Below are 50,532 nucleotides of genomic sequence, written 5' to 3' on the forward strand. Positions count from 1 at the left end.
AATAATTAAATAAAATTAATCGTGCTGAATGTGAGTCTGTGTTTCCAGGCTTGACAGCGTGAGTGCGGCTCTCTGCACCTTTAACTCGTGCACATTATTGTATAAATCCGGATATCCAGTCACTTAAACAAACCTCTGTTCTACACCCTCTCGCTGATACCGTCACTAAAAATTTGTAAATGTGAAATGCTCCGTCATGCTCGCCGTGTTAAACATCTTATGAACAGACTCGCAACCTGGCCGCCTGTCTGCTTCTCTGTCTGCACGCCACCTCGGGAGACGGGGATTAGAGGCCTTGGAGGACTGACTGTATGGATGGCGTATGAATAACTTGGAGAGAGGTGACAGACGGGACAGATCGCGTCTCATCACCAGTAAAGCCTCGGGGCTCCCATAGGGGACCAGTGCATCACACACAGAGCTACATAAAGGGCCGCCGCAGACGAAGGCCTGGTCAAGGCCTAAGCTATAGAAGCCCTGACATCTGGCTTTCTTCTCTGCCTCGCCGCCAACCTGCTACCCCAGTCTGGCAGCTATATGCACTTCATTATTGCGCCTTAATGCGCTCTTGAATCAAAGTCAAAATTTAGTCCCGATATGTGTTTTTATTGCCAATATAATTTTATTTATTATGAAGTATCTGCCATGAGATCTACAGTGGGTTAAATCAACATGCAGTATATGACACTCGCAGCTTCATTATACTGCCCATTTAAGTACAAAACGTGCAATGTGTGTTGCATTTTGGCCAACAAAGTGTAAAGATAAAATTATGATGAAACAATAAAGGCAGGCTCAGTCATTTTGAGGGGAAGATGCACAGCAGGTGGTAGGAAAAGCTCTGACAGAACCCCTGATTTGTGCAGAATTGTGTTGCTTAAAGGATATGGCCACCAGATGCCCATTTGGATGAAAATCTAGGTTTCAGTCTAATCTGTCAATTTCAGAAGCCAAAAACGTGTCAGCATCACGAGAAATGCAAGAAACTTTGCCGCCAGCGCTCATCCAAATAGTTTTTCCTTTACATGTATTGAAAATTGTCAAGCATGTGTTAACACTTTTTGAATACAATTATATTTTATTAATCGTATTCACAAATATCAAGCCATATTCTGTTTAGAAAATAGTTGAGTGGCTTTGTGTTGGGTGCACAGGACCTCAGCAGTCCTGGGAACGTAGCCATAGATGGCAGTGTTCTGCCTTATTTTTAACAGCCCACTCTGCTCCACGCCGACGCACACGGGAGCTTGTTTCTATGGAAAATGTTCCTCACGTCTGCGTTTAATACATCCATTTAAACTGTTTTCTCTTTTCTGAACTGCTCGGGGGTTAATTTAGTGATTTGGTCAAAAACCTTTCGTGTAAGATAATAATGATCATGTGTTGCAGTAATGTTACATCGATTACTGTGAATGTGTTGCATTTCTAATGTGGAAATGACTGATTTGCTTAAAGTGTGATCTAAAGTCGGCTGGTATGTTTTTACATTCTAAATGTATTTTCCCTGATTTGACCCCTGAGAGATTTGTTTATTTTGTAGCTTCAAATCCACAGCAGTGATGAACTCATTTACTGTGCTTAGATGAAAAAATAAGAATACAAATAAAGAACAAGATGCTGAAGCTCTGTTTATTAAAGAAGGTTTTTGAATTTTAATTCCTGAAAATGGTTTATTTACTTTTTCATTCAATTTTATCACGCGTTATTAATTTTCTTTGGTCATTTCCCTCTAACATGCGTCTTTATTTCCTGTAGCTGTTTAGATGAAACATGTCTGCCTTGTTTGAAACGTCAAATAGAGAAATAATTAAGAGGTGAACTTTAAAACCAGGGGTCAGTGACGTGTCCCGCCTTTTATTTAGTGAGTCAGAGGAGATTTGTTGAGCAGTTCTACTTGAATAAAATAGTGTTTAGACAACAGTAAATTTTCTTGGTCTTTTGCTCTGACTGGGCCAAGGTCGGTTTTATATTCGACTGAAATCATAAAATGACACTCGAGATAAACAGAATGTTTACCCTCCCCATGTGAGCTGAGGCTGATATGTAAATGCAGCCTTATTCTTTCATCAAATTTGCATTTACCCTCTTAACCAAACACTACAGGGCTCCAATTCAAACAGCGCTAATGATGGCTGGCCCTTTATGACCGATTGCCGTATCGGCAGAAAAGGGAAGAGCAATTTAGCCCGGAATGAAAGGAGTAAAGCATAGTAGCTATCTGTGAGTGGCTGACAATAATTGGATCAACTTTGCAGAGAAATGGATGTGTTTTGATGCTCTAGTGGCTGACTGGCAATCGGCTGGCTTTTCGCCTATTTATCATTCCCCTTTTATCTGCGGCTGCCAGACCTTTCCACAGCCTCCATTCCAGGGCCGGCTAATCAAACAAGTTTTTAATAAGACTAAACGGCATCTCCACGGCCGGAGAGCAGGCCGGGGCTCACAGCGCGGGGAGGAGAATCCTGGGAAGAATATCAATTAACACGCTGACTTGCTGTTTTCATGCAGCGAGGAGTTTGACACTGTATCGTCCTGGAGAAGGTTCGGCCGACTTTGTTGCCACAGCCTCTTCACGTTTGACTGCTCGCTGTTTGTCGGCAATAAACACTCGACTTACACGTGACGTTTAGGTTGGACCGCAAACTCCGGCCTGATCTGTGTTGTTTGGGTTTTGTAGAAATGCTTTCAAACAGCGAGCTGGACCTGCAGGATCCAGCAGGCAGCTCTTCACCTGTACGGGCCCAAGTCGCTCCAGCTCCTCCGGCACCTTGAGCCTGCGCCGGACTCGTGCAGCTGCCGGGCAACACCGACAGGCAGCGTTACGGCGCGAAAGGTTCAAGGTGCTGTCAAAGCGAGCCCGGCCTGTACTCCCCTCCTTATCCTGGGATAAAATTGATGCCTTGCGGCCCACGGCGAGGCCACCAGCTGCTGCTTGTCCGTGCGGCTATAGAGAAGTTAACAAGCTCAAAACAAAACAAGTGACAAAACGCAACAAAGGACGGCAGGGAGGGAACGGGGCCTAACGGGGCAGTCTTTGAGGAGGATCTCCCTGCTGGTCCCCTACCACCAAAGGAGGGCAGGGCAAGAAAAGGGGACGGTGATTTGAGTCCTTGCTAGGTAACTGAGGGTCGTATGTTTGGAATGCGTCTCCCCGCGCCTGTGATATCCCACCCTGCAAGTCCTGCGGCCATAGGTCACACAATTTGTCTTTGTTCCCAACGCTTCAATTATGTATTTCCTTTTCTGGTGGTAGTAGAAGAAGAAAAAAAGCGGGTGCCCTTGGAAGAGAACAACAAGCGGGGCGTTTTTGAGTGTGCCTGTCAAATTGCTATCTAATTGTTGCAGGGCTGCAGGGGGAGCTGATATCTGCTTTTCTCTCGCCGCCGGCTGCCGGCCCCGACGCTCACAAAGCCCGGGGATGCCACACACATTCTGTTTGTTCTACATGAGCAAACAGATTGTAAACTGGCTGATAATTTTTGTACTGACAATGTCATTTACGGCTGTCAGCCTTTTGTCTGCTCTGTTTGCTTTATTCAAATATGAACCGAGCGGACCTCCCCTCCGCCGCTCACTTCTGCATTAAAATCACATCAATTCACTTCCATTTTGTCTTATCTGAAATTCATTGGAGGCAATCACTTGGTTGAATGCCCCGCCGTTGCCATGGAGACCAAAGGTCCCGCGTGGACTTCTGAAGGATTAGGAACTTGTAAGATTTAAGTCTTGAAGTACACAGTTGCTTTGTTGTGCCTCCCTTTGATTTGATGGGGAGGAATTTGCCTTTTCTCACTTTGGGCTGAGGTGAAATAAATCTGTATATGCATTAGCGTCGGCGGGCAGGATTGATAAATATTCATCTGCTCCCCTTTGCACTGATTTATCTCCGCATTTGCCGATCGCTTTAAAAGCCACTCCTATAGTTATTTGCCTGACCCTGATCTGCATTCATATGGCGGTTTAGATCCCAGCAGCAGCTCCACTTTGAAATTGACGTTTTATTCCTGCGCCGCTCGGCCCCCCGTTTGTCAAGCGGCCATCTTTGTGCCGAAACTATGACAGTCCGAGTGGCATGCGGTGCCTGGGTGCCCCGGTGGCACCTCTCCGCCTGTTCGGGGGGACAATAACTCCAACTCAGCGAAACGGGGAAGGGCGCTCGCCTCCCGGGGCGTCCCGCTCCGCTCCTGAGGCATCTCCCCCCTTTGTTCGCCAAGGTCAGGGCACAAAGTGCTGAGTTATTCACATCAAACTGTCTGGCTGGAAGCGGCTGCAGATGTTACTGTTTTTGTGTTTGGTTTTGTCTCCTCGCTCCGTCTTTTCTCTCCCTCCTGCGTCTTGTCAGCGTTGGCTGCCAGGGCGCTTGGCGTGTGAGTTTTTAAAAAGCTGAAAAAACGTGTCCTGTGAAAGAGGAGAGGAGGCCTTGGCTCCTGCCCGCCTGAATTGGAGGTTTTTTATTTTCTTTGCCTTTACAGCCAAAAGTACAAAGTAAACAGTCTGAAGTAAATGGATTCATTTTTAGTTGTGCCAGCCAGTTTGAGCACAACAGAGCGCCGCGTCTTTTTGTCCTCTTTACCATCAGCGCTAACATCTATTAGGCTACCCCTCATTGTCGACCATGACAGGCGGTTTTCAGAACTTAATGCATTCCAAATATTTTCCCCACTTTCTCACAAAGGCCGAGGACAAAGGAAATCTTTTGAATAGTTTGTACATTTTAACTAACAAAAGCTTCGTCTAGATCAAAAACCAAATAACGTTCCTAAAATATGCTGTGTATGTGCGGAGTAATTTGCATCTCATTTCCGTGCTGAATTGCGCTGTAGACACAGGCCGGCTTAATTGTTGGCGAGACGGCGAGGAGAATGGCGAGGATCCCTGGGATACGTACGCGTCTGTGAGAGTTAAAGGCAGAGAAACGTGCGGCGCACTAATATACATCCTCAGATAAAACATGACCTCTTATTATACCCTCTGATTAAACATTTATAGTCTTTATCATTCCTTTCATCTTGTCTAGTTCAGACACTTTTGCAGCACGTCTCAGTTTTGGAGCCATTTCCTCCCTCTCTGATGTGCCAAATGATGATCTCTGAGCTGTCAGCCTGTCACCTGGAGGAGCATCTAAACAATCAATGCACATTTGCAACTTGCTATTTACCTGCTGTTGACATCAATGGCAGCCCTTTAAATTAAGGTCATTTTGTCAGATAGTGCATGACATTACCACCTGGCATTTTGGAAGGAAAACTGGACGCTGAATATAAAGTAATCTGATTTACTCTCTCGCACATTTTGGGGCATTTGCTTTGTAAACACGCTTCCATAGCAACAAAGACTTTCGCGTTGCGGCAAAATAAGGAACAAAAGTGACTCTGACTTTGCTTTTAATCGCACATTTCCTGTGTCCAAAGCCGGGTAGCAGGTTGAGCTTCACACCGCGTGTTTTGTCATTAAAGAGACCTTTTTTTTTTCTTGCACAGATCTCACAAAGATTCGCCTGTGGAAAAGGTTTTGACAGAGTCTTGCCGCTGCCTGTCGAGACGCTATTTCATCTGCAGAGGGAGGATTATTCTCAAATACCAGCCCCTGTTTGAACAAAAGGAGCTGATGATGGCAAATTAGGCTCTGGCTTCTTCTGTTGAGGGGGCGGGGGGGGGGGGGGGGACGAAGAGGAGGCTCCTAGGTCTAACTTGGTGGTCTCTGATTATTCATAATGATATATTCGCCTCGCGGTTCACACAATGGAAGAAGGGAGCGAGGAAGAGTGATGGTAAGCATTTAACTCGACGGATCGCTGCGACGTAAACAAATCCTTCCACCGAGTCAAAAGCTCCAAAGTCGAGAGGGTAAAGTGCTCTACGTCCCACTCTGGTCAAGGACACGTTTCAGCCGCCCGTTGACAGTCCTCATTTGTGCCAAGAGCGAATGGGAAATCAATGTGACTGACCTGTCAGAGCGCGTGTACCTATAGGCTGACTGAGGTCACAGTCAGGAAACATCTGTGCTCAGCAGAGTACACAGAAAACTTTCCAAAGGTCCCCGGGGAGCTTTTTAATGTATGGAGATATGTGACATCAATATTGCACCTCAGCTGCACTTTTTCCTCATTGCAGCAAATCAAAAGTTGTAAGCAGCAAGAGAGCGCCCAAGTAGATCAAAGAGCAGCGATCTGATAATGCGGCCGGCGGTCTAGTCAGCTTTATCTCCTCGCCCTGGCTGTGGCCGCCGCGCAGTCGGAGCCGCTATTGATCTCATTGTGGGTGAAAAGACACTTCATGTACCCTGAAAGAGCGTGGGACAAAGCGGTGACATTGATAGGGCCACACTGAGGTGGGTCTTTTGTGTGTGTGTGTGTGTGGGAGTTGGGGACGTTGAGGATGGGGGCTGGGGGTCTTACGCTGACCCACACACACACACACACACACAGGAGGACAACACGTACAACTTAAAACAAGTTAGAGAAGAAGAAGAGGCGGGCCTGGCCGGTCAGACGCTGCTTCAGGGTCAAACTGAAATGTGGGACAATCGTCTTCATTCTTTCAGTTTGACTCATTTAAAATGTTCAGATTTGTAACGCATACTAATCCAGTTAATCTGCTTTGTTGTCTCGACATGCCAGCCCCACAACGCTTAAACCCTCAAATGGTATCATTGGAAATATGCTGTCGATATTGTACATTGTCACAAACATAAATGCGCCGTCTAACTGATGTCCTGCCAAGTTCGACTCCCACAGTGTCTCTGATGTTTGTACATTTTGTCGGGACTAAAGGGTTAAACCTTTCTTTGTGTACCGACTGAAAGGGAAAGTCAGCGCGCAGAGCAATGGCTGTCGACAGGGCTGCCTGACGCCGTCACACACAAGTAGCCTGCATGTAGCCACACGAGGATCCCGCCTGCACATCTGGCTTTTATTTTCGTAGCTAAGGAGTATCTAAACATGGCTGAATCTGAACACGGCGTTGTTGTTTTAGGCCCAGGTGGGAAGGATGTCGGCTATTCCTCGCGAGGAATTCTGATTTCTGGCTTCTCCTTCATTCCGTGCGTAGCATATCGTGGTCGTTAGCGGGCACTTGCTCTTATTGTTTTTCTAAAAGGAGTCCATTTTGATAGGATTAGCCATTGCCGGGAGTCTTGTTGTAGCAGACTTAGTTTACTGAATGTATTGTGCTTGTTTTGAAAGAGCCGCGGCCACCCAGGTTTCTGCTGTTGCAAGGGGGATGACGCTGCAGTCAAGGCGTGACCGACTCGCCTCCCACAGGAGAGCGGCAACTTCCGAAAAGGCAAAGTGGGTAATTGATTTGACGCTTTGTTAATAGCTCGCGGCTAATTGGGCATAGCATGAGTGGCAAAATCAACAGCAAAAATACACCCTCACCAGTCAGAGCCGTCGAGAGGTCGATGCCAAGGTGCAGCAGAGTGACATGCTGCCAGGTGCTGCACTACCACGGCTGACCTGCGACCTTTTCATCTTCTTCTACATCAAAAGCGGCCTCTCGCTGTCGGGGTGAAACCTGCACAGGACACAGGCCAGGGCTGCCGGTCATTTCATGCTCACACTCCCAATACACTCACAACAAATTAGAATCCTTCATAATTCATTGATTGATTGCAATTTCCTGATGTTATTGCATTGGATCATGGGTGTAGTTGTGTTTCCAGTGTGGATTGTAGTTTGGATCATGTTGCAGCATTACACTCAGTCTATTGTTCCGCTTTAGCATTTCAATGGCGTCCTCGGCTGTTTACAATGCTGTGGCATTTCACTCCAGCAGCACATGGGGTGTCCCTAATTAGATCATAATGCTGATCTGTTGTCCTGATTAGCATTGAATAGACTTTGATCAGCGTGTATTATCAGATTACCGTGATAACCCACCTTTGGATTAAGACGAGGTCCACGCTTATTGTGCTCCCTCGCTGGGAAGAAAGAAGGGGGTGTGGGCCGGCCGGGGATTAAGCCCGATGCCTCCTTTGTATGCGGGAAATACCACTTTATCAGGGAGGGCTGTGTCGAGCCGCGGTGTCCGGCAATGAGAAGGGAAGGGAAGGGGGGGTGCAGATTGCTCTTTCAGGGGGTGAGCAGCCTTCTGTACCCGGGCCCTTTCTTCCAGGCCCCCAGCCCCCTTTTGTGGAGGCCCAGTGACCGGCGAGGCGCACAAGGGCTGACACACCCCCTCGCCCGGCCTGTTTGCCCACGGAAATAATCGCTAATTTTGGAATAATCACGCCCCCCCGCCCCCTCCCCTGACCAAGACTAATTGAATGGTGGCATGCCACGCAGGCGCTGCACCAGCTTTACACTGTCAATGGTGTTTGGCCAGCCAGCTCGGGACTGATTGATCCCCGGGGGCCTGGTCGAGCACAGAGAGGAGGAGGCAGGAAAGGAGGAGGAAGGAAGGAAGATATAGAAACATAATTAGTCATGAATATGCCTCCATACTCCCTGCTGTGATGATCCCCAGATTGGAGCGAGGAATGCCGGATTAACCCATCAATGCTGTTTGGACATGTTGTCCGCATTGTGGAAGGACAGCGATAGTCCCTGGAAATATGCAACCCCGGCGTGACCCTTTCCAGAAAACCCCAAATTTCATAGCGTGAGATTAGATTTGCCATTCAAAAGCAATGAGAGTGCTGGCATGTGTTCATCATGACGTGACGCTCTGGTGTTATTGATAGCTCTAGCAAAGAGAGCGCCGTCCCTCACCAATAAATGGGTCACTTGTGTTGACATTTTACTCAGCAGGGAGTCTTTCTCTTCAGCCAAACCGTTGCATGAGTTTAGATCCCCCCCCCCCCAAAAAAACAAATCTGATTTGAAGAGGATTTGCCATCTTTATTCCTTCGCCCTGCAGACGGACGAGGTGTCATTTTAATTTTGCCTGTCTAGCTAATTCGCAGAGACTCAATAGAGCTGGAAAAGCTTAGAATGAAGTCATGGAAAAATTTCAATCCATCTTTTCTGGCTGACAACCCTTCCCTTCTTTTTAGACGCAGCTTAATGCAACAAAGGAGGCTGATGGTTCGCGCTCCTTCGCTTTGTTCCGTATTTCGCAGTGGGAGAAAAATGCCTCTAGGATTGGATTATTGCTGAGGGGAGCAAAAGTTCAGGAAGGAATCAGTCAAAGAATGTGACATAAAAATCCAGAAGCTTTTATCTGCTATCTCTCAGGTTTCGCAACTCCTCATTTCAGGGTTGGAGTTGGGAAAACGCGTCGGCGGCCAGCAGGTGGACGGTGTTTGGCCTTGGATGGAGGAGGAAAGGATGATAACAAACATTAGGTCTGCCAGGGTGAAGTAAGGATGTTATGAACTTAATATTAGATGAGTCAGGAGAGAAAATAACACGAAACAAACCTGAGATTGGAGGGGGGAAATATCCTAGATTGAACTCCAGACGTTTTAAGCAAAAAATGTGATAATTTATATGTTTTTATGCACACAAATGTTCCCACAGGCAGGAACACACACACACACACACACACAGGGAGGCTGAATGGTTGATATCAAGGTTCCCATCTGCTGTCAGATCAATATTTTGTGCGAGCCGTGTCGGCCTGTCTGTTTACCCTCGGCATCTGTGCCTAGCATACCAACCCGCCGCAATGTTTGAGCATGTGACTGTGTAATAATGGCAGATAGGGGAACTAATAGCCGCCGCAATATCTGTAGCTTGACCCAGTGTGCCTCTCCCTAATTGATCTATAGATTAACATCAGACACATCAGTCAGGGGTTAACCTTTTCTGTTAGCTGCACTGTCTTTGCTCTGGATTATCAAGCAATTGGAATGACGGACAGAGGGAAGGAAGCAATCCACCGCCAGAGATGAGAGACGAGACGGCAAGATCTCATAACCGCCGCAGAAAAAATTAAAAAGCTGGCTCGCGTATAGGGAGGCGGCTTAACTTTCACACGTTTACGTTCTCCTTGGAATCCTGAATCTCCTTCTTGTCTTTCTCCTCTGTCTCTCTCTCTCACTCTCACTCACTCTCTCTCTCTCACAAAGCGCCTTTTTCCTCCCCAGCCTGAACCCGCTGAGGTCAGGCGAGCCCAGTCCGGCCCCGCGCCTCCCTCGCCCTATATGTACACTTGGTCCGGCTATGTAAACTTTGACATGTGGGTGTCAATCTCTCCTGTATTTACCGTGGGCTTTATCAGGTCGTGATTAGTTTTCCGAGCAAATTTGGAGGTAAAAAGAAAAACAAGGCGGGCGGCGCGTTGAGCCAACAGCGCGTGTGCCACTGTTGGGCACTGCATATTTACATGGGGCCAGCTTGTTTTGCTAAGGCTTTCTCTGTAGGTACATGTCAACCAAGGGCTTGGGAAGAAGCGCAGGGGTTTATCAACAAGCGAGAAGCGCGGCGTACGCACGCGCCTGCTCCGTGTTTGTTAGCCCCATCTCGCCGCACCGTGCCGCTCCTCCACTTGTACTGTAAATACTTAAAGCGTGGCGTGGGTGTCAACGGCGTGGAGGGGCGGGGTTTACGGGGAAATCAACACAATATCATCAGCGAGCTTCACGGGGACTTCTCTTGCGCAAACAGAAGAGCGAGGAAGTTCATGATGCTCCCAAACGCGGCGTAAAAAAGAAGACGCCTGTGTGATTATTTTCATTTATTGCATTAGGAAAGCAGCGGCACGGGGACATTCTGCCACCCAACTCGATAGGATTATATTTGTGGACACTGGTCAATGACATACGAGGGCCCGAAGTGTTTGCCTTAAACAAATGGTCCCCACTAAACGTGTACTCAAGCCAGAGTAAATTTGATTGCGGTGAATGGAGAGAGAGGAGATGGGGTGTGTGTGTGTGTGTGTGTGTGTGTGGGTGGGTGGGGTGGGGGGGGTCATTCCTGTAAACACTGCAGAAAGAGAAACATTTGCAATGACACGGATAAAGCAAAGATGATAATGGCATGCAAATGTTGGCCGACGCAGCGAAGCGGGTTTGCTTTCGCGGACCTTGAAGAGTCCTGGCACCTCCTCCTCCTCCTCCCACTCTCAACTTTACTTGGTGAAGTCGTCCGGTTGATCCCTGTAATGAAGAAATTGATGTTTTTTTATTAATATCTCTCAGGCAGCCCACGCCGTCTGACCGCGGCAAGTGTGTGATTACATTCTGCCGTCTGACTCGGACAAACCTCACCACGAGAGCTCCTCTCCCCCCGGTCGGCTTAATCCAGAGTCAAACTCTCCTCCATCTCAATGCGCTTGACCCAGATCTCATCTGAAAGTTATTAATGCTGGAGTTTGGACGTCCAGGCTCCCATGTTGCCATCCGGCCTTGGACCAATCCCGTCCTGCTCTGCGCGGTGTCATGGTAACCGTGTGTGTGTGTGTGTGTGTGTTGAGGGGGGGGGAGGACGCTCGGTGTCTGTTTAATAAACGTGGTCGGACCCGGAGCGGAGGGTCCCATATTGACCACTCAGGAAGAGATTAAACGCCGGTGACATTTTCCGAGGTGGAATTTGCAATTTCCACAAATATGAGGGCGTCCTGGAGCCGGCATGACAGCACATAAAATCAATACAAATAACCTGAATCCCTAATACCTTGATCCCTGTTAGTGGAGGGATGCATTACAACTAAGACACTGGGAAGTGGGAGACACAGCTGCCCCCCCTCTCCACACACACACACACACACACACACACACACACCCAGCAGCAGCAGCAGCAGCAGGCTCACGGCTGATTCCTATCGACTGTCTCCAGGCCAAACACAGACGCAATAACAATTAGGTGGGACACCGGCCCAATTCTCTCCCTCTCACACACTCACACACACGTATATACAGACACGCTTCCACAAACACCACATACACACACACACGCACACACACACACCTTGGGTTTAGATCAAACAAAAGAATAAATATGACGGCCGAGGCGGGTTTTGTTTCCTGATCCGTCGGTGTAATTTAACCATATATTCTGAATATCCAACAATAATTTAGTTCCTATGTGGATTTTTGCTCCAGCGTCTTGGCTCGCAGCAGCTTTAGGTTTGGTCGGCATGAACGTTTTTCTTGCCTGTTGAACGTCCTTAACAGGGTTTCCTGTCAATATCTTGCATTATTACCAAGCGTTGGCCGTTTCTGCAGCTGAGCTTCCAGTCACATAGCCGGCGAGGCAAACGTGCTGTGGTTGGCGTTGGCAGCCATCCATGCATTTGGAGTCGAAATTGAACATAGGTGCTCATGTGATATGACATAACCTAATATTTCAATCAAACGTGCTTCAAAACATTCATTATGTCACTCTGACCCACATATTGTCTACAAATTACGATTTCATACTGCATATCTGTGACCATATGGTTTAGTCAAATGCCCTGAAGAACGAAAGAATAAAATATTACAAACACACACACATACTGTATATATGAATCAACAGATCTAAGCTTTTGTTGGTGTTTGTATTTTGCCTTGGCCACCATTAGCAGCTACATTACACACCACACAACGCCATTCTAGAGAGCCAACATAAACATTCCCATTGATTTTCGGCCCCGTGGAAAGATATCTTCGGGAACACATTGGCCACACCCGTTGTGAGTCATCACACCGAGCGGGATTAGCGGGCTTACCCTCAGACTTAGCCGAGGGGAGACACTGAAAAGAAAACAGCTCTCCTTCTTTATATCCTCTCTTCTGTCTGTTGCAAGAGCCAAAAATCGGGAGGAGGGACGGTGGAAGAGGGGGAGGGGTAGGGTGGGGTGGGGGGGTTTTAAAAGGTGTGCTGCAACTGTACAGAAGCCACCGGGCACACACACACACGCACACACACACACACAGGGTATACAGCCCGACACACACACACACACACACACACACACACACACACACACACACACACACACACACACACACGCAGGGGGAAGTGGGGAGTTTTTTTTCTTGTCTAAGCCGCGGCAGTAAGGGCAGGTGAGGCGAGGCAGGTGGCTCCTGCGTGGAGAGTCGGTTGGCTCCTCTTCAAAGCACAACGGCGTAAATGTCACACCACTTTTTGGTTGGAGCGGCTCGTAAACAAAAGGATACAACTGCGAGGCACACATGAGTGGAACCAGAGGGTGGGGGGGGCTGAGGGGGGCGTCTGTCTTATAGAGCTCCGTTTGTTCCCTCTATCATTTATACTTTTACAAGTTGCAACTGAACACCGTGTGCTGCACTGTGTTTTAGTGACACGTTGTTGATGTTATAGATTCAAGCCCCCCCAGCCGCCGCCCCGCCTGCCCTTCATTTCCTGCTGATTGTGACGAGGCTCCATTACCTTTTTTTATTTTTTTCTATGGAGGTGATAACAGTGCACCTGCCGCCTGCTCCTTCCTGTGTCTGACCACGGCCGGGTCGCCACGCCCAGCCGCCCTGACTACAGGTGCTGCTGCTACTGCTGCGTTTATGAGGCCCCTTAGGCAAACACACAAATAAACACACACTGTTGGGAAAAATGAAGGCTTGTACACTTCTTCACCGTTAACTATTTATTAAGAATTCATTCTGTATCCTGTGCAGGGTCACAGATTGCTGCAGAGAACCTTCAGACACTTGATCCGTTTACCTGCACTCAGATTAATGTAAGTCTATACGGGAATGTCTTACAGGCTATTCTCATTATACAGTAGCATGATCGTCTGCCTCCCCTGTAAAGGCCTCAGACTGAATTGTAGATTATTACTTTATTACCTTTTATATTCTTAATATTAGAAGGTTGATGTGAAAAATGTATGCTAGTTTTGTTAAAAAACATAAAAAGAATCTGCAAGTCTTATTCCAACTATTGTAAATATGAAACAGTAAAATAATTTAGTCATTTAGCTTTCATCATACACAGGTAGAAAGCATATTAACAGCTACACACACACACACACACACACAGACACACACATTTTCTCCACACTTTTGCTTTTTAACAACACAAACACACAGCTTCACGTGCTGCTGCGCTTTAGCAGAGTGCTCTTCATCCCCGGCTCGTGCGGTGGTCTGCATATTTATGTGAGATGTTTCTTTTTCCGACTCGCCGAGACGAAGGATCACTGATGGATGTGAGGATCCCAGGCACGGTGCCTAAAGCCGGCCTGTCACGAGGCATTACTGCGCCGTGTTGTGAAGGGGGGGACAGTTTGAAACCCCGAGCACTGATATCTTAATCTGCGCCTTTCAGGGCCGCGACTCCACATGAAGTGGTCACTCTAGAGCCAGGGGGGGCCGGGGGGGCCAGGGGGGGCAGGGGATCCAGGTGACCCGTGACGTTCCCCCGGCAGGTAAATCTGAAGGAAGAGACGGGCATGCCTGGACACACACTTTTGGTTTTTTACCCCCCATCGCCCTGTGTGTGTGTGTGTGTGTGTGTGTGTGTGTGTGTGTGTGTGTGTGTGTGTGTGTGTTTGCAGGAGAAGATGTTTTAAAAGCGGTGCCCCATCATCATTACACTAAGAGGCTGAACCGCTTCGGCGTAATGTGTGTGCCGAGTTACTCCGTCTGTTTGAAGGGCCCTCACCAGAAGTGTGTGTGCTGTTGACACTCCCCCGTTTAATATTGTTTGAATTTTTCATCAAGATCCAAGGCCCCCCCCCCCACACACACACACACACACACACCCCCGCTACAAGAGCCCTTTGTTTTCCGACTTGTTTGTACATTCTTTGTGCTCGTGAGTGTGTGTGTTCATGTGTGTGTGTGTTTACAGATGCATTACACACATTTATTTAGCTTGAAACGTGGGGGAAATCACGCCGGCTTTGAAAGGCGTCCACACTTGTCGGTCCATCCTGTAGGTCTAGCGAAGGTCTAGACTGGACTTCCAGTTGCAGATATCCCAGCATGCCCCTGTCTCCTCTCTGCCAGCATCTTTTGTGCAGACGACTCTGACGCTGCCTTGAATACAGGTCACCACAGGTTACTGACAAAGCTCGGTGAAAGGCAGGGGGGTTTCTGTGTGTGTATGTGTGTGTGTGCGCCTGAAAGAAGCGCACGCGATTAAAAATAGCTGCCCCTCCTGTCAATGCAGCGCCATTAAAAACAGCTGGGCCGGGCTCCTGCCTGCATTCAGCCACGTGAAAGTTGATTCTCTCTTTGTGCCGCTATCTTGTAGCAACTCCCCCTCCGCCGCCGCCCCCTTTGTTGGTGGCTTTGTGCGAGCGCCATCGCGCACGCAAAGTCAGCCTCATAAAGAGAGTTCATTTTGGATTCACTGGCCTCCAATGAACACTGGGAACTTTCCTTTTTGTGTCCTCGTCAATAAATCGGCGCTCGCTCACTGGGCCCTGTCACTCCGTCTCAAAAGATTCTTTATGGAGCGTTTCCTGCTTCTTTACCCCCCCGGACACGTTTGGTCAGTTCACCCATGTAGGTAATCAGTCTAATCACACTCAGGATGATTCTGAGGCTGCCAGGAGAACAGAAATGTGTTTAGAGGCTCTGATCTTCTATTTTTTTGGTGAATAACATATCTCCCTGTCAATTTAGACTAATCGGCTTCATCCTGGCCGGGCTGTCAGATGATCTCATGGGTCTGGGAGAGGTGTTTTTATTTAGCTGTCACTTCTGACACATTAGAGCTTTGGTTGGCTTTAGCGTGAGTCCTCTGAGTCTACAGGTAAAAGTAAACACGCCGGATCCCACCCATGGAGCAGCTGTCAGTGGATCCCATGAATCAGCTCTACCTGGGCCAACCAGGCGCTGCAGGGGTTAATGGGAGAGGAGTCGGCTCTGGTGTGTGCCGCGCAGCCCTCCTCTCTGTTAGATGTGGCGCTCTTAGGAAGCCCTCGTTTACCAGGCTTGTCATTTTCCACCACCCCTTATTGTTCTCTCACTCCGTCTCGCTCTCTCTCTCGCTCCCTCTCTCTCTCTCCCCCCTGGGCCCTCTCACTTCATCCAAGGCCCTTTTTTCGATGCCAAGTGAACACACACTCTGCAAGCAGGAACATGCACTCTTAAATCGACACACTCATAAAAGTCAGAGAGGGGAGAGAGAGACAGAGAGAGCGTGATGCAACAGCACACACACACACACACACAATCAAGAAGCTCTCCAAAGGGCCTTCTTATCTTATCAGCATTGTCATCACTCTATCACCACCGCCTCGTCTTCCACTCCTTTGTCTGATTCACTCGGTGACTCCCAAAGTAATGATGGGTGCAATTTGTATTTACTTTTTTTATTTAGTCTAAATCATATATTCTTTACCTTCTTTACTACCTTCTTTGTTCTTTTGGGGTTTTGTGCTTTAAAAAGAAGAACTGTGACTAACTGAGGCTAATATAGGTTAATGAAAATGACAAATAACAACAAAACACACATTGAGGTCCAAAATGAAATTCTAAATATGAATAATCATGTAAAGTAAACAATGCTTGTTTATGGGCTGAAGACAAAAAAGTCAGATAAATTAAGACATTTTCCTGTAATATTTTCAAGTAATTTAATAATTATACAGGGAGGAAATTAGTACTGAAATAGGACAATAACATGGTTGCTTTTCTTTAATATAATATAATATGTGTGTGTCACAGATACACGATGTACATTCACAATTTTATTTATGAAAATGTTCAAAGGCCCTCCGCTCATTTGACCCGACAGCTCCTAATGTGTTGAGCACACGGTTGGATGCTGTAGTCATTGTCAGTTTCAAGGGGAGTGAAAATGCATCACTACCGTGCAAACATACAGTAGATCACAGACAGAGGCGGGATGACATCATGCCGCTGCTGGTAGGAGGCACGGAGTAGACAAATGAAGCAACAACTGTGATGAAACAATCGCAAATGATGCCCAGACAAACTAATCTTTACTGCTTTGGATCAGATTTTTGGACGATAACTCACAGAAACAATTTCAGAAAATGCAATGAATTGAACTTGAAGGTTCCTTTATTGATTCTTTACATATTTATATATAATCTTTAATGCATTAATAGTTGTGTGTCATTAAGTACATTCTCATTAATGTCCTGTATGTGGATGATCAAGTTCTATTCTGTCTTAAAGTATGAAAATCATAAAGCACTAAAACACAAATGACTGTAACTGTAAACGGCATAAACAACAAAACTATAATAGATTATAAAACTCTTGGATTGCTTGAAGCAGACACTGAGCGATGGTCTATTTGTTACAGAAAGCTATAAACACACACACACACGCAGACACACACACACTAATGCAGTGATATAAAGCTCCGTGTTCATGTTGGTTTGAGCTCATAATAATGGCCGTAGTAATTACATCCACTTTGTGAAACATAATAATCATACTTTTAATGCCTCAGATGGGCTGATGTAAGGCATCAATAATGCATCGTGAAGGCCTGAGGGGCAAATCTCATTATGCGTTGTGAAAGCAGGTTTTCATAGAGTCGCTCTGCTCGATCCTTCCTCTGTTTCTGCCTCTGCGCTCTTTTGTTCCGTCGCTCTGTCTGCTTTCGCTCTGGCCTCTGCCGCTGCTGCGCCGCTGATGGAAGGGATTGTCTGGTTTTATTAATATGACAGGTGAGCCGGCCCAGCTGCTACCTGAGTGTGTGTGTATGTGCGTGTGTGTGTGTGTGTGTGTGTTTGCGTGTGGGCCAAAACCCAGCAGCTGTCTAACACACGCAACGCACACACCATATCATACATAACACGCATGCAGGCATCACTATCGGCTCACAGACTTCTGATATATCGACTTAATTTGCTGTTTGACGTTTACAGAGTGATTTGAACTGAACTGAAGTAGTGATTCGTCTTTATGAATGTGTTTAACCAGCTGAAACACACAAACCTGCACTGACGCTCCGCCTGTTGAAGTCACATCGCCGCGTTATTACACCCGTACACTATATTACCTCTCTGTTTACTTCCAGGGCTGCAAATCATCAGTGTAATGTTCGCTCTCCCGACGCAGTGGCCATAACAATCGGCGCTCTTGTATATACACTTTATGATTTGACTTATATGTTGGGGTTCAATACATCCGTATTGACTCAGGTAATTGAACACGAGGGACAACAGGCCGTATTCATAAAAGAGGCTTGGGCGACTTGGTGAATGTGAGGATTATTGGCACAGCGAGAAGCTTCTGGACGCCGGGCTGAACCTTCAGTGGGGGCGTGTGTGTGTCCGTCATTCACCGGTGTTCAGGCGTGACGATGGTCGGCGCAGAGGTCTCCCACCTGAGCCGATTGTGCTCCGAGTCGCTCCATTACCCGAGGAGACCGGCCTTTGTCTTAGGCCCGCGTGGAAAATGAATGCACGCTAATGGGCCCGGCGGGCGGGCGGGCGGGTGGGCGTCGTATGTTTAGGGTCTGAATTTTGTCTGGTGGTTTGGTCTCTTTCTCACTGCCCTGTATCCACCTACAGCAAGGCGACACCTGCTCTTTGCTTTCTTTAATCTGATGGTATAGGAAGAGGAACATACTGACTTCACCTGTGAATGGTGTTAAGGGAAGCTAAGGATCACTTTTAGCCAAAGCAGCCAAAAATACACAATGTACAAAAAGATACTTGATTACCTTTAATCCCGTGGTTGCCCCAAATATGCTCTAGGGGGCGTTGTTTGTCATTTGCCATACAGAGCCCTAGTGACTATGTTTACATTTGCTCAAAACTCCAACATTGCAATGTAAACACGACGTTTGAGAGAAATTGATTTATTGTTGTACTTTGATCTAAGTTCTTCAAACGTGTTCCCATCAAGCTTTTTTCCTTTGTCGTCGCTCCGCCTTGGCTCAAACTTACATTCTGGGTTTTTTTTGGTTCATGTCCCAATCGCCACAAAGTCCCCCAAACGCTCTTAGTTTCACACTCAATCCAGTGTTAACGACCTCAAAGCAAAGAAGCTCACAGACACCTCCCAAAAGAAACCAGTAACCAAGGAGACGATTCACATTTCTAATCTCTACCCATCTAACCTACAGAAGTTTATAAAGGATGAACCACACGCTCTCTCTCACAGCAGGCAGGTATTTTTTATTGGTGTCTCTGGGGAGCCGTCAGACTGGCTGGCTGATGGGGCCAGATAGTCCCGGCCCACTTAGTTAACGCACAGCGCAGACGGAGTCGTCCCTGCGCTGACCCGTGACCGCCGTATAGCTGCCTGCTGGTTAGACTGTCAGCTCCATCGCGCCGCCATTAAGTTTTTATCACTCTTCATAAAACAACAAGGAGGCGTTTGAAGTGCCGTTCTTCTTGACTTTGCAGGAGGCGACTGGTTTGTCGAGATTTGTGCGAGCGGGATTTTGATTGAATACCTGATTCATTCGGTATGTTTACGTGCACGTGTACACAATAAAGCCACTCAAATCAGTGTAAATCAAAGTCAGAGTCAAAGACGATTGTGCCTCCACTTGCTTCATACTGAGATTACACAATACGCCGTGTTTCCTGGAATGCTATTAATTCTGTCCAACCTCTTAATAACATTTTTGTCTGAATCACTGTGCAAATAATTAAAGTGTTGAGTGCATGTAAGTGTGGTGAAAGATCTACTTTTGTGGAGAAAGACACGTTTAATATTGGGCGACACTTGAAAGAACAGAGCCAGAGCAGGTTGCTATGACAGAGCTTCTCTGTTCTCTGTCAGCCAATCGGTAAAGGCAGCAGGTAGGTTTAGCACAAAGGGCCCCTCCCCCTCAAGGAGGCCATTACTCATGAGCCACAATTTCCATAGAACAGAATATTACTTCTTTCTAGGTGTGGGCCTGTCAAAAGACATGAGGTTAATGCAGTGCATGGCTGCTTAAAGCGCACTTTGCTCTTTTCAATTTTTCACCATTGTGCCTGCCAAGATCAAAAGGGCCTTTCAACATGTCGCTGTGTTCAATGAGCTTTCATGTCTTACCTCATTACTGGAAAACTTTGCTTTGATTGAGCCGAGGTCTGAGCCGAGTTTGGCCGGACAATGGGCTGGACGACTTTCACCGTGGCACAATGAGGAGGCAACAAAGATGTTGTCTCAAATCCCTCTCGAGATGGTCGGGCCCCCGCGCTCTGTTGCGGCCAGCAGGGCCCAAGAATTACAGTAAGACCCCTAAAAGTGAGGATTTGTAACTCCTCTGATCAAACTCAGCTCACGGCCGTCGAAGGCTAAATCCCCGCAGGGAGCCGCGAGCAGAGCAGGAGAGGAGATGATCGTCTCTCAATCCATCTCTGCTGCCTTGAGTCCCTGACTGACAGACCCAGTGAAAGAGGGAACTGCACCGTTGAAATCTCCACATGTTCAGCCAAATGAAAGGAGTCCACATTACTACATTATAACTAAAACCTTTCTGGATGAAAGTGTAAATCAAAGCTGTTCCTCGATGTACATGCATTTTTCAATTTCCATTGTTCTTTTTTTAATTTTCTTTATTTCTAACATTTTGAGTCAGGGCACCAATATATTTTCCAATCATTTTTTGGGAAATGGAGCAAACAAAACCTGGAGAGAATCCTTAAGTATACACACTCCTCTGTGAGTGTGTGAGCCGGGCTGCAAAAAGTCAGAAAACCCAGACAGGAGTGATGTTTCACTGATCAGCAGCGGGTCTCACAGGAAAATGCTTTTGACCTTCTTCTTCTTGTTCTTCTTCTGTCTGTCTGTCTTTCCGTCCGTCTTGCTCTCCACGTCTCTGTTGATCAATCTGTCTCGCTCTGTCGCTTTTTTTACAACTTCATTTCCTCTCCAGTTGATTTCAATTGTTTGTTTTAAAACATTTTGATCATTTTTCCCTGCAATAATAGCCACTTTATAGGTTCCGGTAATTGCAGACTGTGAAAACCACAGTGAGTCAAGACGGCGATAAGCCAAAGGTGTCCCTGTGACCTGGGCGTGAGGAGAAAATGAAAATGAAATAAACTGCGCCTTGGTGTGAATTTTCCATCCCGGTGATTTTTCCCCTTTTTTCCCCGACAGAGCAGCCAATGAGAGGCGAAGGCTTTTGTTCCCGTTATCACGCGCTGTTCATTTGTCTCCCGGCCGGAAAGCCGTGTTAAGATAACGCCACCCTATCATCTGATTGTCTTATCGAAGCCAAGCGACACAGCACCCTCAGTCGGTCTGAGCAATCAGTCCAGACGGGATAGAAAGGTTAAGTGCCCTGAACTCCTCACGCTAAAGTTTTGCTTGAAGAAAAGACAGTAAAATGAACCTTCTGTAAACGCACACACAGTGTTTATTACATATTACATGTATTCAACATTAATTGGCTGTGGCATGATTGTATCACGCTGCCTTCAAGGGCTCCTTGTAAACTCACACTTCCCCCTTCAGAATGTTTAATCGCCACGTGTGATGCATTCAAGTGCTCTTGGTTGGGGATAAACAAAACAAAAAGGACCAAACAAACAACAAAATGGAAGCAAAATGTGCCTCAGGGACATAATTTACGAGTTGATATTGTCTTTATTTATTGGATGTGTGAGCATGTATGTGCCTTAAAGCTGCGTCTTCATACATAACAAACAGGATTATTAGGTCCCCACAATGTCCCAACACGCCCTCTTAATACACACACATCTCATAAACACCATACCTCACACAGCTGCTTGTGTCAACGGAACTGCAGTCCTATTTAATTTCTTACGGCCTCCTCTCGGCGTTTTAAGTGCGAGAGTGTGCAACCCCTACACAGCTCGTGACACTGGGGTCAGTGGAATTGCCCTACTTGAAGTAAGAGACGTTTAGTTTGGTTTGGAAAGTGAAAACTCGAACACCATTAATTTGTTTGCTCTCCCACTAGTCATGACCACAGCAAATGCCATCACCTCAAAGAAGTGCTCGGCCGTCCTCACTTTTATTTGTTTGTTTCTTTGGGAGGGTGGGAGACGTCGTGGAGCACGGGGGGCACGGCGGACGTTGGACCTTTTTTAAGGGGGCGGGGGGGGACACACACACACATGGGGGACTCTTTGCTGCTGTGAGAGAGCTAGGGAGCTAGCAAACAAGTTAGCCAGTGACAGAGAGGAGGGTGGTGGTGGTGAAGGGGGGGGGCGGGGATTCATTTAGCCAGGCATAGCTGCTCTTGTTTGTGGTTGTCCCTGACAGCGTCGGCAACGCTGCTCCAAAGCACCTGTGTTTGCTCACTAGCTTTCCCCCAATCTGCTCGAAAAATGCTGCGAGCATGTCACATGGTGGCCAGATAGCCCGGGCACCAAGGGAATACAAAAGCCGGGGCTTTTAGAACAGTTAATCATTAATGGAGGCCTCCCTTTTGTTCCCATTCAGCTCCGCGCTGACACGGGCTTTGATATTACATATGGCAGACAGGTCAGACGCTGATATGGCCAAGTACGTCCACGGCAGAGTGCTCTCATGCTCTCACGTCCCCTGACCCGGCGGGTGGAAGTCACCGGTGAGCAAAGCGTCCTTCACATGACGCCGTGTGCATCTGCAGAGGAACACAAAAACATCAAAAAGTTACTCATAAATACTCAGACATTATTCTCACTTTCCTGGCTTTGGCACTGAGTTACTAACCAACATGGAAAGTAACTAAGTACATTTATTTGTGTAGTAAGTGAAGAACAAATACGTAAAAATGTTCTTGATGGTTACAATGTAGAGCTGCTTCTTATCCGTCACACTGATCTGATGGTTACACTCACTCCTATTTGGCACAATTTTACATTTTACATTACTTTATCCCCTGATTTATCACGTCTGAGTTTTGGATTACCAATATAAACAATATCACACGTTGTATCATATGATCCATCTCCAAATTTGCCTGTACTATTTTTATCACAGCGTTTTCAAAAAATTAAAAGTGTATTATTTTTCCAAAGGCATTGATTAGGAATGGACAAACATGTCTGAATACTGTGTGATTCTTCAGTATTTAGTTCTGTTCCTTTAGATACTTGAGCATATTTGAATTCCAAACCTTTTTTAACAAGCAGGAAGTATTTGTGACTTTTCTGTGATGGACTGAAGGAGCTCAGGAGTATAAACACATGCTAGTATAGCTGTGATGAGCAAAATTACACAAAAATGTTCTACAAAACAACAAGTATGTTTGTGTTTAGTCTGCCTGGCAGGCCGGCGATGAACAGAACAAGTCTTTCATGGGCTGGAAGGCCATTTTGCCGTCCCGACAATTAATTAACATGGCCCTAATCTCAGTTTGCTCTCCATCTTGAACTGTCAATGGAAAGTCCGGGGCTCATTTCGGGGCCTGTCAAAGTGGCTTTAGACCAGGGAAAGAAAAAAAAAAGAAAAAGAAAAAAGCGATGCGTGAACTTGCTTTCACAAAGCAGGGCCACATTTATCTGGAGGGGAGATTAGGTTTACACAGCCACATTCTTATAAAGCACTAAAAGGCTCAGAGACAAACTCTTATCTTCCATTTACCTCGGCGTGCCAATGGTTCTTTATTGAAAGTTGGTCTCGACCCCACCCTCACCCTCACCCCCCCTCAGTGCTAATAATACTGTATGGGAGCTGGAGAGGATAGTGGGACCACAAACATTTACGGCTGAAAAATGCGGCCACAAGAGCGGGCAAAGTGGCCACTCGACGCAGGATGCAGGGAGCGCGGCCGCCGGCGGGGTCAATCATTAACGGCCAGCATTTAACCGTATCTGCTCTTTCGCACAGAGCAGAAGTCAAGAGATAAATGAAGGTTGTGTTTTTGGGAACGGAGAGAAAAGGCTTTGGGCAAACACGCCCGCCCTCGCCGCCTCGCTTTCTTTCTTTTGAGGCCTTGTTTTCCAGGCCGGGTTCTCACATCTACGAGCGCCGGCACTTCCTCTAAATCGACGGGGAAAACCCCCCCTTCAGTGTGTCTTTTTTAATTATTGCGTTCCATATTCCGTTTTAAGCCCCGTAAAAAGTAAATGAAATAACTGTTTGTTCAGTTCGGAGCAGCCTGAAACAGACGCTGGGATCGTAAAGCGAAAACATTTCATATCCTCTGGTTGCGAGCGTCACGCAGCTGTAAATCTTTCCTTCCTACATCCAGCTTCGACTTCACTACACCGTGTTTATTTGCTAACCCTGCTCGCCCATGATAAGGGCCATCGGTGTCCCCAAACTGTAGCTCGCAATCTCTCATTTCGCGACAACAAGCCCCGGTTTCTCTACCTTCTGTCTGAACGGGCGGCCCGGCAGCCTGCAACAAACAACAAGAGGAGGAGGGCGAAGAACAAAACCTAGGTGCTAATAAATCCCCTGGCCTGGGCTGGAAGGAAATAAATTAGGTGGAGTGGAGTCAAAGGATGGGGCTTAACAACTGTATGCGTCAAACAAAAGTTCCTGTTTCAGGGGGGAAGGTGGGTGATGGATGGCTCGGCAAACATAGTTGACATACCTGGCCAATGCCATGGGCCGGTCACAACCTAGGACTGAGAGGGACATTGTGTGAGTGTTTCAGTGTGTCTGTGTGTGTGTGTGTGTGTGTGTGCTGGGCTCATCTCCTCTGAGGCTTCCTCCTCCTCCTCCTCCTCCACCCGGGCCGTGGGGATCCCTTCAGTCAGCAGAGCCCTGTTTGACAGAGACACGGCCTCCATATAAATCCCATCCTCCTATTTATTTGATGTGCAGTTCTACTCGGACGCCTTTTCGATCCGTCCTCAGGGAGCCACGCATCTCAAAACACTCAAATAGTCTGGGTGCAACGATAAGCGCCGGGGCCGGGATTGGAGTCCCAAAATCCCAAATCCTTAAGGAGCATTGTTCCGAGAGAGCCACAGAGAGGGAAGGGGAGGATAGGGCAGGGCTGGCTGATGTGAGGATGGAGGATGAGCGCAGTTGCCATATTGTCTTTCCTATACGAGTGATACTCGGATGATAAATATAAGTTCCTCGGTTCTGTGTTTCCTCGGTGTGTGTATGCGGTTTGCAACGCAGGAGTGCGGCTCAGTGCGGCGTGCAGAGAGTGAGTGCAGGAACCTTTATGGGGAACACCCAGGAATGTTTAGTTAACTCGCCCGTCGCATTCAAGCATGTGTGTCAAAGGTGTTTACAGGGTGTTGACATTCACACATTGGCAGAGAGGTAACGTGTGTGTGTGTGCGGCGTTCAACGTGCCCCGTATGGAAACAGACAAAGTCCCAGAACCATCAGTGCTCTGAGAGAAAAAAGAGGCATTATTGTTATTGTTGTTATTATTTATGGAATGACCAAATATTAGTGGATATGGATACAAAGTGGGAAATCTCTTATTTTTGTGACCTGATTAACAAAATGTTATTTTTGCTCTGAAAGCAGATATTTGTCATAAGTAAAATGGCATCACTTGCACACTTATATTAATATATTTTTGAGGAAACCAGCAGGAAGTTATTTCATTCTAAATGGTAAAAGATCTATAGGATTGGAGTGAATGATTTAATTTGTTTAATTGATTTTGCTGTTTGCATATTATTAGTATATGCAAATATTATTAGAATGATTTGATGATAGTGAAGAATTGTATTTATTCCATATTTTTATGAATTGATCATTATTTGTTTTACTCAATAGATACTATTACAACATATCATATTTTACAAATTAAAGGTGATTAAGCTTAACATAAATGGCTGCTGCCGTGGCAACATCAGCTTCCAAATTTCTAGCGACCAAATCAATAATGGATCATCACTGGAATAACAATGTAAATAATTAAAATAAGATAGAATAAAATCATGTATGTTTGACTTATTCTCCACATTATAATAATATTTATGAACATACATTTATTGGTTAGAATGTTCATGTTTTCATATTTCTATCATTTCTCTTTCCATGATTCTAAATTATTCATTTATTTCTTTGTGGTCAGAACATAAACTTTAAGTCATAATTCCTCTGATAGTAAAATTGTGTTACCGCTGATAAAACCAAGCTGATAATATGGTTTAATTTCCCTTCAGGTGATATAACTCAGCAATAAACCACAATCATACAGTCATATATCCTCTGGCTTTAACTATGAGCAAACAGGACGTACAAATATAACATTTAATGCTTTAGAACAAAACAGTACCACAATCATTGACAGTTGAAATTAGGAATTATATAGAGAGAGAGAGATCATCTTCATTTCTTTATTATAGATAAGGGTCATATCATTTTAGTTAATGTATTTCTATAATGATAACTGTATTTTCAATCAATAAAAACAGGCCATTTTTTATTGGTATTGTGAATTATATTTCTTTCTATATTAAAAAAGAGTTTTACACATTTAAAATTCGATACCATAAACATGAAATATGTCAGGTTGAATTTAAAGAAAATGTGTAGAAAATGATGCACAAGAAATGTAAGATTAGAGGGAAATTGAGTTCACATTAAAGGGAAGATAAAGAGGTTGCATATTATTTTCTAAATTCAGATTTTTTTGTAAATGGGTTTAAATTGATCATGGCTTGTTAAAACAGATCAATACAAACAATTTAAATCATATCTAAGCACAGCAGCAGTCCCCAGACCTTCCTCTTCCTCTCTCAGAGCCTCTCTACCTTCCCTGCCTGCCCCGGCCCTGTGACCACCCACTGAGAGCCACACTTTGGGCCCCGGGCCAGCAGCTCCACAGGTGACAGAAACCCTCACCCTGCTAAAGTACATGTACATCCAATTATTTTAGGTCACATCCCATCAACATGTAGCCGGTGAACCCTGCGAGCGGGCAGAAAGCTGCAGCCATCACTCACGCTGACACTGCTGGAGGTAATTGGAGGAGTGTTGTAAGTTTCCTATATGACTCACAGACTCTTTCTCCACCCTTGAATGCTGGAAGATTGCAGGTCGTAGTGAACTTAAAAAGAAAAAAAAAGAGTCCTCTCAACTCATAAATTACACGGCCATGGACAACCTTAAGCGGTGTTGAAATGCCTGGAACGGCGCTTTATTTCAGCGTTGGTGGAGCGTGAAGCTGAGAGCACCACCCCACAGGCAGCCAGGCTCTCACAGGCTCAGATGAGGCGGCCATTTATCAAACCATACCTGAGTTTTGACACGCTGGCTAAACGCCGTGGCGCTACACACCAAACAAGCACTTATGCTATTTCATAACGCTGCTGCTCTTTTGTGGCGTCGCCTCCAAAAACAGGAAATACCCTTTTTTTTTATTATGTGTAGTGATTTAGAGGTGAATAAAGTCTGGTCTTAAAATGTAAAAATTCAGGCCTAAACAAAAGGTTTTCTCTTCCTGGAACCTGTCTTGGCACAGCTAGTGGCAATAGTGTCTCGCTTTGAAATGTGATATGACAGATTAAGAGCTTAGTCATTAGAATAAACCTTTGTGAAATCATCATCAGCCGGGTTTTCACCGCCAGGATGAAGAGTCTCTTTCCCTCAGTGTGTGTGTGTGTGTGTGGAAATACCTCAAATTAAAGGCATAAATAACCCAAATAATGCGTATGAGAAGCATATCGCACACAAACATCCCAAACACATGACTTAAACACTAAATAAACCATTTTCCAGCGTGTACTTTTACACATGTGGCAGTGAGAACACAGCGGCTGGGATCAAGTGTGTGTTTGTTGTGTGTTTTCTCAAAGGTTTTTCCTCACAATGTCATAGTGAGTAATAGAAATCATCCTCAGTCTGACCACCCAGGGGGTCTCTGACACACCACAACCTTTACAAAGGGGGATGGGTGTGTGCGTGCGTGTGTGTGTATGTGTGTGTTTGTGTTTAGCCTGCTCACACACACACACACACACACACACAAACTCACACACATGAATATGCTCCTTGGTTTTATGTGTATTGGTCCTCTGTGACATTTGTTTCAGATACTTCTGCTTTTGTTGTTTTTATTCCTCTACAGGGAAGCGAGCGCGCTACTTCCATTTCCTGCCATGCAGACATTTCACGTATTGAGAGTGAATACACATTGAGAGGAGAACTGGTCAATGTAAATGCAAACACAAACTAACAAACCAAAAACAAAAGAGCACAATATGGATCCTCCTGTGTCGGCCAGAGCCTCTACTCTTCTACTCTGGCTGTGTTTGCCCTCTCTTCTCTCTGGAGTTGCCATTAGGTCATATAATGACCACATCTCCTTTCTCCCTCAAGAGCCCTCGGAAGCGTTCTGCGTTTGGCCAGCAAAGGGAATCTTTGTCACGCTGCACAAAAAACGCACTCTCTCCAAGCTATTTTTGTATTTTATTGAGCGTTAAGTGTGTTTGTGTCGGCTTGTTCAGTGTAGACCTTTGTTGCTAATAGATCCGCTTAAAACCAGACCATCCGTCCCGAAAATAAGCCTATATTTTCTTTACTTGCACTGAGAAATTAATGTTTGGGACTCCATTGTAGTAAAAAAGAGCATTTTTCCGTTCTGTTTCTCATTTTTTCTAAGCGGCAACTGCCAAAGCAAATTTATGCCCGCCGTCAATATATGCAAAGACCACTTGGGTATCGTTATCACGCTCTGTGCTTGACTTGTGCTGCCTCCTCTAAGAAGAGAAGAGGGGTCAGTCGTTATCCCCCCTCCCCGGGCCGCTGCTCTGCCTTTTATGGCTCAGACACAGAGAGAGAGGGATTCAACCCCTTAAACGAGCGCACATGCTAAGGTGAACAGAGATACGAGATTGTGATAACCTGTTCAATTAGACGGGCAGAATGTGGGTAGATAAATGACCATACAGTATTGCCTACAATGGGAATTAAAAGTATAGGGCAGCTGGGCTCTTATCTAGCCCGGGTAGAAGAAACCAGGCAACAAAGGGAGGCCTAAGACTAAGAGGCTTGATGCATGGGAAAGCCATGGGCCAGCCATTGTGGCTGCCCTTCTGCTGAGCAAATAGTCCAAACTGTTCATTCCCCATCTCCCATTCTCTCGCCGGTACATTGTTTGTGTCCTTGCATTTCATTCTGACTGGGGAAGATTGCTCTCAGGGCCAGTGAGCAAACAGTCCAGAAAAGAGCCAGCTATCTCCTGCCGTTCCCAGGAGAACTAGCATTTTTATTTCAGCTCCAAGCTGTCAAAGGATTGGAGAGTTTATGTCAGGATCCTGAATTAATTGCTTTAAGCCTCGGGGCCGACGCCGGCGTTTTTATCACCAAATGTTCGGTAAAATGTTTCCTAGCAAATTATGCAGCCCCCGCCGCCGCCTCTCCCAGTCGCCAAACATTTGGTATTGGATACATACAGGATGAGTTTCTGCTACACAAATGATGTGTTTAGTTGTTGTGACAGCACAATGGTGTGAATAGTGATGGGCTACGGCACGGCTGTCAAGGATTTGGTGGAATGAAGGCAAACAGCAAACTTTTGTGTGTGTGTTTTCCCCCTCTGTATGACGCTAGGTGCACGAGCCAAGCTTGGCAGTGAAATGAGTGAGCTTACAGATGCCTCAATAAACCATAGCTGTTCAGACATTTGGTGGACCGGGCTTTAAAGGCTCCAAACTGTCCTCTGAACTGCCAAACTGACTTCAGAACCGTCTGTCATCCCCACATCCGTCCCTTGCTACTGCTTGCTTAATAGCTCAACACGGAACACGTCCTGCATTTGGGTTTGCAGCACGTACCTCATGCAAACCTCCACTGACCAGTGAAAGCATTAATATCGACATCTGTATTGTTATTAGCTGAAAATCCGATAAATTGACAACCTTGGTTTCATCTCCATCCGCTGCTTCCAGCCGGTCTGCCTCATTTAGTCTACGCGCAGATTTTCAGAGCATGAAAATGGCTGCAGATTTCTAAACATCATTACGCTGGAATATCTGGACGTTTCAGCTCTCTGTTGGCTCTAACGCATAACGCGCCAAAAACAACACAGGGACGGGTGGCCCGACAGTTCCACATCAATAACTGAACCTGGAATCACCATCTGGACTTTGCTTTTCTTTACACAAATGCATCTGACACAGTAGTGGACCATTATATTTGCATCTAAAAAGCATTAGCCATATTTCACCGCGCTAAGCTATTTGTATGGATTAGTCCCTTTATGCCCTGCCTTTTATTCCTCCATCACCGACTAGAATGAGTCAAAGTAGTTTCATTCCGCTGTACACCATGATATGGAGGCGATTGCGAGGACGCGCGCTGGTAGCCTTTGCGCGGAATTTGCATCAATATATAAACGCAACTGTCCCTGCCAGTCGCGGCCCAGATGAACGGTTGGTTGTGACGAGTCTGAACCCACAGCTAATTGACTAACAAATACCTTCCACATGGCACGTTCGGGATCACAATGCGTCTCTGCTCTTATCGAGATGAAGGGTATCCACTTTTAAGCAATAAATCTGGCAGCTGACTTCTTAATCTGACAGGATATTAAACGACAAACGATGCGATGTTTCTGTCAAAGTCAAGCAGGCGAGGGTTAAATAGTGTGTGTCAGGGGACTGCTCTGTGGAGGGGGGAAACATCAGCCCTCATCTTTCACAATAATCTGCTCGACAGCCCCGTAGACACCACCCAGCTTTCCTCAATCCTCCAAACCAGCATCCGTCTATCCATTATAAACAACACACAAGCATTTATATGGGATTAAATTGGGGATTAATTTGATTGGAGACAGGGTATGGGAATTCATTAGTGGGCTGACAGTGGCACTATACATGGGGGTGAATTTAATTTGAATCCCCCTTGGGACGCACTAAGGGGCACCGGGGGGCATGTTGAAATGGAAGTCTTTAAGACAAGGGGGGTATTGTTCACCACTTTAGATTTTCGATTTGGTTCCGCGGGTACGGGCGACGGTTTATTGCTGTTGATTGGTTGTTATCGAATTGAGAGCGAGGCAATGCGATTAGGTGAGAGCGGATGGGGATAGACTGACTAGAAGACAGAGAGAGAGAGAGAGAGAGACAGAGAGAGAGAGAGAGACAGAGAGAGAGAGAGTATACCTAGCTCTCAGGTTTGTTCTTGTCTATCTACATGGACCAAGCATACTTCCTGTCACCCGTACGACCGTCGAGGGGTAAATACGGGGGTTCTTCTGCTCAGTTTTGACTCCGGCTCATACGGTATTAAAATGAGCGCATTATTTGAATGTCAGTGATTCTCATGAATGTTGAAATGGCATATCTGCGGCGAGGCCATTCCCGACAAGCACGCCGAGGTGTAAAGCAGAGGCATTAAATTCAGCTTGGACGCAGATTACAGAATTCAACCCCTGCACAAAGCCAGACTGCCGCTCGCTAAATTGGACAAGTCCCATTGTCAGACGGCCTATCGCCGCACTCGTGTCTGCATAGGCGAACACATGCAGGACAAAATATTACGTAGTTTGTTATTCCGAGGACCGCGCTGGGGGCACACGGGCTTGTTTGCCTTTGCCGGGAGAGGAGATTGGATTGGGGGTTTAAATGAATCACTGGCGCGCCACGTTTATAGGTTTCATTAACTTTTAATGAGTTGGGTGTCCTTCGCCGCCATTGGCTGGCAACGCTCGGCCTTCACTTCCTGGAACTGGAGCTGAGGGGTTTGGGGGGGAAGCGAGACGCGACGCTGCGGCGAGTTTGGCTTCCGCCACCGTTGGACATGTGCTGCTCGGGTGGAAATGGGTCAGAAAAGGGGGATATAACGCGGTCGTATTCCAAAAGCCCCAAGCCTCAGATATCCATCAGCTCTGGCAAGTGCTGAATCTAAAACCTGGAGGTGTCGAGTCTCCGGGGGAATAAAGGAACCTTGGCAGATCAATCACAGCCGAGCAGGGATCCCTTTACCACAGCTGACTGACATATCGTTTCATGGTAGCTTTGCCAACAAGGTTTGATCTCAAAGACTAGCATGAGACCCGCTGGGAAATGCCTGTGGAATTGCCAAAGAGGAGGCCAGGAGCTTGTGTGTTTGTCTGCACACCTTTCCTGCCCGCCACCTAAGCAATATACTATACTTCATATATTTCCACCATCTTTAATCTCCATCCCAATACAGTATCTTTCTGCCTGGCTGATCACACATCTATTATCTGCCGTGCTCCTCCTGTACGCTTTATGATTCTCCTTCACAGGCTAATCTCCCCCTGCAGCATGTGGCCGAGCTTCACGTCAACACTCCTGAGGAACAAAAGGCCTCGCTCGTCATCTTCACTGTTTTTTTTATCTCTGACACCGAGATGAAAAGTTCCTTCCTCAGACGCTTTACATTATCTCCAGCATACCTCCATTTCTAGATGGGTTTTGTAACGGACGGCTGGTCTCTCTCTCTCTCTCGCCCCCTCTCTCTTTGCGTGCAGTGCCATACTTTACAAAGACAAACACTGACCATCCATCCACTTTCCAGCCTATAAAAGCGGTGGGGCAGTGAGAGGCGCCCCGTCCTGGCCTGAATAGATCGTCTTTTAGGTCACTGCATGTCCCACCAGCTGCTGCCTCACACTAGTCAATGGGCATTGTTGATGGATCTCTCTCTCTCTCTCTCTCTCTCGCTCTCTCTCTCCCTGTCTGTCTTACTGTCCTACACTGGAATGTCACATAGTCGTGTCAGAGGAGTGCAGACACATCACAGTGAGCAGCCGCATTCTCACCCCGTTCATCCCTCTCTCTCTCACACACACCTCCTTTTCCATCACATCCCCGTGCTGACCTTTGTACGTACATATATCTGGATCCATGAAAAAAACTCCACATCTGTGCATTGTATTGATGAAATTTTCAACATTTAACATTAAAAATGAAAGTTCATCTGTAGCTTTGATAATGACTGTAAATTATTCTCTAGCAGCACTTTGGTCCATAATATCTCATTGAGTAACAACAACAATTCATAGCAACACGTGGATTTTTTTTTAGTGCAATCTTATTTTATAGGAAAATAGGAAAATGATGAATGAGATTATTTCAAGGCAGAAAAGGGGCTGGTTGGTGTTGAGGTAATATATCGTAAAGATGACAGATGATTGTAAGTCCAGAATCTATTTAAATTTATTTAGTGATGGCTTGTTTTTCTTTTTAAATAGTGAAAATTGTATAGTTAAAAAAAACCTTCACTTCCTAAAATGTGAACCAAACTAATGAATTTAAGCAGTTTATCATTCTGAAACACAAACACACAATAAAACAACCTGGACAATAACTTTTTGAATGTTGCTAGGTTTAGCATTTATACAATTTTAGATTCTTATTTTGACCTTCAATGTTATGGATGAAAATATTGAAAAACGTTCTGCTATATCTTTAAATCTGCCAGCCTGTTTATTTATTTAGCAGATAGTAACACCAGAGGACAAATACAATTTATCAAATTATAAATCTAACTAATTTAATCAATTTAATGTATTTGCACTCTCTGGTGCAAACGGACCGCGTTTTGTTTTATTTATTTGTTTACATGTAATGACCTCACACTTACATATTTACATATTATGCTGATAGACGGATGTGTTTGTGTTCGTTAACTTTAAAGTTTCTTATTGAAAATGTATCCAATCATAAAAACTAACAAGATAATAAAGCTTAAATACACCAGCTATTTTAATTCTATTCTATTTTATTCTACGAGTAATTTACTGAATAATGTATTTTATTATCAGGAGGCTATATAGGAAAGCAATAAATGATAATTAAATCGATCACATCGTCTTCTCCACACGCTTAATAATGGAAAGAAATATATTAAAATTCCGCATATATTACATTTAATGAAACGTGTAACTCGGCAGATCAGCGTGAGGGTCGAGTCCCACTGTGGACACGGACACGGAGACTCGTCAGCCCGGCCGAGCCTCGATCCTCGGCCCCCTGCGGAGAGTCAGGCTGAGGTTTGACTCGTTAATAAAGTGAAGCAGCGTAGTTTCCCCGCTAAGATCCCGGATTAGGAGCGTTTGTGCTGAAAGAGGAGTTAAGTCTGCAGAGTGCGGACGCTCCCTCCCTCACAAGGCTGAGACAGAATTACAGCTTGTTGGACCGGTGTCCCGCCGTCGCCATGGAGACACATCTACTTGGGTGTTCCAGCGCGCTGCGGCGCATGTAGGTGCGGCAGAGACGCTGTGTGTGAAAACCATCTAACCCGCAAAATAACGCGCACAGAGCCGCGCAACGTGATGAGTGCAGAGGCTGTAATTAGAGCAGAGAGGCTTTATTAGAGCAGCGAACTATCACACTCAGATTAAAGGCCTAAAGGGAGACAAGTGCTCCTGCGCCCTCAGGGGTTTCATGCCTTATTTCAGCAGCTCCATATTTCCCTCTGTCTTGGAAAATTGCTGCCAAGCACTGCACCCTTTAGCCCAGATTCAGTCGACGCCCATGGGTGCAAGCGCAAAGGCGTGCAGGCTCCTGAGTCACAGAGGCCGAGCAGCTCCTTTAGAAAGCACCGCTGCAGGGAAGAAGACCTGCTCTGATCCCTGACGGGAGACAAAAATCATCTGTATATGGTGTAATTAGAATGGGGTCATAAATGTAGATGTGAGCCATGAGAGCAGCGTGGGGCCGCACAGCCTGCGCGCCTCCTAAAGAGCGTCTGAGCGCTTTGTGTTCTCTGAGAAAGAGGCCTTAATGAAGAAATATGCAAATGCGGCAGAAATCAGGTTAGCGAAGTAAAAAGGATCAACAGGCTGGACCAGCTCTTATTCCGTTGCTATAACAACAGATGGGTTCGTCCACAGTGGTGCTGCAGAGGAATGGAACAAAGTTAGGAGAGGAGGAAGGTGCTCTGCCCCCCCAGTCCCCCTCTCAGCGGGCACTGACGGGGGCTCGAACCCGCGATCAGAGGGTCATAGAGCCGCGTTAGGACGCAGTGTGGCGACGCTCCATCATTCAGACTGAGGCCGAGAAATAGATTATATTTATATTATTGCTATTATTACCCATTAATATTATTTCTAATATTATTTCTAATATTTCTTATATTAATTATTATTATTGTTGGTGATGATGATGATGATAATAATAATGATAATAATAAAATATATATAATTAATATTATTTCTAATATTATAAATGGAAATAATACTAATAATTTCAGTGGATGAAAGTCGAACGAGGAAAAATACTATCTACTACCTCTTTTATTTATAACAGAAATTGCAGTTACTTCTAATGCTCCAGTTGAAACCTATGTCATGTAAACACCTTCATCACTGCGCTGCTCGGCTGCATCTAAAGTCCTTCAGCAGTGAGGAGCGGATCAGCCTCATGCCATCAAATCCAGCAGCAATGATATCAATCAGCCGCACACTGTAAAAACAAATATCCAACTCACACACACACACACTATTTCTTCCTTTGGCTTTAATCTAAATATCTTATTGATAACTACAGAAGCATCCTGACTTCGTGCAGATCTGAACTCTCCCTTTTCCCGCCTGCAGCATCTGGAAGCGCGTGGACTCACTGATCAATCAATCATTCTTTTAAAAGTTACATTTCCAGAAAGCGCGCTGTAAAAATGCCAAAAGTGAAGTGGGCCTGGAGCCTGAGACACAGACTGGTATACCTGCAGATCCGCTCCAACACAGCGATGCTTCATCCAAGCAGATCAGATGAGATCTAAACCCCCTCCGCCCCCCCTCCTCCCCCCTCCGTGCACATCCGGCAACAAGACATGGCAGCTCCCTTAATGCAGAGCTAAAACCTAAAGATGTATAAGATGGAGTAAAGAGGCTCCGTACCTGTAGAGGAGAGGCCGGGCTGTGTGCTGCTGTCTGCGGGCTGCTGGCTGCTGGCACCGCCGCTCAGGAGCCGCTGGAGCCGCTTCGCCTGCTGCTTCTGCAAAGGGCTCCAGACATCACGGCATTTATTTGAGCTCAAACTCTGTCACTGTTGACTTTAGCACAAAGCAAAGATTTCACTGCCCCGCTAGTTAAAAAAAATGATTATTTTACAGAGATATCGATCAGCGCGCTATAAAAAAAAATCAGCTTAGCATTATATGTCTAAAATGAATAGAACCAAATTTAATGTCTGTGTAAATTTACAGAGCCGCCGGCGTCCTAGTCAAAGTTTACACTCGTGCAATTTGGTTTTGCGTGTGTGTGTGTGTGTGTGTGTGTGTGTGTGTGTGTACACTCTTCCTATATGTGGGCATAGCCTCCACTCCATTGTTTACTGGCTTTGTTTATTCGCAGATCACGGCTGTTTAAAGTGCGATCTGTAAAGAGGGTCTGGAGAATAAACGCACACTTTGGGCTCTACGTGTTCAGAAGGAGAAGGGAGCACAAATGTCCCCCAACTCTCTCTCCCTTTCTCTCTCTCCCTCTCTCTCTCTCCCTCTCTGCGGCCTTGGATTTGAGCTCAGTGGGGTGTGGGGGGTGAGGCACGGGGGGCTTCGACCATATAAACCTTCTATCTTATCTAACGAGGCTCAACAGGAGGGGAGGGCCCGGCTACTTTAAGGGACCAGGGCTCAGACAATGGAGCCCCAGATTGCGAGCAGAGAAGTTAGAGCATCAACATTCAACAGAGTCTGTCCCCAAATCAGAGTTCTTTTCCAGCAGCCATTCTCCTGCGCCACGGGAGGCTGTTTTATGTGACAATGACACTTAATCTTACTCTCTGTATGTGTGTGAGAGAGAGGGAGAGAAGGAGAGAGATAGAGAGAGTGTGTGTGTTTGTGTGCGTGTGTGTGGCAGGCTCGGGTTTGGAGTGACAGTGCTTCTTTCTGGGTCACATGTGTGGGAATCTGCCTGTTTCTCTCCCAAACCAACCCGGGGATAAACGTGTACAAAGCACTGTGAGGTTATTCACTTATTGTGTATTTATTTTGTGTATTTCTGCTGAAAAACACACACTTTAGTTTATATTATTGGAGTAGATTTTATTTATAAATACTGGTTTTGCTTCATTTGCTTCTTCATCCCTGCAGCATTTGACTCCATCTTCCCTAGATGTGTATTAAGACACGAGCACTATTATTATTGTTTTTATAGTGGAACTATAATTCAACAAGAATATAACATAAATGTATGGATTTTTATATGGATGTTCACCTGATATAGAGACTAAAGGCTCTGCTGAAACACAGATTATTATAACAGCTATAGATGTAAATCCATAGGGCTAATTAGGAAAGGAATCGGTCTCAAATTGTTTTAAGTGTGGATTTTCTCAAAAAGCAAAAAGTGGATTCCAAAAAATATTTTTTTGTGTCGCAGTGACCACTGCATATTTTAGTTTTTTCGCATTTAATGTGATTTTATTGATTTTATTTTTAATTTAAGAAATTCAAGCTACTGATTTTACGTGATGTGATTTTTTTTCCTGCATTTTCCCCTCAATTTAGATTTCAGCTATTTTCGTATTCATACGAATTAAATGATCACATAATAGATCAACTTGTGCCAAATGTTTAATGTTACAAACTCTTTTTGTTTCTTTCTAGAATAATTCTGAGCTACAAATACTCCTAATAATAATAATAGTAATAGTAATTGTAAAAAATCGTTCCATTAAAACACAACCATCATATTCAGAAAACAAAACCAATAACACTTTAATATAGATTCTGTTCTTGTCACTACAAGAATACACATATACAAGCCATAAATAGGAATTACACAAATGATTGAAGAAATCCTGCGAGGCATTTAAATTCCTGTGTGAATCCAGTGATGCGTGTGGCTAATTTACAGCGAGCTGTTTGTCTTTGGGTCCAATCCTGAAGCTGCTGAACAGATCTGTCACATTATCATTATTATCAACATACGCGCTCAAAATAATTAGGCTACTAACAAACTCGACAACTAAAACAGTGGGAAACGTCAAAAATATCTGGAATACATATTATACACAAACTATATATTTTTACAAATGTACAAAGAGACGCAAAGAGCGTTTATGAGGAGTTCATGATGGGCCTGGAGTACACGCCTTGGTAGTAAGTGGAGTCAGGTATGGAGGAGGAATCCAGGCCGGCTTTGCCCGCCATGGGGCCCATAGAAAGAGCCCCGGCCATGGGGGAGCCGTAGCCGGAGTAATGCATCACTTGCTCGTAAGTCTTTAGGTCCATTTTGTGGTGCTGCTGCTCCGAGGACATGAGGTTGTTGATGGAGAAAGGGTGGTTGAAGGAGTAGTGATGCTCCGGCTTCAGGTGCGCTTCATGCGCCAGCACGGAGTGATGCTGCGCCATGAGGTGCTGCCCCTGAGCTACCGGGGACGCAGCGGCGTGCTCCGGGCTCATGGCCTGGCCCGGTTTCAGGTCCGACATGGACCGTTTGTGCTCGCCGGAGGAGGAGTTGGAGTGCGGGGACTCGTTGCCGTTGCAGCTCTCTGAGCTGCTGTTGGTGGAGCCTCCGTCTCCCTTACGGCCGGAGTCCTTCACGGTCTTCTTCTCGCACTTGAAGCGCTTCTGCCTCCGCAGGTAGCAGCCGTTCTCAAACATGTTCCCCGAGTCCGGGTGAAGAGTCCAAAACGAGCCTTTGCCGGGTTTATCCGGAGAGCGGGGCACTTTGAGGAAACAGTCATTGAAGGACAAAGAGTGGCGGATGGAGTTCTGCCAGCGCTGCTGGTTCTGCCGGTAAAAGGGGAACAGGTCCATTATCCACTGGTAGATCTCGGCCAGTGTCAGCATCTTACTGGGAGACTGCTGGATGGCCATGGTGATGAGGGAGATGTAGGAGTATGGCGGCTTGGCGTGCGTGTAGCTCCTGCGGTAGGTCTTTGGGTCTCTGGACCTGTTGATGTTGGACTGTCCGTATATGGGACTCATGGCGTTCATGTTGGTGTAGGAGCTCAGGGCGTTCATGGACGCGGGCTGAGCCGTCATGGGGCTCATGCTGGGGCTCAGGGCGGCGCTCATGGCCGTCATGCCTGCGCCCATACCGTTCATCGCCCCGGCGCCCGGTGACATGCCGGTCATGGAGGGACTCATGCCGGTGTTGACGTAGGACATGTTCATGGAGTTGGCCGTCATGTTAGCGCTGCTGCTCATGCCGGACATGCTCATATAGGTGTTCATCGAGTTCATCCCCAGGCCGGTGTTCATGTTTCCAACCGAGGTGTAACACTGCGGAGAGAGAGCAGCACTCATCAGCCTCACACACAACAGGGATTAATTATTCATTCATAAAAGCAGAGTGTTTACGTGGTAATAATATTAGTGTTGTTTGAGTCCTAAAGGTTGTGGTGTTATGTCCCGGTCAGGTCGTTTCAAAATATAAACCCAGTCCCGCACGATGAAGTCCCCATCCGGTCTGATTATGAAATTAGGACGAATTAAATCCCGTCAAATAATCTCATAAAAAAATCTCAGTGAAATGTTGACAGCTGGAGAGGAGCTGCGTGTCCGCGCAGGAAACTGCGTCTGGAGCGCAAATATTTGAACCGATCTGCCCCCCGAAAGGAAAAAGCTCAAACAGCTGGAATGTTTGTTGAGCGTAAACATAACAGAGGGACAAAAAAAACACATTTAGTAAAGAAACATATAGACTTATGAAATTATAATCCGAGTGAAAAAGTGCGCCCCCCCCCCCCCTCTCCTACATGTCAGGCAACTTTGTTAGTAGAGCGGCGCTGCGTGGAGATGGGGGAGGATTTGGAGGCGCCTCAAGTCAATATTTGATCACAAAGTTAATATTATCTCAGGGCTAATATTGAGTTGTATAAAATGGGATCGGCTTTAGACGAGAGGAGAAAAATATATATTGAAGGTACCAACCTCGGGCTCTGCGTAGTAGCTGCTCCAGTCGGTGTGTTCGTGTCCTTCCATTTTAACTGCTCCGAGCATCATGGAGGACTTTCCGCCAAGCGTCTCCCAGCCGAAGCGAAAAACGGGCGAAAGCGTCTCTAATCAGAAGGCGCCGGTGGGGGGAAGACTCCGCGGGGTGTTCGGGGTGCTGGGTGGCGGTCTGCGTGTCCCTCTGTCGGGGATGCGAGGCGCATGTGTCGCGGTGGTGTCAGGGAGCTCGCGCGGCCGTGGAAACGCAACGCGTCGCTCGGTGCCCGGAGTGGAAATGACGCTGAGCGCCTGTTAGCGCAGTGATATAGCGGAGTGCGCAGCCAAGCCTCCAATCACTACTTCTACGCCTTTGGGCCCCATTTGAATAATCTCCTCACACCTAGGCGCGAGACTCCTCAAGCTGCCTCCCCCCCACCCCACACACACACACCCTCCCTCCACCACACACACACACACACACCAACACACACCCCCAATTGTACACCTGCGTCGACTGAAAAGAACAGTTTCATATGAAAAGCGTCATTATATAAACTGGATTTATTGTGTTTTTCGGGGGGCTGGGACACACACACACACACACACACACACACACACACAAACTGCCAAAAACAATGTTCGTTGTTGTGCGTTTTTCCTTTATGCACATCCTCCACTTCAGCCTGGATCTCAACCATTTACTCTCTTTTTTTACACCATAATGATAAAATATTCCACACTAACAGCAGCGTTATGAAAATTAAACCATCACGTCACGTTAATGAATTAATACTGAAACGATCAAGTCTATGAGGAATAAACAAAACATATAGATGTGACATCATCCTTTATATATAAAGGCTCTATTTCCTTGATCTTCTGTTGTTATCACACTAAAGGGCATAAATCATAATCTATGTCCTTCATATGTGGAGATAATCAAATATAAGATGATCACATTCCTTCTCTTTTGCATTTAAACTCTTTGTAGTGTGAGTTTAGCTTTGTCAGCTCACGGTTGTGCGATTTTAAGCTTAGAAACAAGTCCAAAAAACGATCAAACACAAATGTGTCCTCACGTTCTTGCAGCAGCACAAATGCAGCACAAAGTCCTCATCACAACAACAATAATAACAATAATAACAAGAATAATCTTCGTGTTTCTATCAGCAGTTTATTGTCTCTGTGGTGCCTTAGTGTCCACAGACAGCTGAGCGCTTATTTCCTTAACCTGGACGGACGAATTGAGGGTTTTAAACGTTTTAATTAGTGTTGAATATGCGAGACAAAGCTCCACAGCGCCCTCTGTCGGCCTGCAGCCCCCATGGCCTCGGCGTGTGTGGCACATATGGCGCCTTACGAGCTGCAAACCGAGCATCTGTCGAGCGTCTCAGGATCGATGGAGGGTTGTGTTGCGTTTTCTTTACGTTTTGGCAATAATGTGAGTCCCAGAGAGGAGGAACACGTAGAGCTGCACCCCTCACATAGAGCTGCACCTAGAGGTCACATAGAGCCGCCGTTGGTCCCAATAATCACTGCAGCGCCAGTGTTTTTATTGATATTTGCTGATCAGCGTCTGGTATCAGTTTATCCAAATGTTTATCAGACAGGTTAAAGCCCAAGAGTCTCAGTCTCTCTCTCCCCCCTCTTCTCTCTCTCTCTCTCTCTCTCTCTCTCTCTCTCTCTCTCTCTCTCTCTCTCTCTCTCTCTCCCTCTCTCTCTCTCAATCTCGCTCTCTCTCTCTCTCTCTCTCTCTCTCTCTCTCTCTACACTGTATTTGTGTGACACAAACACCCAGGTGAGGCTGCAGTGCGGTGCCAGCCACGTGTCAGCGGTTGTACATCTATTTGACTGCATATTTACGCAAGAGCATAACTATCAGTATAGAGCCCCATTAGTAAAGGCGAGTAAACCTGTCTGTGTTGACGAGGGACTAACAGAGTCTGCTTAACTTGGAAATGAGATCATGAGAAAAACCCTGTGTGTGTGCGTGAGAGAGTATATGTGTGCTTGACTGTGTGTGTGTGTGTGTGTGTGTGTGTGTTTGAGGATTGGGGATCGCGCTGGCGGAGGGTGAGAGGTGGATTTTGCGCTTGAGAGTCATTGAGCACAAATTCAGCTTTCATCCATTGTAAATATAATAAATGGGTGGAAAAACAGTGGAGTGATTGAAAACATAAATAAAGGAAATAATGTAATAAATGCATATTGTGTATTTAGGGGATTTTTTAAAATCTATATGAATACAGATAGATTGAAAATGTACAGTTTGAACATGCATGTAGGAATTAAAATATAAATAAAACATAAAGATCAATAAAACATGGAGGTTCAATAATACTCAGAATGCATTTAAATGGAATTAGTTTCTTGTTTTTTATGCACAAATAATGTGTATTTAGCAAATGTTTGCAATCGCACTCTTCTACTAAATATATAAGAGCTTCTAAATTAACCTACATCCGGGGTTTTGTCGTCCGTTGCCATGCTGCAGGTGTAATCTGAGCTATTAAAGTCTGTGTGAGTTTGCAGTCACATTAACTTGTGTGGTCCTAATGAAACACACACACACACACACACACACACACACACACACACCGGCTCCTCTGGTCCCGGACGGTCCCTGACCTGTGTGTCACCGTGTTCCTGGCGGAGTCGCGGCTCAGTCTGCCGTTAATGTTCAACCTGCGCGGGTCCCGTCACGTGTCCCGGTGGGTGAAGGTCACGGTAGTTACAAAACAACAGAATAGAGTGAAACACACGGGACACTTCATCAGATCAGACTGTGTGTGTGCGTGTGCGTGTGTGTGTGTGTGTGTGTGTGTGTGCGTGTGTGTGTGGACTTCTGCTCTTTTACTTCTGTAGCAGTGAGACAATAATAATTACGATTATTATAATAATTCGCTCCCTGTGGGCTCCTCTTCACACACACACACAAACTGTCACGCTGGTGTCATTTTCTTTTATCTGCCCGCTGCAGCTCATCAGATATGTCAGTTACAGTCACACACACACTGACGGTGCTGCAGTGAAGCGACGGTCAGTGTGTGTGTGTGTGTGTGTGTGTGTGTCGCTGCTGTAGTAATGTAGGGCACTGATGTTCTCTGTGGTGAAACATTAAAGGAAAATAAATCAATAAATTGCGCCAGAGAAATGCTGCAGATAACAGAGAGAGAACATTTAGTGTCAGGAAGAATCTGTTGGCTCAGCTTTCATTTAAGTTCAGTCAGGAGGATTAAACCTGAATTCATTTGTCACTTGCAGCACATTTAATATTTATGTTGATGTCACCACTGTAAAGAAACGACATTAAACGCAGATTTGATGACAACAATAATGATCATAAAACTCACAGATTGATTAATTTACACACACAGAATATAAGGATTCATTTTATTTTATTTCATGTATATATTTTTATATACTGTGTATATTATATTTATTTATTTGCAAGTAGTTTTCCTATAAATATTTTAAATACACATTTTTATTTAGTTAAATTCAAGTTTTGCCTTCAGGCTCAGAATTAGTTTTATATTTAGAAAGCCTGAAATGATTCGATCATAAATCTCTGATGAATTCATTTCTCTCCTCTGCCGTCTGCTGTCGTAGCTTCAGGCTTTGATTTGTAACCAAACTGCTGTGACTTTCACCCTCGCTGCTCCAACATGCAGAAACTAAAGCTGCATCTATTGTGGATGCTTGTGTTCTCTGGGTCGTGATCACATTACACACGGGAGGAAACCGACCAAAGAATACAAAGCTGCACGTGTTCTTTATTTATTCCCACATGAGCCCAGCAGCTCTGTTGATGTGCCTCTCTGCTTCCTCCAGACCTGAGCTGAGCCTGGATCACCCAGTCCTATGATGAGCTGTGTTGGTGTTGCATTTCACACATTGAGCTGTCGATCCTTCGCTGGTTATGACAAACACAAACACTCAGTGATGAAAGTTTAATGAGTCCCAAAGAATCAAAGAGGCACAGGAGTGAAAGTGCTGAAAGTGCAAAGACTGGGGAAGCTTCAAGAGAGGCCCTGGAGCTCTGCACCTAAAGGAGTCTGCAGGGTGGCCGGGTGGCTTCCTCGGGGTCCTCGGCAGGGGGATGGAGACGGGTGGGTGCTCTCCCTGCTCATTGAGAAAAAGGCGGAACTCTTGGAACATTCTTTCAAACACCCAGGAGTTGTTGGCAGTAATGTGTTACTTTAAGCTCCAACTTTCAACTCTGCCTTTCATTCTGGGACTTAAAGTTTCACTTCAGACTGTCGCTCTCTCTCTCTCTCTCTGGTTTCATGCACCTGAGTGTGCCGAGGCCTCCGCATCAGGGCGGGCGGGCGGGGGTCACGGGGTTAAGCAGGCAATTTGTCAAAATAAAATTAATAACGAGAGGGCGCTTCTCTCAGAAAGTGCTTAGAGAGAAAAAAAAGTGTTTGCTGCCAACTTGCCTGTGGTGACAGTAAACATTCCAGAGCCGGGATGGAGTTTGGACTCGCCATTATCTGCCACAGCTGTGACAACGCCTGTTGGCCGCAGGTTTGTGGCTGGCCACGCTATGTTTACCTGGAAATGAATCTGAAAAGCGGCCGGACTGGGAAGGCACACAAGCCTGCTAAATAAAAACCCAGAGCGGGCGGCTGCAATGAGATGCATGTGGGAGGGAGTCCAGAGTTATTGCGGTGGCCCCCAGCGGGTCAGGGCGCAAACACCGGCGTAAACGCACTAAGGATATCCTCAAATACACACCTTTTGATATTGAGAGGAATGCAGGGAGGAATGCGGCTGGATGGGCTGTGTGTTGACTGTATCCAGGGCATCGCAGATCCAATACTTCTCTCTTGTGGTGTTAAAGGCGCTTGTGTTGACCGCTGCCCTTCATTTATCACACAAGGTGACAGTTTATCTATAGGACCACAGGAGTAGAGGGACCTGGGCTCTCATAAGATGCACAGGAATCGGATGACGCCAAACAAGCTTGAGCATTAACTCGTTTGAAATATAAAGATTTGAGTTACGGAGATCCCTAATCCCTAAATGTAGACGGCATTAAGCGTTTTACTCTGAGGTGTGGCAGATAAACATATATTTAGCATAATAAGGCCTCTGATCTGCTCAAATGCTCCACTTGTAATGTCTGAACTTTCCCAATCAACGTGTTTCGGATGCGTATTAGAGCCAAAAGATTTAATATCACCAAATCAGCACATTGTTATTCATTAGCGGACCAACTGCAGAGTCAATACACATTTAATCACAGACTGCAGGCAATTAAAACCAGAGAGGGTTGGTGGGGGGTACGTGGGGGGGCCGGGGAGGGAGGGGGGGCAGTATAGTGCTATGTTAATTAAAGCTGCCGGGCTCCCATGGGAAGCACGGCGCCTAAATATCACCACAATCAAACCGGGGCCCATAATCCAGAATGAGCGATGGGCCGTTCACACCGAGCTGTCAGATCCTCGTCAGAGCCCAGAGGAGAGCAAACTTCACTCGGCTGGATGATTAAAAAGTTGTAGCGTTTCCTCCTGATCCTAAACTAACTGACTGCACGGCACACACACACTTACACACACACACACACACTTTGGTTTCTCTATGAGCCTGCATCTCTCTCCTGATCACCCAAATGCTTGATTGGGAGTGAAACGTGCTGGGCTGCCATCCGTCTAAACCACTTCTGGAGATAACACACACACACACACTCTCTCCCACTCACACACACACACACATCTGAGCTCCCCATCAGCCCGGATGCATTTGGTTCATTCCCTTTCATTCCCTTTCATATCTTTTGCTGTCTTATCTGTATTCCGGTGGCTGATGGGGGAATTCAGGCTTCTCGCTGCCGCTGACCTGAAGGCATCTCACACACACACACGCACACACACATTCACATACACACACGCTGGCCAGCCCCTCGTGCTTCCACACTATTAAACCCCTCACACACACTTGAGCAGAGGCGCGTTTCATCCCCATATAAGCTCCCTCTGCTTGAACTCTATCCTCTGCTTGGTATGCATGGGGGCAGAAATTAAAAGCCAATCGCGCGTGTGAATGTGTATGTGGCTCTATACGTTATAGGAGGCTCTGCTCTCCTTCCTGCGTGCACCCACCGGCTCCATCCATATGCAGATGGCTAATTTGTCGTGTTTACAGAGGCGCACAGAGGGGGCTGACAGCTCCTGACGAGGCCTGAGTGAGTGGCGGGGGGGGGGGGGGGGGGCTGCCTACGTGTCACCCCAGGAGAAGCAGGCCCGACCGGAGCGACAACATAAGTGTCCAATCTGTGTTTGCTTACCCACGGACGCCGCCGGCAGTGGAGGAGGAGGAGGAGTCCCGTAAATTGCGGACCCCCCCGGTACCCTTTTTATTTTTTTTTACGGGCCCTGACAGCTAACAGGCCGTCGGGAACAGAGGCCCTCAACGACACGGACACTCAACAGATTAGCACCTCATCAGCCTCCTGCAGCTCCCAGCAAACACAGGCCCGGCCTCCTTCACCACACCATGGGGGGGCCGCCAAACGCCAAAGAGGGCCCCCCCCCCCCACCCCACCCTACCCGCAAAAACTTCCTGGTCTGCTCTTTTTCTCTTCGGGGCCACAGCTGCATCAAGGGTTTTTTTTGGGGGGGGTGGGCCTTCCCTCTCCGTCTCGTCCTGGGCCCACCCCGACCCCAATTGGCGAGATGTGTGTATTTCAGGTGAGCAAATATTGCCACTTGCCTGAGAGTTCAATGGCCGGCCCCTTTCAGAGAGAAGGGGGGGGTTGTGTATTGCGACGGAGAGGGAGGGGTGGGGGGGTACATGTGGCCTCACACAGCAACCGGGTCCAGGTCAGGAGGAGGGGGGATGAGGAGGGAGAGAGGGGAAAGGGGGAGAATCTCCAAGGCACAGCTGGAGTCAGCAAATCAAACATACCTACACTGTCTCATCTGCATTTTCCCAGAGCAGGGAACCATTTCCAGCTTTCATTTCCTCTCAGCACCGCTCCTTAGAATGAGTTGCATCCCCACCAGCCGCCACACACACACACACACACACACTTTGCTTTGACCTTTTCTGCAATACACAGTTGGAAAAACCCCGACTTAAATAGAGTTGAATCTCTGTGATGCTTGGGGTCGTTGTAAAGTCAGCGGGTAAACACTGAAAGTTGATCTTGTCAACCACTCGCTGTGTTTTGGACACCTTTTGTTTCCAATACACACACAGGCTATAGAGGTATGAATGCCCTCTGCTGTGCTGCGTTCATTTGTCACCTGGGCCTTAATGTGGAAAAGCAGATAGGGAGAATAAATCGTGCGCTGGGAGATTGCGTGACAGATTGGAGATACGGGCTTTCCTCTGCACCGCTGCGTCCTCCAGCAAGGACAAAGTCAAAGTCTGGGTGAGAGTTAGAGTCAAACGGGTGAACCAGGACCAAACTGAGCTGCAGTTACAATGCATGAGCTGCAATGTGTTAAATGTGTAGTTGTTGTTGAATGTTTAGCAATACATCTTAAGCCACAGTGAGAGCTGTGTGAGAGATGTGTGGAGTGTGTGTGGAGTCGGTAACGCCCTCATATGATCGATGCCACTTTGTATATAAGCCAAGTTGTATAAACGGTTTCACAGTTGTAAGTGATGGATTTAATCGTGTTGATCATCTATCTAAGCAAAAATGTGTGTAATATAAGGATTTAAACATAAAAGACAGTTTTGGGGTGGCAGGTTCAGGAGCTCAATCAACCCTAACCCTAGCCCTCTCACTCAGACCCCTCCACAGGGGAAGTACCTCTCTATATATATTTGGGGTGAAATTAAACAAATAGAACATAATCATCCTGAAAGCTTCTACTACATTGAGCCTATTTAGTTTTAGTATTAGTAGTTACTCCACAAATAGTGTGTAATTAAAGTCCCATTGTCTTATTTGAAAATTCAGCAAAGTAAAAAAATAAGTACCAAAATAATCAATTGAATTGTGGTAGAAATGAAGGATTTCTGATGCATGACATCATTCCCTTGTACCCTAATAATCCTAATGTGATCAAATCACTTAAGGGCCAAAGCTTTACATCCCTGCCCTCACACACACACACACACAGCTCATTAGGCCCAACACCTAAAATAAAGTATTATTTAACTTGACACCTGACTTCAAAGTGGCGTTCCTCATTTATGTATAAGACTGAAATAGAACATTCTGATGGTGTGAGAGGACGAGGGGCCGCCGTCACCTTCCAGCTGAATGCCACGGCAACCAGTCCATAAAGGCCAAGAGCACAACAAAGAGTGGAGGGCCAGCTTAGGTAAAGGCTACGGGCCCGACGCCACTCAGCCGGCTGCATATTGGCCTGGAGGACGATGTGTCAGTGCTGAGGACCACCTTCACCCCCCAGTCCCCTCCCACCCCCCGGGGGAAGTCAAACAGAAGTGCGGGTAGCCGTGTCCTGGGAGGCCTCCTCTGCCATCACTGTGAAATGGAACTGGCCCCGAAAACAAACAGAGATCGCTCCCTCATCTCTCCCCCGTTGCCCACACCAACCTTGTCTGGGTGATGGGTTTTTATGTTGTTCTGTTTGTTTGCTTGTTTGGTCTGGAGCCCATGGATACCCAGCATGGAGTATAGAAAGGAGAAGTGGAGAGGATGGAGAGAAGGAGGGGGAGGAGGAGGAGGGGGAAGAGGAGGATGCGTGACACGCAGACCTCCCCTTGAGGTGACGAGAGACCTGCCGTGAAGAAGCTATACCTAGAAAAGCTGCTCGACAAATACACACAAACCCCAGGATCAGGACTACAAAGACAGATCGCTGTCTCTGATCCTTCAGCAGATGTTGCTCCTGACACACACACACACGCACGTCTGATAGGATGGACGCAATTCTACATATTTTCATGGATCTAAATATGCAGTAAAGCTGCATAGCAATAGAGATGACTTAGGTAGAGTCTATACATGACTTATGTCATGTGACGCATGCAGGTGATCACTGATGTGTTAGGGTAACAGTATCAGTATCTGAATGAGAAGTAACAAATTTAACTTATATTCCTCAAATCTTCATCTTCTTTACACTTCCCATTGCAGTTCCTCTGCATTTACCAAGAGAGAGTGACACCTCCTGGCTCAAAAGAGAAGTTCAGCCTCAGTGAAACCATTGAAGATTACTAACAAGTGATTGTGCTTAGCGCTGATTTAAAAAACTGTAAATTTTGACCAAGTCATAATCAGTGTACCACTGTTAATCAGGACTGATCTAATGTGTTACAGATTTGATAAATAGGTCCGTTTTTGGATTAAACCTCATAGGTTAGGAGGTCATATGTGTGATATCATCCTTAGTAGTTCAAGTAATTCATCCTAATGTAGGTATGTTTGTTAAACATCTACAATAATTAAAAAAGAAGAAACTAAATGTAAAAACCCCTGTACCACCTCATAGCTGCCAGCAGAGGGAGACACTGCACCTGACATAGTTCTCATTTCCACTGATCTGCTCCACAGATCCTCCATACAGTAACTCTTACTATGACTTACCGTGACTATGGCAGGGTAGGTTGTATTGTATTATGTAAGATAGTTGGGTATCCGTTTCTGAAGTACTATTAGTTCTGACGTCTGACTACATGTTCAGTGTGTAATGGCTCACACTCCCCCGCAGGGGTCAGTGGGGTCATCGGCCCTGCTGAGGACACAAACATCTTGAAATACTTCGGACAGGCAGATAGAGGAGAACAATCTGTCCTTCACAAAAACAGGAGACCCCTAACGTCTCATCAGTGTATAGAGCATTGCAGTAATCAATGGCAGCTGCCTCCTATAGCTGCTTTCTATAGGTTAATGTAAACTACAGGCTTCATGCACTCGTGAAAAGTTTCAATATGAGCGGTCAACGATTCAAAATTGCGTGAGCTGTATTTGGAATCAGTGAAGAGGCCTTGACCAATCCCTCTTGACACAACCTTACACTTAGACGTACAGAACGCTCCCCTTCACAATTAGACCAACAGTAAACATCCTAATCATCCAGATATAACAAAAAAGCGTATATTTTACAAATCAAATTACGATGTGAGTCATGTTTATGTTCACGTTATATTTCTTTGTCTGTCCTCCTCCCAGTACGTAAAATGGGAGTTACTTATTGTTCATGTTCAGACAAAGACACGTTTTCTTTGGCCTTCACTTCAGTAATTCAGACATTTTATCCGTGTGGTTTGAGTGGAGCTTTGATATCGTGGTGAAATCTAACGTGAACTATTTCAAAGCCCCCACTCCACCGCCGCCCTGTACAACCGTGTCATTACAGCCTCGTGGTGCAACAATCGCATCCAGCTGCCGGGGGAAGGGATTCCACACTCACTCAGCCGCCGTGATGCAATTGCACACAACCCGCGTCGTGTCCACGTGTACACACACACACACACACACATATACACATTCACCATTATCAGGTAAGAAATTGGGTTTTTATTCCATTGGTATGTACTGAAATATACAAAACACTGACACCTGCCAATCCAGCGGCAACAAAGACAGGAAAAAAAAGACAACAGGAAACAGGAACGTGCTCCCAAAACACACAAACAGATCTAACTACAAGACCGTAGAACTAAATACTCCCATGTGAGCCAAATTGTACGGATGCCTATTATCTACTGCGTCTGGCGTCTAGACAAAATGGCTGCTGGAACGGTCCAGACGGCATAATGCACGCGGCTAATGGCCTCTAAAGGAAATGGACGCCGCTATTTTTGTTCTGTCGAAAAAGCAAACGCCGGCAACGCTTCATCGATAGGTACACACACACACACACACGCACGCGCGCGGAGCATCGAGAGACACCAGAGACGGAGCGCTTCAAAGGTCACATGTGAAAGGCGAAACGTAAACGTGACATCTTCAGAGCTTTACTTTGTTGTTTCCGCTTGGCGTCGGAACAGAAGAATCGGTTCCTTTATCGCAAATTATAACGGTTTGTGCCGCACGAACACAACAATTGTAATCATGTTGGTCTGTAGTCGCTATGCAGTGATGAAATTCACCACGTCCTTGAAAAATACAGCTTGAAAAGACGTGATTAGTTTAAAGTTTTGGTCTTT

The 50,532-nt window shown here is 46.1% G+C and overlaps 1 protein-coding gene and 1 long non-coding RNA gene across 2 annotated transcripts; both read right to left on the reverse strand.

Moving 5' to 3' along the window:
- Positions 1 to 21,349: 21,349 nt before the first annotated feature.
- Positions 21,350 to 35,820, reverse strand: LOC143009624 (uncharacterized). Its single transcript, XR_012964700.1, has 2 exons — positions 35,471 to 35,820; positions 21,350 to 22,354 (listed from the first exon to the last, which is right to left on the reverse strand). It is a non-coding gene; the product is annotated as an uncharacterized LOC143009624 (long non-coding RNA).
- A 1,445-nt stretch (positions 35,821 to 37,265) lies between these two features.
- On the reverse strand, positions 37,266 to 39,846 carry foxa2 (forkhead box A2). The gene is made up of 2 exons (XM_076161778.1): positions 39,454 to 39,846; positions 37,266 to 38,802 (listed from the first exon to the last, which is right to left on the reverse strand). The coding sequence occupies exons 1-2, from the start codon at positions 39,523 to 39,525 to the stop codon at positions 37,633 to 37,635; spliced, it is 1,242 nt and encodes a 413-aa protein (XP_076017893.1). The 5' UTR covers positions 39,526 to 39,846; the 3' UTR covers positions 37,266 to 37,632.
- Between the last annotated feature and the right edge of the window lie 10,686 nt (positions 39,847 to 50,532).

The sequence above is a fragment of the Genypterus blacodes genome, unplaced genomic scaffold (assembly GCF_046128005.1).
Source record: "Genypterus blacodes isolate CSIRO-AG114 ecotype Tasmania unplaced genomic scaffold, CSIRO-AGI_Gbla_v1 ptg000112l_1, whole genome shotgun sequence".
Lineage (NCBI taxonomy): Eukaryota > Metazoa > Chordata > Actinopteri > Ophidiiformes > Ophidiidae > Genypterus > Genypterus blacodes.

Bases quoted from the DNA above. Each gene is read 5' to 3' on its own strand.
- foxa2 (XM_076161778.1), bottom strand. From the start codon at position 39,525: ATGATGCTCGGAGCAGTTAAAATGGAAGGACACGAACACACCGACTGG. The intron at 38,803-39,453 runs GTTGGTACCTTC...CTCTCTCCGCAG, and splicing joins GCTACTACGCAGAGCCCGAG to TGTTACACCTCGGTTGGAAA.